Source organism: Nilaparvata lugens, chromosome 1, assembly GCF_014356525.2.
Source record: "Nilaparvata lugens isolate BPH chromosome 1, ASM1435652v1, whole genome shotgun sequence".
NCBI lineage: Eukaryota > Metazoa > Arthropoda > Insecta > Hemiptera > Delphacidae > Nilaparvata > Nilaparvata lugens.
The window spans coordinates 68,080,992-68,136,186 of record NC_052504.1 but is presented as its reverse complement, the minus strand read 5'-3'; the positions used below and the strand labels follow the sequence as shown (position 1 = coordinate 68,136,186).

Below are 55,195 nucleotides of genomic sequence, written 5' to 3'. Positions count from 1 at the left end.
AGAATTTTTCTGTTGAGTAGAGCCAGGATGTTGATCAAAGATAATATTAGAATTACTAACCTATAAAATAGATAATGCAAATTGACCACCTTCTCTGATCTGAGTATATTATATCTGAGCATATAAATATCTTAGTTTTGTCTCCAATACAGTTAGATACATGCAGTTAGAAGCATGGACATTGAATAGATGGAGTGAGAAAGAAATACAAGCCTTTGAACTGTGGACCTATCGCAGAATGCTGAGAATCTCATACACCGATCATGTTACAAATGAAGAGATTCTCAGGAGAATGGGTAAGAAACTGCAACTCATTGGTGAAATAAAGGAGCGCAAATTAAGGTACCTGGGTCACATAATGAGAGGACACAAGTATGGAATATTGCACCTCATTATGTAAGGCAAAATAACAGGTAGGAGGTCAGTGGGACGAAGAAGGATATCTTGATTGCGCAATTTAAATTAAGGGATTGGTTCAAGTGCACCTCAAATGAACTTGTCAGCTTATGATGTCGTGTCTTGGCACCATAAAATAATTTTGAAGTAAATAACTAATCTTTAGTAGAATTGTGAAATTGAAAGAATAGTCAAGGTACCACTCAAATAAAATCGAATATTATTTATGATAAAGAGTAGTCATATTATCTATAAAGCAATAAGAGAACCATGCAAAATTGTAATTATGCAGTAATGAGAATTCTTTGGCAGAAATAAAATTATAAAGCGGCTTGTTTATTATTGGCAGATTATAAAAAAAAGATTGCTTGTACAATTTGAGGTTAGAATCCTTTGTTTTCATTTAATACATCAATCGATCTTAGATCAATCGACAATTTATTGAATTGATATCGAACAAATCAGCTGATTGCTCAATCAACTATTATGAATTAAATTATATTTTTACTCATAAAATTTGTATACTGTAGAACAACAAATTTGTAAGAAAACAACGATTATTATATTACTCGAATATTTATTGAAATCTAAAAAAAAGTATTAAAAAATAAGAATATACAAAGCTCACATAAAAAATTAAATGTATATCACATTATAGCTTCATATATTGAGATTTATTTATTGGAATGTTCTCAGGCTATTATCTAAGCTATCTATTTATAAAATTTTATTTATCTTTGTATAACAAAGTTGGAGAAACCCTGAATCTTAAGTAACCAATTACATCACGTTTCACTAAGATTAGAAAGGCAATCAGAGGAAGGCTTATAAATTGTAAAAGGAAGAGATGAAATTTTTCTGAGAATTGCTCTCTCTGGCTTGTGATCTCGACCTATGCGGCAGCACATGGAGAATAGGATCTTTTTTCCAATTAATTTTTAAAAGCATCAAGCCCATCCCTTTTTTAAATGTCAAGTATATGTAATTAATGTTTGATTATTTGTGAACTCAGTGTTTGTTAAAGAGTTCTTAACTGTAATTTATTCCCATAAATATATCTTTAATACTGATAGAAACTTATAAGAAATCTGGACCATACATGAGCCCTGCAGAGTCGAAAGGATCCAGCTAATTAATTATTGGAGATAATTAATGATTCTACGAGAACTTCAGAACATCATTATAGTGAGTGTGCTAATTATCTCAAATGAGCTCATTTAACACTAAGGCCTTTATCAGTGAATTGGGGAATTAATCAAAGCGCTATATAAATATTATTCAAGTTTAAAAAAATCGCAACGTGGCGACCGCTATTAGGCTTATAGAACTAGAGTGATCTACATAAAAATATATTTAATACTATTATAAGAAGCTTATTTCCATGCACGGCATGAATCCACATATTTATGATACCCTGAGATTTTAAATTATTATTCATTGATAAAAATATGTTCTATTAAATCTATAGACTAAACAGGTTCCAAGTTGTGAAATTCTGAACTGACTTGAAGTCCATATATCAGTATTAATAAAGTAAATATTTTATAGCTCACAATATTGTGAATGCTAATAAATCCTGTGATAATTATTAAAATATTGGAGAATTTATTTAGTCAAAGAAAATTATATTTATCATGAAATATTTTTATCTATGCTATTTTATGGGAATATATTTTGTGTTTTATGTCAGCATACAAAATTCTAGGAGTTTCTATTATTTTCCTAATTCATCTCGTGATATACAGTTTGAGCTGTCTTGGTACCAAGCATTATTATTCTGCAGCATATATATATATAATCAGTGAATCAATTAATATTGATCTTATTCAGAGCATTTATTACTCATCATCCTTTGATGATAGTAATACTATTCAGCCAGCAAAATCTTACTGATATTTACATTAATAAGTCTACAATATATCATATAAGGATCCAGAGAACTTCAAGAACTGGCGTTGTAAGTTTCAAGGAATTTTAAAAGGATAAATTGGTGCATACCTGTATTCATGACAAGCGTTTTAAGGATCAACTAGAAAAACCATAGTTGATTTTCATTATTCTCGATTGAGTATATGGTTACTGATAATCAGTCACCAACTGTCTTTTTGACTTCCTTATTGGTATTCTTCAATAACTTCACGAAAGCAGCTGTAAGAATTAATGATCACCAGGTATTGAAACCCATGGTGATTCATTATGTTGGGAGTATTCATGCATCTACTACTGAGATAGAGCTGTGGTCTGAACCCAGCATATTTGCGAGCCGGATGGCCTTAACTTTTTGCAAATTTATTTGCAAGCTAGGGATCTTAACAACCACTCCAGTATATATCAAATATACCGCACCACATAAGAATGTCGCCCAACATGGATGGCAATATACTACCATTCCACAAGCTGTAAGCAGAGTGAAAATGAAAATTGCCATCATGATAGCCAACCTCCGCCATGGAGACGGCACATGAAGAAGAAGACAGATACTAGAAGGAGATTTAAGAAAAAATTATATTAAAATTATGTTTTCATGAATTTGATACCCTGAATATGATGGAATTCCCCAATAATAATTTTACTAAAACTAGTGATAACTCCTATAATGAACACTTTTAACATGCCTTTTTACTTTTCAGCCTTTTTCATGTTACTACAAACTAAGAGGAATACAGGTTCATTGCTGCCAAAAAATGATAGATATAAAATAGGGGGTATGCGACTACGTGCCACCCCGACTACTTGTCCCCTTTCAGAACCGGTTTTTAGGGGACAAGTAGACGTGAGCCATACCCATCTACTTGTCTCCTTTCTGAGGAGGTGACAACTAGTTGGGGGGGACACCCTGTCGTGAGGGTGCTAGGTGTCAAGTTGTCGTTTACGGTCATGACTATAGTGAGGTCCACGTTATAATGGCAGTGAAGAAAGATAGGAGAAAACGTTGCCAAGTCTCTCCAATTCGCCACTGAGTGTACACAGCTGTTACTCAATTAATCCCATTGAATTAGATCTAATGATAACCATAATTTCCTTGATAAAATAATCAATTCAATGTCAAATTAATCAAGAATATATATTTTTTCATAATTTGATTCAAAAATTTGATCCATAACTGAGATCAGATTTCATTTTCATACTTACCTGAAATGGCGGCTAATTTAAAAAGCTGTGTTACACCAATCTGAATTTCAAAACATCAGAAATAAATTTATTTGGTAGGAATTCTATTCCAATTTGTTTTAAAAATAATAGAAAAATAGAAATCCTGTTAAAAATGAGTAATATTTCAATGGAAATAGTTCTGAAATAACCGTTCAATATTGTTTATACCAGTAAGAGTAGGTCTAACCTATACCTGTAGGCTAACCGAAGCATGGATGGATGAAGTCAAGGATGGTTGGTTATCAACTTTAAAAATGTCATTTCAGGTATTTTAATTTGTGTTTCTCATACGGTAATGTCTAAAAATTATTAAATTGTTCCAAAAAATACATTTTAAATCAATTATATAACTTCTGTACTAATGTATTTTGATAGAATGAAGAGAAAAATGGCGGCTGAGAATTCTTTGTCTACTTTCGTACAGTCACTGTCAAAAGTGTAAATAAAATATTCTGGAAAACAGACAACATTGCAAAGATAGAGAGACATAGCGCTATCTGTTTTGTTGTATGATAGAAAAGGACAGCAACAGTATTGTCAATCCAACTTTGCCATTATAACGTGGACCTCACTATAGTTGGCACCTTTGGTCCAGTAGGTGTCAAGTAGTCGGGGTGACAACTTGACGGCAATGGTATATTTTTAGGAGGGTACTAAAGTGAGGTCCACGTTATAATGGCAGTGGATAAAGATAGAAGAATAGCGATGCCGATTCTCTGCATTAATTATTTATAATTCTACACTGTCAAAAACATAATTGGCATCGTTGTGGACCTAGAAAAGGATAGTACCACCGGCTTTGTCGAATGATAGACAAGGATAGCAAAACCCAAAGACCATTGGGTTTTGATCAACCAAAGTTGATCAGAAACTGTCATTATAACGTGGACCTCACTATAGTAGTCGTCTATGGCATAGCCACCTCTATGTATTAGAGGTAGCTATGTCTATGGTCACGACAACCTATCCCCTCGACTAACAAATGACACAATGCTCACATTAATTTGGAATTGGTCAAACTTCTTGACGTAGAATTATCTTATCAACTGGTGTTTTGTCTAGATCAAGTACACTCTAAGAAAGACTTTGATAAAATCAGTTACGAAATACGAAATAAGCAAATAATGGTTTAACACGGATTCCAGAGTTATCTATAAAACAAATAAAAATTTGTTTCAATTTATAATATTCGTGTTTTTTAAAAATATTTCACAATAACAGAGTAATTTCCAGTTTGCGAAGAAGGGAAAGGTTTTGCTTTTTATTGTTTTGTTGGTTGCATTGAATAGACAATTTCAAACCAAACAAAAGCAGCATGGCAGTCTTGATCGTGGGTGGTCTGTTTTCTTGTGTGGTCTTTAGTTTGAGGATGATGATGATAATGAATAAGCCACCATTTCTGAAGTGTAAATATCTGAAACTTGGAAGTTTTTTTAGAATTTCACAATTACGGAACTGAAAATATTCAACTTGTTGCTTCTTTGCAGTTGATGCTATAGCCTACAGATGCTGCTGTAGGAAATTGGGTAAGCTTATATTTTAATTCCATCGTAGGCCATCGTAAGTTCTACAACTAACATTTTGATTGTTTTAATCATTCTGTTTTATCATAAGGCGATATGGCTACATTAATTCAGACTCCTTGGAATATTTTATTCTAAAAAATGATTGACGGCTTGAGTAGTTTTATAAGTTTTTCTTGCCGGTGAGCAAACCAATAATTGAGATGAAAGTTATTTTACTTACTTTAGCTTATTTTTATCATTATAAACATTGTTTTTGTCACAGCTTATAAGTAGCAAGTGAATGCTTATAAAGTATTCAACTTGTTGCTTCTTTGCAGTTGATGTTGCGGTAAGAAATTGGGTACGGTAAATTTACATTACCGCACAAAACCTGCAGTGCAAAATTTGTAATTTTAGTTTCATTTGTTGTTCAAATGCTTTTATTAACCCTGCATTAGATTATCGTAAGGTCTAAATATCACCCTACTTTAGAATATAATTTTTTTGTGTAGCTTACTGCTTCTGCCATTGACACTATGCTGACTTGGATGTCTCAGTAGCTTCTTGTTTTAGTGTTTCTTGAGAGAAATTGCTCTATTCTATAAAATTGAAAATCATGCTGAAATATTTAGGCCTATATTATTTAAACATTCAGCATATAACTTGAACCTATCTCTACTACCGCCCTTGCCTTTTTGCAATCAAGTGGCTATTAAATAGTCAAAACTTTGAGTCCTGAGGACCGAGACAGTTTTTTTAGTCTGCTGCATTCGCTTTAGTGTCCACTGTGGACTGTAGCATTTAAATTCACGTCAGTAGCCAAATATCGTTTGTGCAGTGTGTTTGTGTTCTGTGACTTGTTCTTGTGAAATAATAGTGAAACCGATGAACTTGGTGTGATTCCACAGCCACCAAAACTTTCCTAAGAGTTAAGAGTGGACTATAATAAGACCTATTAAATTGTTTGTGTTTCCACTTTCCAGTAGTGTTTCATGTAGGTTGTATGATAGCATTCACCACTAATTTTACAAGTTTCGCAAACATTATGCAACGTGAACTTGAGGGTGAATCAAAAACTATCTCAAGAGAGAACTATGAACGTAGGCTATATATATTTTTAAATCTTCCTAGTAGTGTTGCATGTAAAATCTATAATTATAGTAGTCATCACTATAATTTTTTGTTCACTCTATATAAAATGATAACCAGACGTTACTTTTTCACTAACTAAATACCAATTCATTTTTTAAATTATAATGAAGTTCCATTTTTTGCTGTACAAAAGTTCTCTTTGCAATCATGATTATCCTTTGTACACATTGAAATCAAAAAGTAACAATTTGCCTTTTAATATTTTACCTATAGGCCTACATATAGCCTATTCATGTTGGAAGAAGTGTGTCCTTAGGTCTCAGGCTCACGACTAACGCCAAATAACTTGTTACTTCTTTTGACTTCTCCGCAGTCTGCTTGAACGGGGAATCGTCTTTTTCGTCCCATCGTGGGGGTGTCGGTGATCACCTTTATTTAAGGTGTGGTCATCAATGAATTCTGTAATGCTATAGTATGGTCTGTCCAACAGGTATTGTTTTAGGCTTTTTATGAAGGTGTTGCCAATTGCCATTCACTAGAGATTTTATGTTGCCAGGAAGCAGGTTAAGGCCGTGCAAAGGCTAAAAATAAACTTTCTACTGGTGATATTTTTAAAAGTTTTTCGATTTGCATATCATTAAGCTATCAAAATGAAATAGTTTTCTCAGGGAAACATTTTTTCCCAATCATTACTTTTCGAGATATGAGCGCCTAAATTTTACATTTTTCAAATTCGGTAAGAGATAAATCCATGCAATTTAGAGGATGAATTCTTCATGGTAATTTTGATTAAATAAAACAAAAATTTTCTGAAGATATAAATTTCTGAGAAAGTTATTCAATTTACTAAAAATAACTTTTAGTTGAGTTATTTTTGGTCATTTTTGGTAATTGAATAACTTTCTCAAAAATTGATAATTTCAAAAGATTTTTATTTAATTCAATCAACAATACCGTGAAGAATTTATCCTCTGAATCTCATGGATTGAACTCTTACCGAATTTGAAATGTTCTGTCCCAAAAATTTAAACTTTAGGCGCTCATATCTCAAAAAGTAATGATCGGGAAAAAAATGTTTTCCTGAGAAAACTTTTTCATTTTTATAGCTTGATGATATAAATATCGAAAAACTTTGAAAAATATCACTAGTAGAAAGTTTATTTTTAGCCTTTGCACAGCCTTAAACAGGTATGCCCCCGAATAGGCTGGAGATTTACTATACACCGTGATTCAAAAAGAATACCACAACTTTGAAAATCTGTATTTTATCAAGGAAACATAATAGAAACTTGGGTTATAAATCAAAGTGAAGAGTATTAAAATAAGTTTTTCCCACTAGAAAACAAGTTCACAAATGTTCAATGTGACTCCCTCCAGACACTCGAGTGATATACGATACTCGAACTCGTTCCACACCCTCAGTAGCATATCGGGCGTAACAGTTTTTTATAGCTACTGTTATTTCTTGTTTGAGCTCCTCAATGTTAGCTGGTAGAGGCGGTCGATACTCCTTCTGTTTAACGTACCCCCATAGAAAAAAATCGCAGGTGGTGAGGTCAAGGTTTCTTGGAGGCCAATGATGAAGTGCTCTGTCTCGAGCTGCTTGGCGGCCGATCCATTGCCTCGGATAGTTTTCATTCAAATAGGCACGGACAGATGAGTGCCATCCATCCTGCTGGAATATGAATTCACGTGCTTCTTCTCGAGTTAAGGTAACAGCCAAGTCTCCAACATCTCTAGATAGGTTAGTCCATTGACAGTTGCTCCTTCGAAGAAAAAAGGACCAAAAACTTTATTGGCTGAAATGGCGCAGAAAACGTTCACCTTAGGTGAATCTCGTTCATGTTCAATTGTTTGCCTTGGATTCTCAGTGCCCCATATACGGACATTGTGTCGATTGACTTTCCCATTTGTGTGAGAAGTTGCTTCATCACTGAATACTAATTTTGAAATGAACAAGTCATATGTTTCCATTTCACCAAGGACAAACTCACAGAACTCGATTCTTTTAACCTTGTCAGCTTTTCGAAGGGCTTGAACCAATTGAAGACGATACGGTTTCATTACTAACCTCTTCCGTAGGACTCTCCAAATGATCGGTTGAGGAAGTTGGAGCTCTCTGCTAGCTCGGCGGGTAGATTTTATTGGACTGCGAACAAAAGCTTCCTGAATTCGTGCTACAAAAGCCTTCCGCAGATTGACAAACAGTCCTGATGCATATTTTTTATCCTCCCATATCTTACACACTTCACCACAGAGTTTGGAAATCGCTGTGGCTGTACTGTGATTTTTTTCGGAATCCATGCTGGCTCGTAGACAACAGCCCATTTGTCTCCAGATATGAAATCAATTGATTGTATGCTGCCCGTTCTATAATCTTGTCGTTTTTTGGATCAGTATGGTCACCTGTTTTGAATATGGGGTAGATCTTGGCTATTTTTAAACTTTGTGGAAATACTGCTTGTTCAAATGATGAGTTTACTATGTGCAACTGTGGGTCTCTAAATTCATCCTCACAGTACCTTAGAATTTTCCCTGTAATTTCGTCGTGACCTGAAGAGTTGTTTGGTTTTAGTCTCACAAGAATCTTGGATAATTCTGTGTTGGTAACTGCATCAAAGTGGTCGAATGTTTGAGCATTCTCTGTCAATTCCAGATTATTGGGAGTATTATTATGTCCATTCAGTTCTGTTATTGGCTGCGTGAAGCCAGCGTTTAAGATGTTGCCAATTTGATAGGGATCTGTAATTTATTGATCTCGCACAGTTAGGTAGAGGTTCTCATTTACGACATTTTTGGATTTTTTCTTTCCTCATTTATCGTTCTCCACAAGACTTAGGTTTTATTTTCTGCCTGTTGTATTTTCATTTTTAATTGAAGTTGCTTTTTGTTTTTTACATCCAGGTCATAAGATTTTTTCATTTTCAAATGGTGTTCCTTGTCTTCCATACGGCCTGTGAGCATATACTTATCATATGTTTGCATTGTAGCATCTTTCAGTTTTGTGGTTTCTTCATCCCAAAAAATGTTGTTTTTTGGTATGTTAATCTTTTTGGATTCTCTTGGCATAGTTTCATCTATGCTTAAGCGCATTATTCTTTGAAAAGTTTTTTATTTGTCTTCTACTGAATGAGTCATAGTTACTGGTTTCAAATTTACAAGACCTAGTTGTTGTTTTAGTTTGTTTAAATTTGCTTTTGAATAATTTCTATAAGTGGCTGTTTGATGTTCGACTTTATATTTTATGTCACATAGTATTGAGTGATGATCTGAAATTAAGTTTGGGTATGCTAATGCTTTAACTTTTTTAATAGGTATATTAAGGTAGCACCCATCTATACTTGTGGCTGTTGTCTGGGTTTTTCTAGCAACCGGTATGTCATATATGTAGCAGCCGTGCTGTTTTAGCAAGTTGTTTAAATCTTTATAGTTTTGTTTATCTGTTTTTAGTATGTCTATATTCGTATCTCCTAGTAGTACTATGTGGCATTTCTTTCCTTAGTATTTTTGCAGTACAGATTCCAACCTATTCAAGTATTCCATTTCTGTTCTAGGATCAGGTGATCTATAGGAACCTACTAATATCAGATTCTGTTTCTTAAGTTGGACTTCGGCTGCTATCGTCTCAAAGATCCTCTCTATTGGCTTCTGAAGTCCATCAAACACGATCTCCTCTATTCTTGTGGTTATGCTGTCTTTTATACAGTGCTATGCCTCCCCACATATATACAGTTCGACAGAATTTGGTAACGAGTGTGTAGCCAGGAATATGTGTGCTCAATAGCTCATCAAGTCGTGTTCCGAAAGTATGAGAATGTCCGGAGTGTGAAGACTTATTTCCATCAATAGTCTGTCGATCTTATTTTTAGGCCTCTCTGAATATTAAGATGATAGATTTTCAATGTACCTGTTTTTATTGAATGAAAAAGACTAAGAAATTGTCAAAAAAACCACTGATTTATTGATAATTAGAAAGACCGGTTTCGGTTATTACACCATTGTCAATCTCTGATAAACTAAAACTAAATACAAGAGCAGCAGAATTTATACTAGTAGGCGAGTACTGCTATTGGTCGTGGGCATGAACGCCTGCCATTGGCCTAGCTAGACAGTCTCCTCCCCCTCAACGGTGTGACAAAATGGCGGCTTAAGCAACAGAATCGCCATGATAATAACATTTACTTTTAGTACAAAATAAGAACCAAGAAAACAAGTGTGAAAGATAATAAAACAAATATGTAAATGGAAAAACTATTGACTAATGTATGCTTACAATTTTATGATAAAACTAAATTCGTAGTGTTGTACTGGTTGAAATGAATCTGGTCATTTAAACTATACTGGAAATTTTCCTTAATTATTACTCTTGTTATTTCTAAAGCCTCTAGAATATTCAAAGATCTTATTGCCTTTGTTATTAACATGCAGAAACTCAACATTCTCCTTAACTGTGAACTTGTGATTATTTGTTATCAAATGTTCTGCAAAGTTAGATTCCCCATTTTGTTTATTCCAATCTCTGATGTGTTCTTTAATTCTACTTTTGAAACTTCTACCAGTCTGACCCACATAACAAGCATTACAATCATCACATTTAAGTTTGTACACCCCGATTTTATCCCAAATATCAATTTTGTCTTTACTCCAGTTAAATAGACTATTTAAAATCGGTTTGGTCTTGAAAGCAACATGAAATCCATTCCTCTTCAATTCCCTACCTATTTTATCAGATACAAGGCCTAAATATGGAATTGTTATCCAAGTCTTCTCCTCACAGTTTGAGCCTACAAAGCTAGAATTGATTGAAATTTTTCTATTAATTTTACTCAATAATCTGTCCACCATACTTTCTTCATACCCATTTGTGACAGCTATCTGTTTAATTTTAGTGATCTCAATATCAAAATCATGATGGCTCATAGGTATTGTTAGTGCTCTATAGACCATGCTATTGAAAGCAGCAAGTTTGTGAGAAATAGGATGACAAGAATGAAGAGGAATGATAACATCAGTATGGGTTGGTTTTCTGAAAATAGAAAACTTGTGAAAACCAGTGCTATTTATATTCTTAAATCTAGAAAATTCAATACACAATCCTGTTCTACCTCTACAGTGAATTTTATACTCTGATGTAATCCATTCAGATAGGAAAGAAAATTGTCTAGTTGTCTGTTACTTCCTTTCCATAAGCAAATAATATCATCAACATATCGAAACCAGTAGGCCTAAACAATTTTATCTTTGAAATGACTATTTTCAATGATTCTACTTTCTAACTAAAAGAGCTGAGGAAATAATGGAAGCCTCTATAAATGATCATACACTCAGAGAAGAACTGATAGGATTGATGAAGTTATGCACTCAGCATAATTATTTCAAATTTAACAATAGATTTTTTGAACAAAGAGAGGGGTTGGCAATGGGGTCACCCCTCTCACCACTCCTAGCTGAATTATTTATGGATAAGTTAGAAAGTAGAATAATTGAAAATAGTCATTTCAAAGATAAAATTGTTGACTCTGATTTTGTTTATCTAGTTTTTTCTAAGGATTCTAGTCCCTCGAGTGAGAGTAATCATATTTTTCTTTTCCCGTATTTATTTCTTTAAGTGAACTGTTGATACTGTGAAATCGTTCCTAGCTGATAGGAAAATTGAAGTTTCTCAGTGTATCGAAATTAACCTAAATTCAACTCATACAAGTCATTTAAAATTGAGGTACCTTCCGAATCTTTAGAAAGGCTATTAAATGATGAATTTTGGCCTTCGGGAGCTCTTGTGCGCCGATTTATACCCCTCAGAAATCGTGTTAATTCCCGTGTTCTTTTTTAAGGAAATTAAGCCTCAACCATTAATTAGGCTTATAAATAATAATAATGATTCAAAAGAATATAAAACTAATTGTGGTTCATTGGAATGCCCAGAGCGTGAGAAACAAACAAGGCTTACTTTCATTGTTTGTAGAAAATGAAAAACTTGACTTATTATGTTTGAATGAATATTTTTTTACTACTTCTTCTGAAGTTGATTTCTATATGAAGATATCATACCTAGTTCTTGCTTAATTTTTTTGTAGATCTGTGACGAGATGTGGGTGCCCTCTATGTTCGAATTGACCTTGAGTTGTGTCTTTGTATCATTCACCTGTTATTGAAATGTTATGGACTGTATTATCACTTGCACTGAGCCTACAAGAGGAAGGGCTTGCCTTGACAACGTTGCAGTTAGCTTTCAGTCTGAAATTTGCAGCATAAATGTGATAGAGTTGCATGGAGATGACCATTCTGCTTTAAGGACTGCTTGCTACCTCCTGACAGCAGCTGAGGCACGTGTCGCACCCTCTTCTACCTGGCATGCTGTCTACATTTTTCGAACGAGATCCGAGCATGAATCAGCCCTTGAAAAGGTGTTTTGTCCAGTACATCCTGAAATGATATTTTCCTCTCCTCAGGTGGTACTGAGTTGTTTGCAGTTTTTTTCACTATTTTCGTGACAGATTCCATTTCTTTTTTCCTGAAATTGTCAGGTTTCACCGCCCCCATGCACTGAAGAAGAGACCTAGACATCTGGATGGCCACAGGGAGTGGTATAATGATGATCTAGCCAGACTCATGCTCGCCCTCAAGAACCGATGTGAGGATGGTGATGCTGACAGCTCTGCTAGATATAGAAATTTTAAACATAAATTAAAATTATGAGGAGGATCGAGCTGGCTAAGAGGTTGGCAACTGAGCGGCGAATTGAGGTTGCACCTAACCAATGCATTTTGTTGGAAGGAAGAATCCAGCCAGGACAGGAGCATCTCTCCTTCTTTCGCCCCACTACACCAGCTGCCTTGAGGAAGATCATACGATCGTGAGAACCTTCGTTGCTTCAGGCCAATCTCCATAACTCCTGTCTTAGGCAAGGTGATTGAGGCAGTGATAAAGCCTCAGCTGGAGGCTTTCTTCGAGGAGAATGGCCTGTTATCCAACATGCAGTTTGGCTTCCGAGTTGGGAGATCAACAGTGGGTGCAGTCGACCATGTGGCTGAGCGGATTGATGCTGCCTTCGAGGATGGTGAGTCTCTTGCTCTGGCTGTGTGTGATCTGAGCCGAGCTTTCGACTGTGTGGACATCGCATTCTACTTAGAAAACTGAATTTCTATGGTCTAAGGGACTCGGCCCGTTTCATCTTGGGCTCATACCTTTCTTGAAGGACTCAGCCTGTCTCCCTCTGTGGTGCAAACTCCCAGACCCTTTCGGTGGCTTTTGGTGTTCCTCAGGAATCGGTGCTGGGCCCTACACTGTTCCTTGTCATGATAAATGACGACCATGGTTTTTCTCTGATGTTTGCGGATGATGCATTTCTGCTGTCATCGGGTGCTGAGCTTGAGCGGGTTACAGAGGCGTCTGCGGAGCATCTTCTATCTGTCACTTCATGGTTCCTGGCTAATCGATTCCAGCTAAATGAGGACCACAAGACCCAAAGGATCACTGCAGCTTGTAACGAGAACTGCGTGACCCTCAGAATCCAGTAAAGCTGCTGGGCTTTGTCTTGGATTGAACTGTCATTTACAGCAGGTAACCAGCCGACTCTCCCGCAATTTGCTTCCTGCTGCTCAAGATGAGGGGCCTGGTGACGAAAGTTCACATCACATCACTTATGGATTGCTCCTGTGGGGTCATTCGCCAGGGGCTGCTGATGTCCTGATGCTGCAAAAGAGGGCTTTAAGAATTTAACAGGCAGCGACAATCTTGCCCACTGTAAGCGCATCTTTGCTCGATTTGGTCGATTTGGTGTACTGACGGTCTTCAGCCATTACATCCTCCTGTGCTTAGTGTATGTGAAGAAGATACAGCATACTCTAGTTGCCCGTAGTAACGTCCACCACCACAACACCAGGTGCAGTGGGCTGTTGGATATCCCCAGGAGACGCCTCCACCGATCACACACCAGTTACGTGATTAGTTACAGGGATTTCTGCCCTGAAATTCTACAACAAGCTGCCTAGTGGTGTGAAGCAATTGGATGAGGCCGCCTTCAGGAGAACCGTCTGGAAACTACTGTGTGACAAGGCATATTACAGTGTAAATTAATTTATGGGTGATAATTTGAATTTTTACTGAGAGCGCGATCACTGGATCACTGCCATCTGAACTGTTATAGTTTTTGTTGAATTACGATATGTGTTTTGATTTTTTGACGCCATCGATCCCACAATTGTGAGTAATGGATGAAGCAGAAGGTATTAAACTAAAAAAATTCAGACTTCTTGTAATAATTTGAAAATTTCATTGAAAATGAACATGAGCACGTTTTTTATAAATTTGAAAATTAGTAACTTTATCTTCTATTATTTGTGTAATATACACTGATAGCATACTGTATAATAAATAAAGTTATTAAAAATTTGCAGGTGAAGTTTTTGGAAGTCGTTGGACTCTTTTTCAAGTCCCTTGAATTTCAAAATATCTAGAGTCGACTGTAACTAAGAACCTATGGGATCGCAGATAGCTGTCTATGTGGCTGGCTATTCCATAACAGTCCGTATTTATTGAAACTTTCATCCACCGTAATCACGGAATCTATAAATAAATCACCTCTGGTTTTAATTATATTTTGAATGAATTCAAAGTAACCATGTTTCTTACTGCAATGCCATTATTTGGCTACTCATGTTACTATTATCAAACTATTTTTCTTTTTTCAGATTATATAATATGGCATCACGCCAACCGATCTACGTTTTAGTGGCGTTTATGCTGCTTGTGTTGATTCCTCTCAATTCCTGTTCACCAAGATTGAAATCCTCAGAGAAAAATGGCCAAACAAGTTCCAAGTTCGACGAACCATCAAATGGCTTTAGTGCCTTCGGTTTTATCAATTCTCCGCGTTTGAAAGATTCCAGTGCTGCTAATCGTTTATTCATCTCGCATTCGCCTGAAGACGATGCAGCTTATTGTAGAATTCCGGCAAAATGCGTACCTTTGAACTACTCACATTGCATGGGAACAAGGTTGCCTTACTCCAAAACATCTCTGGACTTAGTTAATGGCTTGCGTTCCCAAGAACAAGCTCAGGTAAATGCTTATTTGAAAATTATTCAGTAAATGACCATATTGATCTAACTATTATTCTGATTGATCTGACTATTTTTGAAGTTATTCCTCCTCGAATAATATAATTATTTATTGAAATTGATCTATTAAATAAATTTATTGAATTATTGGCAATCATTGGTCTTCAATCTGGTATGCTTGATTGTATCTTGAATCAGGTACTTAGACTTGAAAAATTTGTAATGAAAGATAAAGACTCTCTCGAACGATACGTGTTTCAATTATAGGACAGTAATAATTCCATATTATCTAGTTGATCAGAATTTTTCCTAAATAACAGGTCTTTCTTTACCACAGTATCACAGTAATTTTCAAAGCAGATTTCCAATCATAAAATAAGGTGAAAGGTGCAAAACAAAATCTGGGAAGAGCAATAGGAACACTCAGACTGAAAGCATACACTCGCTAGTTGCGTTCAGCGTGAACAGCTACATTCAAGTTTAAACATGTTTCAATGGCACTTTCCAGATTTTTTATTCAGCTCTTGCATGATGATTCGACGTGCCACAGATAGGTAGACGCACACAGATCGTCATCGGACGGATGGCACGCATCGGACAGATCGTAATCTTTTTTAGTTGCTACGCACACTAGTCGTCATCGGCATTTTAGTTCATTGCGACGTATGTCGAGTCGTATGCGAATTAGGAATTTAATGAACAAATATTACAGTAAAATCACTTCACTTATATCGGCTACTTTTGTACCCATATAAAAACTTGTTATGTAGCACTCTTTATTAAAGGGTATTATTACTTTATTTATTTTAAAGTTTTTAATAAAGGGTACTACAAGTTTTTATTGAATATTACAGTATATAAGTGATGGATAGCAGTAGCGAAGAAGAAGTGATAATATTGTTACTTGTTTATTAGCCGAAGATGAAGAAGAGGTACAGCGACGTAGGAAGAGAAAACGAAAAATGTGGATCCATAGAATTAATCATAAAAGGATAGAGGAGAATTTAATCATCTGTTTCCTGATTTAATTGAAAAAGAAGTGATATTTTTTGTTGTTGGTTATCCATCTTGTTTTCACTGGAATTATTACTAATGTATAACTTTGAAGCGTAATATTTTTTAGCTACTTCCGCATGTCGCATGTTTTTTTTAAGAGTTTGAATGTCCTCAGACAACATATAGTTAAACTGAACACCACTTATCGCCGTACGATTGAGTCATTAAATCCAAACGGAGCCGTCAGCTTCAATGCTCCTCTAGGGATTCCTGACGGCATTTCCGATCACACCTGCGCACTCCAATTGAAAACAATGCATCAAATCTAATCGTCCGATCCGTCCGATGCGTGCCGTCCGTCCGATGACGATCTGTGTGCGCCTACCTTAGAGTTGCATTTTCGTTTGTGCGTAAACTTCCGCAGTCGACGACGACAAGCATTGTTGACATTCATATTATCCAAATTTCAAGTGTGCTAAAAACAGCTGATCAAATAAATTTTCATTATTTGTGTTTATTATTCAAGAATCAAAACATTTCTAATAATATCAACATATTGCTATTAAAGCTTTTAAACTCAACCTCCCCCATTAAAAAACATAATTGAAAATAATCTTTTAGGTTGTTTAGACAGGTTAAAATCCACCCAATCTGAGATCCTCACCCTGTCGTGGTCGACGACGGCATTTAAGCTTACGCACAAACAAAAACCCAGCTTTAGGTGTAATCACTTTTGACTAAAAATTACAAAGATTTTAAGCATCTTTCCGTTTCCACTGATATGATAACTATCAATTTTACGATAATTTTTTTTCTACTTACAGTAGGGCTTCCTTATGGCACAAAAACAGGGTTTCATGAAGATGGAAACAGACTCAAATATTCTGATTCTAGGGTACCTCAGGATATCCGAACCACTTGATGCGCATTTGGGGGTCGCGACTGGGCCGCATAATGACTGATTAAAAATGGCGGATACAGCGTTCATTAAAACGTTCATAGAATGGTTACCATTCTTGATAGAGACCTCTAGTAAACGCGAATCGAATCACAAATAACAATTCTACAAAGTTTGTTATTACACATTTCCACCTAAAACATCATTTTAACCGACAAAAATGCACTTTTTCAAAAAACATTTCATTTTTTAAGAGTATTCTTTCTTAACTACTTTCAATTACGATTTTTGGATCAAAAACAAAAGTTCCAAACAAAAGTTCTTTGAAATAGAATTTATCATCTATTCCCGTTTATTTCAAGTCTTCATCATCTTTTGTCCTGGAGTTATGATTTTTCTATGATTTCATTCTAGCCGCTGATCCAAGTAACTATAATTAAAACTGAACTATGAAATCGATTTTTTCACGACTACTTCATGATAAAGACTTGCAAATGGTATCAGTCTCAATCTCTTCGTTACAACCAGCCAAATAAGAATATTGATGAGAAAGCAAAGAAAATATTTTTCATGAAATGAAATCATAGAAAAATCATAACTCCAGAACAAAAGATGATGAAGACTTGAAATAAATGGGAATAGATGATAAATTCTATTTCAAAGAACTTTTGTTTGGAACTTTATATCTAAAAATTGTAATTGAAAGTAGTTAAGAAAAAATACTCTTGAAAAATGAAATGCTTTTGAAAAAGGGCATTTTTGTCGGTTAGAATGATGTTTTAGGTGGAATTGTGTAATAACAAACTTTGTAGAATAATTATTTGTGATTCGATTCGCATTTACTAGAGGTAACCATTCTATGACCGTTTTAATGAATGCTGGATCCGCCATTTTTAATCAGTCATTATGCGGCCCAGTTGCGACCCCCAAATGCGCATCAAGTGGTTCGGATATCCTGAGGTACCCTAGAATCAGAATATTTGGGTCTGTTCCCATCTTCACGAAGAGACCACGAAATTCCTTAAGTAAACCTACTCTTAAATACTAAACTTCTATTCTAATATTATGTCTATTTTATTATTGTAGTCTAACGTAATTAGAAAAAGAATTCACAACTTCATCATTGAGTTATATTTTTTGATTTCTTAATTGACTGTCCTCGTTCTTCTGAAATGTTTACTGGTTTCTTAATATTATTCTATTTCTTTTTCTAGGAGCAGCTTAATCTCTTGCAGGGTCTTATCAATCTGCCAAAGTGCTGGGTAGTAATTCAGCCATTTCTCTGTTCTCTTTTCATGCCAAAGTGTGATAACAATGTGGTGGACCTACCATCGCAGGTAAGTTGAGGGCAATCATGGTACAGTATTCATTCGAATATAAGATTTTGGGATAGAATGCCAACAGCTTGTTTTCTATAAACAATCTGCATTTATTCATGCTTTGTGTCATACATGAGAGCTGATTGATTTCCGTAATATTCGTCTTTATATGAGAAAAAAGTTCGATTATTGCAGCATTGATTATAATTTTGAGTTTGTGCCTTCTATTTTACTTATTAATGTGAATTATCGATCATTATAATAATTGTATGGTTTTTACTGGTGGGGAATCCCTGACGGAAGGGATTCACCTCACCTGAATAAATATAATTTGAACCGACAATGGGCCTCACGATTCATATATCAGCCGGGACCGACAATTTAATTTTAACAGATCATTATGATGACGGATAATGTCATGGAATAATTTCTATCAGGAAATATTTGGTGAATGAAATCATTATTCCAGTAGATACTAATTTGATTAAATCGACTAATATATTAATGTCTTAAAATTCCATGGATGATACCATTAAGACAAATGAAATTAACTTTGTTCATAAACCTAGCAAAACTTCAATGTGATGGAGTTAACTTCATAGTATTATGTGTTATTTTTGTTAGCGCTGAATGGAGAACATTTTATCATTTCACAGGAAATGTGCAAAATGATCATGGGTCCTTGCCGCATTCTAGCTGTAGATCATGGTTGGCCGCTCTTTCTTCAGTGTGATAATACAACAAAATTTCCTTCTGGCTGCAAGGTAAATTTTCCTCCTTTTAGAAGTAGATAATAGTGAATATAGCCATAATGTAGATCTATTATTAAAATCTATAGTGATAATTTACAGTTCAATGAATGGATAAAGTATACTTGATACATTGATTGATTTATAAAATCAATTAAAACAATTGTTTCAAATCAATTGAAGACTACAGTAGCTGGGATTCCTGAATATTACAAAAGAAATAGCCAATTATGTATTAAGACCATAAAACGCGACTTTATTGCTTGAGAAAAACAGTTATCGCGCGACACGTAGTGAATTGCGATAATTTTGTGAAAGCAATAAAGAAGTTTTACTCTCGAATTACATACAATATTTTTCTACAACCGCTGTATAATTTGCCTTCTATTGTATCCTTGGTCGATCGCCGCCATCATGGAATGCTGTACTGATGAATTGAATCAGTGTTCAATCAGCTGATCACAGATGAAAATTTCAAAATTAATCTTTCAAATTTTATTATCAAATTAGTGATATTTATTCCAAAAAATGCTGCAATAGTCGCTGGTTAAAGTACAGTTCTATGCGTGTCATTACCAAAAGGTTTAGCCTCTCTTTCCTTCATTTCCCGTATCACTTTGTCTCATCTATCGGAAGGACTGCTGCCCCACCCCACTTGAAGTAGTAGTAATCGATCAATCACGTTCGAAGTATGGTCGAACCAGGACTTCCTATATACCGGACTTGCGCCTACAAAAAAATGGCCGCCGTATGTGGTGGCCGGCATTGATATTTTAAACAGGAACGAGACGAAATGAGATTTCGACAAACTGAGACGCTCTCTAACAGCTGATTAGTGATTTTCTCTCAGTAGGAATTTCTATAAGACCACCACATACGGCGGTGATTTTTTTCTAGTCTCAGATCCGGTAGTATATAGGAGGTCCTGGTCGAACCCAACGTACACCGCCTTTCGTAGCCTCGCAAATGAGGTAAATCCGCAAATGTATCCTATATTTTGTAAAAACCACGGTACTCCGCATAACCCTCGTATATCCTCGAACAGTCGCTATTGTTAATGTTATAAACAATTTTGTAACTTTGGAAATCCAGAAATACTAAAGAGCCTGCGGCTTACTGCGCATGCCTAGCAAGCGTGAAGTAAAACCGTACTGCGCATGCGAAGCAAGTGGGAAGCAAAAAAGGTACTGCGCATCACGGTATATAGAAGAAGACGGTAGGTGTCACGCGCATGTTTGTGCTAAATTTCCGGTGTAGCTGACGTCATTTCATATCCAATCATCTGTTTTTAACAAATAATTTTCATAAACTGCCAATAGGTGTTAAAAACGTCGGTTGGTGGCGATGACGCAATCTAGCTGGCTGGCCACTGCACACACATTTCATGACCCCTACAGTTTTCATCTAAATACCGTGCTGCGCATGCATAGCGAGCGTAAAATAGATTATCAGCTACCAGTTTTTAGTACGTGAAAATGTGTTTTACGAGCAGTTGCAGAAAAAAACCATTTACCGGGCAGGAAAAATAGTCGAAGAGGTTATATCAATAATAAAATGAATGTTACAACACTTTGTGTTTTTATGACAATAAAGGATTATTGATTGATCGAATACCAATCAATTGTTTGAAAACATCACCGAGCATAACGAGACTGGAGCAGTTCTTCAGATATTTCCCAACCAATCTGATACAGTCACCTGTCCATATATACCTGTCCATCTTTTTCTCATTATTATAGAATGTATCCCATCATTTATTGATTATAACAAAATTACAAGTCAGCTGTCAGCTGGATTAATAATGGCATAGAATAGAATCAATAGAATAAATTTAGTAGCCCAAAAAACAGGATGTCACAATTTGACTCAGGCCAGTCACTATAACAATAACAAAATAACACTCAGTTGATAAAAATACTGTCAATAAAACAATTAATTTACTATAAAACATATTATAAATACATATATATTAATCCTATTCATATAACAGGAATATTAATAAATTCTAGATATTGAAATCTATTCATTTTCATGTCTAGAAACTAAACTCTTTAACTGAGTAGAAGGGGGTATTCAAGAGAAATGTTTCTAAAATATGTTTAAACCTCTTGTGGTTATGTTGCCTTACCTCAATAGGGAGCCTATTCATCAATTTAATTGCAAAATTTGAGGGACTTTGGTCAGCTTTATGCGGTCTGCTTCTAGTTACATCGAGCGTCTGATTGGATCTTTTATTATAAGAATGAATTACATTTCTCAACTCCATTTTCTCCGGATTCGCTTTCAGAAATAGTAAGCATTGCATTATATATAATAAATACCGAGTTAGTATGCGAAGACCTTTGAAAAAATCTCTACAATGTTCCCGACTCCGCGCCCTGGCAATGACTCTGACAGTCCTTTTCTGCATGATGTAAATGTCTTGTGCTTGTGAAGAACAGCCTTAGACTATCAGGCCATATATGAAATATGTGGTTTAAAAATACCAAAATAAGCGTGACGTAGTCCATGTTGGTGCAGCTGCCCACAACCACACTGCAGTTCAACCTACTTTTCAGATCAGCAATGTGTTGTGCCCAACTTAGAGTAGGCTCAATAACTATTCCTGGAATAGATCCTATTCTTTGGAATAGCAATACCAACATACAATGCAACTTCAATTATATCACTTGACTTTCCACTACTTTAAATAGAACAGCTGACAGAATATCAGAGGTATTTCGAGCGAGTTCTCCAGCCTGGGTGCTTATAATTTTGTGAATGCAACTGTGATGTGGTGCAAAATATTGTAATTGATTCAATGTACGTACCTATTTGTATTTGCAGAATGATGTTCGTGAACTGAGATTCAATACATCGGGGAAGTGCAAGGCCCCAATGGTTCAGACCGATTACCCAAGTTCTTTCTACGATGGAATGGAAGGCTGTGGTGTTCAGTGTGATAATCCTCTATTCACACCAGACGAGAGGTATCAGATACACAGATTCGTGGCGTCGACAGCAACTATTTCTTTCATCTTCAACTTATTTACAGTGGTAAGTCTTGTAATTGTGTCATTTATACTTGATTGATACATGTAAATTATGGTTTGTTAATAAATAAGCTCTGAATACAATAATGTCTTTCACTACGACTATGCTGATTGTATGCAGTTTTTACTCATATAACTTGTATGTAAATTTATTTTTCATGTAGTAGGCTACAAACAAATTGATAAATTATTCATGATTCTACCATTTTTAGCCAAATACAAAGTTTCTGATTTTTGAAGAATTTGATATGCAATTTTTCAGATATTGAGAAGTGGATAGATACAGTTCTTTTTGGTTATTTTTCAAAACTACATCAAATCTACATTTTAATATGGGAGGGCATACTAAATTTAAAAAAGGTGAATTAATGCTTCTGGAATACAATACTAATTTTGTAATTTATTTGCCAAATAATTTTACAGACATAAATCTACAATCACAAAATAATAAAGTTAACAAAAGTACAAAATTTTAGAAGTTTACAGTACAATGAAATTAACAATATTATAAATAAATTTATATAAAAAGACACTACTGGCATAAGTGGAACTTGTTCGCCAGCAGTAAGTGCGATTCAAAAATACAAATATTATAGCATGAATAAAAACTAATAACTTAGTGGTTATATACTATAATACAAATCGTATCAGAATCAAGAAAAAGGTACCTATTATAACAGACGGATTCTACACTATGTTCTTAAAATTATTACAAAATTATCATTTCATACACTTATCTTGAAATGAACTCTAGCTTTTACCCACTCATCTATTTCACTACTTAGTTTTTTTTTGTTATTCTATTGTTTATGAAGTGATATGGGACTATATTAGCAAAGTATTCCATAATAAAGTATGTGAGTTGATGTTTATTTGTAGTTCAAAATTCAAAATTCTTCATTAGCAATTACATTCTTTACATCACATTTACAGTATGTAGAGAATTTCTGCTTTGTCAATATACATATTAGAATCAATACAATCAATTACAGTCAATGAATTAATCTCAAATAAAAGAAAATTTCTAGAACTAGAACTAAAACACACTCTGGAGGCCTTGAATAAGTTAATTAACAACTTAGATAGGGGCTACTTGTTGAATCCAACTAACATTGAATCAAGTACCTTGTATTAATGGGTTGGATCACAGGAAGAGAAGCTGTCAATGTTCATCTAAAAACTCTCGGACTGAATAAATTGCGGATAATAAATAATCGGACTGCTTTATGTGACAAATAGGTCAAAACTTTTTCCTTGAATTTAGATTTTGAATTTATGATTCTGGTTTCGTTTGGGAGATGGTTGAAAAACTTAATTGCTCTGTATAGTGCTCCCTTTTCAAATTTAGTCGTTCTGTGCATTGGGTGAAATAATAAATTTTGAGTTCTAGTTTCTCTTACAGCTCCATTCCTTTTGTGCAAGCTATTGAGGTTTTTGAAAGCCAACATGAGAGTCGCATAAATATAAATTGAGGGAACAGTGAGAATTTTTTGTTTTTGAAAATGTCCCTACATGTGTGTCTCCACCTTAAATTGAAAACTCGTCTGATTGAATTTTTTTGAGCTTTAAAAACTCTGACTAAGATGAAGCACCCCAAACTACTATCCCATATTTGACTAACTCTCAAAATATCCTCGTCTGCAAACGTCTAATAAGACACTCAGACTGCACGTGTCTTTCAATACATTTATGGCATAAGATGCAGAGCTGAGTTTTTTAAAAGCTGCTGTATGTGGGTAATCCATAACAGGGACTCATCTATAGTAACTCCTAGAAATTTTGTATCCGTGCCGACAGAAATATTGTGATTAGGAGCAGGGAGTTCTGAACCATTCAAAGGATCCATAGTCCTTGATGATAGAACAATGTTCATTGCGGTCGTTTTAGAAGAATTGAGAATAAGGCCATTTGCTTTGAACCAAAGGTTACAGTTTTCTAATTCTGTGCTTAAAATAGAGAGGAGAGAGTTATGAGTATCGCCCTTTACAGTGAGACATCGTCCGCATACAAGCATATTTTGGATTGGTCATTTTTAAATTTTAAATCATTCACATACAAAAGAAACAGGACAGGGATATGATACATCCCTGTGGAACCCCCTTCCTGATGTCAAGCCAAGATGAGGATACCGAGGGGTCATAATAGTTATTTGAAATGCTGACAGTTTGCTTTCTGTTTGTGAGAAAAGACTCAATCCACTCCTCTTATTCCGTAGTGTCTAAGCTTCCTTATCAAGAGTTTGTGATCAACACAGTCGAAAGCCCTGGAAAGATCACAAAAGACTCCTATTGTCTTCTGGGATCTATCCAGAGCCCCCAAAACTGCGCACGTAAACTCAAGAATGGCCAACTCGGTGGATTTTCCTTGAAGAAAGCCATGCTGAGAGCGGGTGAGTACATTTGATTTGTCAAGAAAAGAAGTCAAACGGGCTAAGAATATTGTTTCAAATATTTTTGATATCACAAAAACAAGTGAGATTGGTCGGTAGTTTTTGAACTGCATATGATTATCCTTCTTGAACAATGGTTTGACTAATGTAAATTTGAATTTTTCTGGAAATCTACCTGTTGAAAAAGAACAATTTATGAGGAATGCCAGAGGATAAGCCATTTCAGCTGAGCAAAATCGTATAAGGTCAGAAGACAATTCATCCCACCCTGATGATTTTTTGTTTTTTAGAGATATAATAGTCGTTCTTAATTCATCTGGATTTATGGGGAGTAAAAACATTGAAGTCACGTTCGGTGGTTTGAAGTGGTTCACATGATCTATTGCTATCTCCTCAGAAGGAGTTGGAGCTGATTTGATCGTTTCTTCCAGAAAGGATTTGTTAAAAGATTTTTCAATTTCTTTTTTATTGGTAACTCCAATACCATCTATCAACATTTCCTTAATTACGTGCTTTATTGTAATTTTGCCACTCTCTTTTTTCACAATATCCCATGTGACTTTTGCTTTGTTTTCTGCCTTGTCCACTCTGCTGTTGTTACATGTTTTTTGACCGTTTTATTAGTTTTTTGAGAATATTGTTATATTGCTTGAAATATTCAATAAATTGAATGTCCATTGAATTTCTCATAATTTTGTTCAATTCTCTTTTTTTCTTTAAAGAAACTCTAAGTCCTCTAGTAAGCCATGGTTTGCATAATTCTGCTTTAAGTTTTACGGGTCTCCTAGGAAAGTGTGTTTCGAATTCCCCTAATAAAATTTGTAGAAACTTGTTAAAATACAAATAAATTGTTTGAGGGGTGTCCATTCCTTTAGCTTCGGCCCATTCAATTGTTGCCAGTTTCTTTTTGAATTTTATTCTTTGTTCCAAACAAAATACGCGTTTTATCACTGTTTTTGATTTCGGTTCGATCCTTTGCAAGCAATTTGGGAGTGCAGTAACCTGTGCTGTGTGGTCAGACAAACCAACGTGTAAATTTGCTGTCTGCTGTTGTTTGGTTGTGGGATAATTTGTGGCAATATAATCTATTTGTGATTCTGAGTCATTAGTGTAGTGAGTAGGTGTGTCAATCAACGTATTAAAACCAAAAGTATTTAGGATAAACAATAGATCAGTTTTAAAAATTGAATTTCTTAATCCATCTATATTAAAATCACCGCAAACCAATACCTGCTTTTTACTTAGTTCTTGGTTCATCATTAAAAATAAAGCCTCCAACTTATCCAAGAACTCTCGTTTGTTGGAGTTGGGAGTTCTTTATATGCATGTCAATGATTTTCCCCCCTTGCCTCTCCCTACTTCGATAGCTAAACATTCAAAGGTTCGCTCAACTGCCAGAGCACAAATATCAGGACGATTTATAGCATTCATATCACTTCTCACCAGAATACCCGTTCCTCCATTAGGTGTATTTCTACTAAAATATGATTTTAATTGGAAACCTGTCATTTTGTTCATAATTGTAATCTTTTGTGAGCCAGTACTCTCCAAAGCATATTACCTATACTAGTATTGAAGGGTAGTGTTTCTATGTGTGCTTGAAGCTCTGTGATTTTATATTTGACACTACGTATGTTACAATGGAATAAGAATGTTTTTTCCCTATCCAAATTTTCTCCATTACTAGGTGATCTTGTCTGATCTTGGGGAGTCACGTATTCTAAGCATGGATCTCTATATAGCATGTCCCTTCTAAAAAAGCTCTAGCTGTTGTATGGACTGGTATTTCCATGGGCGGCGATACTTCTTGAGATTGAATGATCTCTTCCGCAAATGAATTGGAGACACCACCGGGAGATTCGTCCTCCACAAGAACAATTGAGGGCAATAGAGCCTTGGAAACTGTCTGAGAAACAATCTCATTGACGAGATAAGAGCTCTTACTTCGAACCTGATCTAGCAGTAATGTTTTCAGCAAATCACCTGCCAGCTGCTTCTTACCATGGATATTTAAGTGGAGACCATGCCTGGTGTGGAGTCTCGCCTGATAATTCCATATATTTATTAAACCCAGAGAGAACTCCTCAACCACTGACTGAATAACTGTGTTGAATTCTTCTATGCATTTATTTGTGTGCGAGTCAGATGAGAGGTCATATCTATAAGGTATTGTGGACAAAATCAAACCCACCCTCCCAATCAAATTACTGTCGACTGTACGAAGCTTCATTGAGAAGTTGAACAGGTCGATCTCAGAAGACAACTCATTGAAGCTATTTGTACCACCAATAATGACAATTGCATCATCAGCATTCATCTCACAAAGATTAGATGAAGAGATAATTCTTTCCGGAATGTGGTCAATTGGTGCACTGGTAGCTATAAACAAATGGAACTTGAGGTGAGACGGAGATTTTTTGAGACTATCTCCCTAATTCCCTTAACATGACTGTCACCACAAAGCCAAACCTTGCGAGAATAAAGAGCAGGCCTTGAATTGACTCTTTGTCTGACTGTTTTCCCTTGCTTTCATTCCCCCTTAAAGCTGCACACATTATTGAACATGACTTTATAAATCCATTTAATATATTTTTTGCTTTCTGTACATTCGTCTCCATATTTAATAATAGATTCCCATTCAATTTCAGATCATGCTCCAACTCCGCAATTTTTTGATAACAGCACCTCTCCCCTTGATGAAGTCCCTCTTCCTCGATGTTTCAATCACCTCATCCCTAGGAAGAGCATCTGCCTCCAAAATTTCTGATCACATTTCATCTGTCTGAATTCCATAATCCCTTACTGCACTTTTTTCATTTATCTCCATTATCAATCTATCATTCATAATGGACCGGTCTATGGCCGCATTCCACTCCACCCGTAGACGAGAGTTTTCCTGGAATAAATTCTGATTTTCGGTTGTCAGCTTCTCGACTAGCATTTGGTGCAAGGATCGCCAGAGACCTCTCCAACGCTATCATCATTTTCATCAGTCTCTATAGACCTCCTCACACCCATTCTATGCAGACCAAAGGGGTCTCTTACATTGCCATCAACAGGGGTAGACGACAGGGCAGTCGTGGCAGAAACCAAAAACAAACCATTCTCAGAATGACTATCACAACGTGAGTCTTCATTAATAGAGTCATTATTAAAATGAATCTTTTTTATTTTAGTGGGAGAATGTTTGTGATCGCAACTCAAAAGACCTCCTACAATATTTTTCGTCTCTATCAGTTTTCAGAGATGCCTTGCACTTTATGGACAGACACCGCCAATGCGTTATTCCCTGAGAGTTGGCACCTGACCTTCGAAAGGAGTAATTTTGAAAAGTTAGTTTAGGGTTCCCTTTATTTGTTTCTCCAATAGTAAATTCCATCGTTCCCCTCTCAGCCAGTTCAAACAATATGCAACCAATCAGTTAACTCAGCAAGAAAGGTTCAAACAAACAATTCTCAATGCTTAAGAACGGATAAATGTTTAGGATATATCACGTAGAGGATATTACGTAGTAATATTACGTTAATATATAAATTGAAGTATTACGTATAATATAGTAGGCTAATATTGGTAGCGAACAAAAAATTCAAGTAGAAAATATGAGAATTAATTTAGAACTTTTTTTATAATTTTGATTATGTTCAAATTAATGACCTCATCACACCAAAAAAAGTGAGTCCCGGTATCTAAGAGAGCTCCAAGAAATAAAAGATAAAAGCTGATGCTAGATTTTGAAATGAATCTCCATTTCTAAAAGAAACTAATCATGAATGAGGTGAATTCAATAATTGTAGGAATAAGTTCAGAATATGTGCGTTAAAATTATTTGATAAGAAAAAAAGAATAATGATTACTGAGAGAGCTACTTCAAAGGAAACACAATTTTGATGTTAGTAGAGAAAAGGATCAAAAAGGCTACTTGGATAAACAAACAGAAATATCTTATCTCTAAGAATGTTCAAGATGATGTATTTCAGTAAAAGTTCCATTTTGATAACGAGTCGAAAGTCGAGAAGTACGGCACTTGGAAAAATCACGCAGCAGGGTAGATTGTCTTCGTTTCGCAGCAATCAAGAAATTAGTTCCGAGTAGAAAATCCTGATAAGCAGCACAAACACAATCGATTGATCGTTCATTCACACAGACAACAGAGATTAGTTTTGTTGGTTCCGTATGATAGAATTTTCGTATTGACAGTTTAATTAGAGGCGGATGACATGCAGAAGAATGTACGATGTACGCGAAATATTATAGTTTCTTGTTATTTCTAATTTACTTGTTCATTACAACGATAATTGAACATACGTATCATGGAGACTTAAATAGTGAATGGATTGTGTATTAGAAACCCAAACTCACCCGCACTCACAGTAACAAGCCAGTAAGGTGCACGTTGCAAAGCGCAAAAACTGATAATAATGCACTGTAGGCTACTAGTTGAAACTTCCTAACCGGCATCAGAAATGGAGGTTAAGTTCACGACAAGCCAGCAAATCTTAGCCATAATTCCGACTGAGTTTAATATTTGAACCTCAGAGTAACTTTGATTGGTACACAACACCATTCAGCCTTACAAACACTATTTTTGACTATAGAACGCAAGTATTAAACCTAAATTGCACAAAATTTCGGCACAAATAAAGTTCTTGACCATTACAGGCGGACCAGGCCTGCCAACCTACTGTAAAGTAGGTAGTTAATCTTGTAAAGTTTCGAGTATAAAGATTGAGTAAAGACGGACGAAGGTTGTGTAAATGTGTATTCAAAGTAAGATGCTGCTTATTTCTATTGGCATGTTTAATGATTTTCCCTACAAAGACTTGTCGTATCGTTGGAACCCCAAACTCATCAAACAAATTTCTGCTAGGATACAGTCTGGGCCGTCTTAGAGTGGCTAATAATTAAATGCTTTTGCATTTAAAGGTACCCCCCTTAATTCTATTCCATATTGAAACAAGGAGTGAGCGTATGAATGATATATGGCTCTTATGATGTTGATATCCTTTAGAGTATTAATTTTATAGAAAATGTATATTAAGTATTTTATTTAGATATTATAATGTTGAAGATACATTTATCCTCAATTAGTTATAAATATTTATTAAAATTGTAATAATTTAATGTTATAAAACTGTAATAATAGTAATGAATCTGTATTTTTAATACGTTTCAAAGTGAAACTTCTAAATCAGAACAATTTCATATTTGATATGAATCAAGCTAATTCGAATCCAGTTCAATTTGTTTTAATAATGCATATTCTTTTTTGTTTCAGGCAACGTTCATCATTGATTGGAAATCGGCCAACAAATATCCTGCACTTGTCATCTTCTATATAAATGTATGCTTCATGATAGTAAGCCTGGGCTGGTTAGCCCAATTTCTGCCAGGTGGAAGAGATGACATTGTGTGTCGTAAAGATGGTACGCTGAGAATTGGAGAACCAAGGTAACTCATATTTAATTTATAAATGCCTTGTTTATTACATAATACTGGGTGATAGAATTATTGCGAAATTTTATTTCTTAAACTTTGCGCAGTTTTCTTTTGTACTGGAGGTGGCAATATTCAGGGTACCGTATTCACGGGTTGACCAGCCAAGTCGAGCTATCTATTGAGTTCGATGAAGTTGATAAATCGACAAAGCAGAAGCACATCAAAATTTAATAAATAGCAGACGAGATAGCAGCTAACATAGGTTTGAGTGCGTTAACCCAAGTTAACTTCTGCTTTTTTCATCAACACCGGTCATATTGCTTTCTAACCTCTACACCCAGCTCTCAAAAGTGAGGCTATAATCACTGCTAACACGAATTCCCACTTGGAACGCTATTACATTCAAGCTGGTTTTAAGTTTGGGTGGGATGTACTTCAAATTGTCCAGTATTTCACCTTTTTGTTATTTGTGTTTATTATCTAAAATTATTAAAACACTTCAATTAATATAAAAATATTGGGACACCGAGCTTCGCTCGTTATTTTTATTTATTGATAAACAGAACACAATTCTCTAAAATTATCGTGTTTATATTTCACAGCTGGCTATATGTCATCTTATGAATTTCGGGAATGCGATATTTGATTTTTCACATACTCACTCGCTCACTCACTTTTTTACTATCCACAGCTGCTTCAGCCAAGGATGAATTATCCTTTTAATGTTGTTCAGCGAGTTTTCCCAAGGAAGAGACCTAGTGCAATCGAATTTTTATATCATAAACCTACTATGTTCCAAATTTCGTGAAAATCGTTAGCCGTTTTTGAGATCCGTTGAACATAAATAACCAGATATAAATATAAATATAAAAATACAGAAATTGATCGCTTAATATAATAGGATATTTCCATTAAAAAAATCTAGCTTTCATAACCTTTCCTCCCATCTTTAAAATATAATCAAAAAGAACCTTTCAAGTTATGTCCATCTAATCTTATAGGTAAGTCAAATTGAAATTTGGCTGATCAGAGGAACCCTTGGATGCTCATTATCACAACTTGGCAAATAACAGTTGAGCTAGTTAAAACACCCATAGTGTGTCTTTAAGAAGTAATCCGTGATATAGTCAGTGAAGTTTGTAGTATGTAATGATGCTAGAAGGTCCACTTTACAAAAATTCAGGATATTTAGAGCTTCAAGAACCTGATAGAGAATAGGACTTGGTTACTGTCAATGGTTTTTATTTTTGATTTCTAATAGTGTTTGCGTAGTTAATAATGTAACTGTAGTTAGACATGGCCTCATTTAAATGGATATGTGAACTGACAGAACAACACATTTTGAGTTCAGAAAACCCTCACATTTTTCATGAGACCTCATTCCATTAGTCGAAAGTGGAGTTTGAAGTGCTATTGAGCGTGAAGGAATTAGCCCAGTTTTTCTCCTCAGGAAAGAAAAGTACCACAACATCATAATGTTGAGAGTGGCTATGCACGATCTCATATGTGGAGGCATCTTATGACGTCCAAGACTAACTTGACAAGACTAACAAAACATGTCCCACTAAGCATATTGCACGCTGTCTTGCGGTGGTATTCCTATCTTAACAGTCACAGCCAACTACCCAGTATCATTAAAGATCAGTTTTATTAGAAAAGTCATTACAATCTACAAACTTCTTAGTTTAGTTTTTTCTGAGGTTGTTGTCTACAGACTTTTGCGTGGGAATTAGATGGATGATGGTGAAAGTGAGCCGACAGCTTTAGGTGGGCTCGATTTTTGAACTCATAAATATATTTAGAGGAGTCCGCTCTACAAGTGGTCAACCCTTACAACGGGAGTAACAGGAGCATGAATATTAACTTATATTATCGATAAACTTATTATTATCTTATCTTAACTTATCTTATCTGCGATAAGACCACAACCACAAAGCGACCACAGAGATCTTTCTAAATTTTTGGACCACTTTAAATTTAAATATTCAGTATCACTTTTCAATAATGTCCACACACCCACATTCTTTGCAAAATTCTACACTTCATTTTGTTGAAACTCTTGTAAGAATAATTAATTCTGAATCAATGTTTTATATTTATCAGTGCAGGGGAAAATTTATCCTGTGTCATAGTCTTCGTGTTGGTGTACTATTTCCTGATGGCTGGAATTGTATGGTTTGTCATCCTCACCTATGCCTGGGATATCTCGTTTCGTGCGTTAGGTGAGTAGTTGTATCATCTAGATTTTCTCATTGTAAAAGTAAATTTTATTTCTTAGTTGTTTGGAAATTGATGGAATGTGAAATTATGAAATCCATTGGCCTCCAGTAAATTTTCGTCTGCATTCTCTGTCTTTTAGATACAACAAATTGTGAAATCCAATTTGGATAATGCAAATTTTATCAGGTGAGCTAGTCACGCTCACTGAGCTAAATAATAACTAGCTTATCTAACTAAGTGGTCACGCTTTTCGAGTTATAGTTGACCCATTGTCATTTGTCAACAGTTAATTGTCTGGACTTCAATTAAAATCATAGCTGTAGGCTACGATTTTGCGTTTCAATAAATTGTAACGAATCGGGAACTATGCCTACGCAATTTGTGTCCAAACGTTATTCAATTACAACTTATTATTAGTATCACCATTTGTAACCAATGGTGATACTTGTAATTGTTGTATTTTGACAATTTTTGGGGGCTCCACCACTTCCCAGATGGGAAGAAAAGTTACAAAGGATATACATAGCCGAAGATGGAAGAGCAGATTATGTATATAAAAAGAAAAACTAATTCTATGAAATACATAATTTATTGGTACAAAATTCAAACATTTTTTTTGAAACGTATAATTTGATATTTTAATAATTTATAAACAAAAGGAAACCATATTAATATTGAACAAGTTCTAATTATATTATTTTACAAAAATATAATAGTTTTAAATTTTAATTCGATTTGATCAATGATATTCTGAAACTATTCAATATTCTGAGAATTTTCCTCAATTATTTTTTTAATAATTTCTACATTCCATTTTATTTTTTTAAATTAAGAAAGTATTGTTAAAAAAAATATAATAGACTGCTCCGCTATGTGAATCTTTGATTTTAGTAGGATTTTCCAAAATCGTATGTAGACGCTCGTGTGCAGTAAAATCGTATGCAGTAAAACGCTATTAAAGGTGATACAAACATGCATTCACAACATTGAGCTTGTGCATTTGTTTGTCGACGATTCTGATTGATGTAGGCTACATTGTGTTTTGTTGATCAGGTAAAACGCAAGACAAGATGGACAAGAAAGGAGCCTACTTCCACCTGGTAGCGTGGTCGCTGCCTCTAGTGCTGACGATCACCACGATGGCATCGGGCGAGATCGATGGAAACAGTGTTGTTGGCATTTGCTTCGTTGGCTACATCAACCATGCATTTAGAATCGGCCTGCTCATCGTCCCAGCTTCTATTGCTTACTTCATTGGAGGTTACTTCATTTTTAAAGGTAAGTTTACTTTTTTAGATGGTCAGATATTTGACACAGTTATTTGATTAGTTGCCAGTGATGAGACAGCGTACCTAGTCTAGTAGTCTGGAGCGTTGCGACCTCAGTCTGCTAATGCTACACTAGACATGGGTCCTTATTGGGTGTCATTCATAAGTGCGATATCTCAAATGTGAGAGTATTTCAATTTTTCGTTATTTTCGTCTATTAGGCCTATCTGACATCAACACATTTCAAATAATATTAGCTTACATATTGCCATGTTAAAACCTAAACTTTCTATTCTTTCCTTATACCTTCAATACCCAATTGAACAGAACCTTTTAGGTTATGTTCATACACACAACCTTTTAGGTTATGTTCATACACAGAACCGTTTAGGTTTTGTTCATACACTAGACCAATTGAAATCTCGCATATCTCAGGCAGTCCCTTCTAATTCCTTCTGGCTTTTTAGTAAAAATCATACCTATGAGTGCATCATCAGCAAAGGAGTGTGCTCATTGCAGCTAACCTTTGTTGTTCATTTGAGTGCTGACCACTATTTTAGAATATTTTTGAACCTCTGATTGAAAATATAATAATGGAAATAGATTTTCTGAGACAAAACACCGAAATAGCTATTAGATATTATATCATGTATTTTCTCAATATATTTTGTCACTTGATATGTATGGCAGAATAGATTATCTACGTAGCATGACCGTTAATGCATTTCTGCTTATTAATATATCCAACTTGATATTATTACTGTAGTAACAGAGAAATTTTATTGCTTACAAACAATTCTATTTATATAATTAATAATATTTTTATTAAAAATATTTATATATTTATTTGTTATAAATAAATATATAATTATGATATAATTACAAATCATGAATATGATCGGGATAGAACAAATCAAATCGGATATAATTACAAATCATATGAATATGATCGGGATAGAACAACAGGCATAGCCCAAAACTATTCTGTTCCCAAATTTTGATAAATAATAAAATGTCCGAAAAAATAGCGTAAACATTATAATTATTGTAAGGGAACCCTACACTGAATATTGGATTTACAAATTCATAAGTCATCCTCATTGAGAATGAATAGGCTATACTCCTAGGATAAATAATGCTTGTTCACGTTATGATTAACTCTGTCTTTTCCTTGGAGCATTTCCATTAAATAATGTGACATAAGTTTTCAAATGTATTGTTTGTTACATACCTTAAAATACTATGTATATTTTTACCATGAGTGTATTAAATTGATAGTATATTTTATGTCCTTTTGATTTGCATGCTTAGCTTTTGGATGTAAATGGTAAGTTGATCGAAAATATAGTATACCTCTCAGTAATTATGTGCATATGAACTTGAAGCAAGAATAGTGAACATTCTGTGAGGAATAAATTTAAATAAATATGCATAACTCATCTAATTCTTGACAATTGTGTAAAGGGGTTCCAATGTCTTGAATCGTTGAAATTTGACATACTAAATCATTTGAGTGCAACTGTACAACCTTGTCTTAGTGATTGAGCTAAGTTAAAAGAACAATACTTACAAAATATGAATTTGCTTAATATCCTTAATATCCTTCCTAACATTTCTGGAGGTGGAAGCAAATCTTCAGACAAATTCTGTTGTAAAATATTATAATTAGTCATTATTGTCAGTGAACCCTAAAAAAAGTAAGTGCCTTCAATTTGGTTTCGAACATTATGTATTTGAACCAGTAATTAGCATCGGTGACTATTGTGGAGAATGTGACAGAGGCGAGTCTGTTGGGGCTGATTGTGGATAAGGATCTCTCATGAAATGTCCATGCTGACAGACTGGCGAACAGAATCAGTAGTGGTTTATTTTTTTGTTCTGCGAAAGATAGTCAAGTGTGTGCCCCCTGAGACAGGAAAAACGTTATATTTCACACTCATTTATTCACATTGCGTATGGAACACATATGAGCTCTGGGGTAACACGTCTCTGTAGAACATAAATAATTCTGCAAAAGCGTGCTATTAGGTGTTTAGTGGGATTGGGGTTCAATCATCCTTGTCGAGATTATTTTAAAAGGCTGTGCAATGTACCTTGTATTTTGATTTTGAAAACTGTATTATGTGGTTAAGAATATGGGCGGTTTAACGACCAATGCACAGGTACATTCACACTTTACCAGAAAAAGGAACAACTTTAACGTTCAGCCTCACTGGCTAATTCTTTTTGAGAAAAAAAAACTAGCTAGGCTACATAGGGACAACATTTCTAAACAAGTTGCCTAATAATATAAATTTTAAAAGCATGACTTTCAAAAACGATCAGTATAAGTTCCTTGTTGAAAGAAGTTTTTATAGTGTGAATGAATTTTTATGTGACAATTATGTATGATATCATATAGGCTATATCTATATTTTCATCATATTTTGTATTATATTAAATATTGAAGAGATTTTTTGTACTTGACAATGTTCAATTGTATAGTTGTGATCCATATGACTCTACTGTATTGAACAAATAAAGATATTCTATTCTTCCCTTTTCGTGGATGATAATTAAACTTGCGGTTTCTGTTTGGATATCTGAAGAATTATTTTTATTAAACTTTTTCTCAATTTGAACATTTTCTCGCATGAAATAAATTCATTTCAACTGTATTTAAGTTGAGGTGTTTTTCATCAATACTTTGCTGAAATTAATGTTTTGGATCAATTACTTATCAGAACATCACTCAATTTTGTGCAAAAACCTTTTGAGTAGATGATTAGTTCTAATAAAACCATTTTTCTTTCAGCACTGGCAACGCTAATTCGATTGAAGATTGAGAGTCAAGAGATCATCTCTGAACGCGCCAGAGGAAAGATAAGCGAAACAATCATACGAATGGCCATTTTCTCCATACTAATATTCATTGTTGGAATCACTTCTTTCATCTGTCATATCTATGAAATGAAACATTCTGATTCATGGAAGGAGAGCTTCCGTCGATATTTAGTGTAAGTATTGGAGATCCAACATTCATCGTAATGCTTAATAATCATTGTATTGAATCTATACATGAATTCAATTTCCATCTGAATTTTCAATAAATTGTTATATCATATTTTACAAGTATGTATATTTTGAGAGCTGTTGTTTTAAGCCTATTAGGTGAAGTAAACCCCAAAAGAATAATACCTGGATAATTAAATAAACTATTAATAGTAACTTATCAGTAACTTGATTAGTCGTAACTGTTTGAGCATTCTGCAGTTGAACTAAAAAGCTGAGCTTAAAGTGAATTTGATTTGATTTGATTTGACTTAAAGCCGAAAATTCATTAAAACTTGAGACTGACATTAAAAATCAGTTTTCAGAATTGTTAGAACATCTCCAATAAAAATTATTCTCATGTCAAAAATTAAGACATTAATTACATTCTAATTACATTCTCTCCATTTTTTTTAGTTAACTTCAATGAATCCGAGTGCTCATTAATTCAAACTTATCAACATTAACATTCTATCCCATTATAACTATTCTACAGTGTGTTTACCAACTCTCTACCAATACTCTAGGGCATTGTTCCTGGGTAAAAAATATCTAAATATCATATTCAAATTGTCCGGAAGTCTTCAGTTTTTCAATAAATGATTCTTTCAAAATATGCCATATAGAACACAGCGTATATACACAGCGACCATTTTGCTTTTTTCACTTATTACTTTTTTATTAATGGTTAAATATACGATATTGAAACTTTGCACAATCATTTATCACAACTAGACAAAGCTACAAAAAAATTACGATAATTTTTCAAATTCTTAAAACAAAATGGCGGCCATTTAAAATTTTGTTTCTCAACTCAAAAACCGATGGTTTAACAAAAAAAAAAAACTTTTCAAGAAAAACTTATTTTAGTAAATTTAATTGCCTATCGAATTTTTTAAAAGTGAACCAATATTAACTGAGATATGGTAGCTTTAGTGGTTGGTGACCCACCTTCAGAGGGTTATGTAACGTTATTTTATTGTTTGAAATGACCTAAAATCGATTACCATTAACAGAGATGCAAATAGAGATTGTTGCATCATTGAGGCGGCTCTATTAGCATGCCTTGGTTTGCACTGCAACAAACTTTCATTGGTCACCTATTATCTCAGTTGATATTGGTCCACTCTTAAAAAATCTGGTACCATTCGATATAATAGAATAATTTCCTCCAAATCTCTATTTCTGGTTGGTAAAAGAATGCAATGGAAAATAATTTCAGATGTAGACTAGGAGTAAGTGACACGGAATGTCGCCTGGAAACGCGACCAAGCCTGGCAATTGTGCAGTTGCATGTGCTGTCTCTGTTCACTTTGGCAGTGGTCATGAGCTCCTGGGTGTGGACTGGCTCAACAATACAGACATGGAAAAGATTTATCAGAAAGTGAGTATTAACTTCACTATAGAAATGAATGTCTTGTGACTAGTTCAAATTTCAAATTCTATTTGTCAAAATAAAAAACAATACAATGTAGACTATGAATCATAAAAATAATAGACAAGCAAGAAATACATAATAAGATTCCAAAAACACATAAACTCTTGAATTAAAAATAACTTGTTTTCTATTGGCTTGATAATTTTTCTTATTATGTTATTATAATTCTTGATTGTATGGTATCGAATAAAACTGGTTAACTAACTATCCGCAGTGAAGAATCCATTTCCATGTTTCAATTGACAATCATCCACTCACCACAAATGACAATTTGATTACATAAATAGCAATAAGTATTTTATTTTCATACGAGTTTCATTGTATTTGTGTGAATAAGGCAAAGATGCTGAATAAAAGTACATTTCTTACGAAATTATTTGACTTTCAGATTAACAAATAAGGAAGTTGAAGAGCCAGTCAAATTGAAAAAGCATAAGGTTATTGCTGAGGCTTATGCTAAACGAAAAATTTTATTCAGGGATGGGAGGCTGTCAATTAGCATCCACAACGCCGATGATGATCCTGTTGGTATGTACCTTCTTTCCCAAGTATTATCTCATAAATAATTTGTCAAGAACATTTATGATTCAATGATGTTTCAAATAACTTGAGAATTTTGATTTTAGACTTGATCTATTGATAGCAATACTATCGGGGCATCGAGCTTTGCTCGTTATTTATTTATTGATAAACAGAATACAATTTTTTAAAATGATTGGGGAAGGACTAACAGGCACAGCCCAAAACTGTTTCTTTCCCGAATTTTGATTTATGCCTATACACTATAAATATTCCAAAAAGTAGGTTATGTTGTATACACTTGAATCCAGGTCCAATTTTCAGTTCAAACATTTGAAAACAGAAAAGTTCTAATTTAGATTGTTTACAAACCAAATTGAATAACAAAATAATACTAATCACTTAAAACTGTAAAATAATGATTAACTTTGAAAGTTATGATAGATATACTCTAATTTACAATGATATACCATGTCATGTCAACAAATCAGATTATTTTGATCAAGTTGATTAAAATTTCTAGATAATATTTCTCATGAGATAAGCTGATTGGTTCAACAGCTGAACATAATTCTGTCTCTCTCCCACATAGGCACTCGCATCTTCTGTTATCGACAGACGACAAAATCATCATCTGCTTTTTTCAAGGATGAATAATTATTATCCTTTTCATGTCCTTCAGCGAGTTTTCCCAGGGATGAGACCTAGTCCAATCGAATATTTTTATATCATAAACCTACTATGTTTCGAATTTCGTGAAAATCGTTAGAGCCGTTTTCGAGATCCGTTGGATATAAATAAATTACTAGATGTAATAACCATATAAATAACCAAATATATAAATAACCAAATATATAAATATTTACAGAAATTGCTCGCTTAATATAATAGGATAAATCATGTATGGTTTTCGAAGAGTAGTCTCCCATCATTGAATAAATTGGAAATATGAGTTGAGATGCTCACAAGTATTGTTGTTGCAGGTTTCAATTTCGAATTAGACAGCTTGGCGTCAGGAGAGCTGGGCTCAACGTGGGCAGCTGCGTTACCAAAATTAGTTACCAGGAGAGGAGCTCTCACAGGCGTCACCAACTCAAATTCCAGCCAGCGGAGAAATTCAGTCGATTCTGAAATTAGTTACAGTGTTTGCAGGTGATTTTATCATTTCTGTTGATTCCATTTTATTTATTGCGGATGATGCTCATGTGAGCTTTTTGCTTGTGCGTGCGTAATGGAAAGTGTGTTGGTGAATTGATGAGATGATCAAATGTCCATGGTATCGGCGGGATTTGAACCCACGAACCAGGCGGTGCTAGTAGACCGAAGTCTGTAACGCTCCTTACCACTAGACTAACCTGTCCGCATTGACAACCTTGACAAATCTCTCAGCAGCCTTCGAGAAGACTGCATTGATTTTTTGCATGATGATGTTACAGGTATACTATATATACCTTCTATTTACCTGTATGCAAATCCGTACGATGTGAAAAGTTTAATTAATAATTCCATTTTGTATTATTCTCTTGGAAGAAATGACATCATTATCGTCTGATCGGCAAACTTAATCTGAAGAAATCTCTATTCATAAGTACCAGTGAGTTCCCGTCAATTCACTCCAAATGGCGTTGATATCCTAACTCTTCTATTGAAAGCAGTGGAATTTTGAATGAATTGTTGTGATGTTTTATGGCAATAGTCAGTCATAGAGAAGTTTCATTTTGCGAATGCATCAATCACTGAATAAGTGATTAGCCTTAATTATTGAATCTCTCTCCACACGCAAACTTTAGTCAATCACTGTATTGTTCACCTTTCATGGCCAAAATAGTTGGAACGCCCGTAATCAGAATGGTATTGTCAGATTTCGTGTAGCATCTCGCACGGCGGGTTTATTGTGGGGAACTTTATCTTATCATGCCCCTCGTACTTATAGTTTATATTGGACACTATTTTAACTTTATAAAGTTTAATAATTATATTATAATTCAAATTTATAACTTGAAATTAAATACACTTCTCATTTATTGATTGGTGCTTTTAAATTTATACAAAAGTAAGAGGAACAGCTACTCAACACAAATTCACATCGTGTGAAAAACAAAATGCTAATGCATTTTGATGACAATAGAGCCTTTTTACGCTAGAAGCTGTGAAGGATTGCAATCTTTGTTGAAACAATGCAATATTTTTGTTATTGATTATTGCTTGTTACTTTGATGTTTTTAATTTTTGGTTATGTTATGCATTTTAAATTTATAAATGAATGAGATATTCAATTGTTATTGTTTTAGGGTTTCAGTAGAGTCTCGTCGCCAGTCTGTAGACTCTTCAGTGTCAGTGCAAGTGTCTGAGATGACGGGTACTCTTCGCAAAGGGGGAGGGGGGCACCGCTCGAGGTACAAGAGGCGCAGGCGGGAGGGGGGACGCAAGACCAGATCGCGGCAACGAGGCACCCCCAACCCTACGCCCCTCCCCGCCGCATCAAGGCATGGCAGCACCACGTCGCAGGAGAGTCAGCTGGGTGCTCAGGTATGTGTTGCTCTTATCATTATATGCTTGGACGAGATCAACTAGATCAAATTGTATGTTGGACCAACTTAATGCTTGAAAGGCATGAACAGCTGGTTCACGTTGGTTGATTCCAGTCAATGCTCAAGGGTGGAAGAATTTCGTTGAGAGATGTATAAATGATTATTTGTGATTGAACATCTATCTATTAAGTTTTATTGATTGTAGAGAATTGAGGAATCATCCCTTATTTATTTATTTATCCCTTGATGATTAGTAACTTTTTTGACTCAAAATGCTTGCTTCAATTGGTTTTCAACTATTTTGAATTATCTGTTCATATAATTATACACTTTACAGAGTTGATGAAAATTATGGAAATATATTAATATTCCTTTTACAAGGATAATTCGACATAGGTTCCATTGGGATCCTATTCGAATTGAAAAAAAAAACTTTTTTGTCACTTTAGAATTTTGGTTCACCATCTTGGAACCGCGGTGGTCTCCGATTCATGATTCCAATACAGAATTTGAAGAGAGAATTAATAGCGGAAACCGCGCATCGAAGAAAGAAAGAAAAGAACTTTATTTACATGACAATATTATAACAGTATTGATATTAAATGTATATAATAATTAGTATCTCTTGATGATATCAATAAGTGTTCTAAGTTCATTTAGCTTGGCATTTTCTGCCGTCAGCCGAAGTTGAGAGAGAAAAAAAGCAATAACCACTGTAAACTTTTGGTGATCAATAGAAAACGAGCAATAAATTATAATATCTTGAACAGCCTACACAATTAATCAATGAACAATACAAACAAACAATGTGACAAGGCTTGCGTTATAATATTATCGAAAGCATGAAATCAAAATAATACCTAATTTCCTATTCTGAATTGATATTCGCAATTCTACAACTTATTTTTCTGGTATAAATCATATAAATCAGTAATTGAACTCATTTATTATTTCCCCTCTGTACTTTAATGCAGCTTTCACATATTATCCCACTAGATTCCTCCAACTTTTACCATTTAAATACTCTATTACCTCTGTCCTTTCCAATATCCATTGATTAAACCATTTATTTCTTATTTCTGCCAACATTTTACATGTAACTACAAAATGAAATATATCCTCATACTCATTACTATTACACATGGAGCATCTATAAGTGCCTTCCTGTCTTTCCGGCCTGAAGTTGAGTGGTAATAGTGCTCCTCTAGTTTTGAAAATAATACTAATGAAGTGCTGTTTATTACTATCATTGATATAATCTCTTATTAAAGTCTCATCTTTATTTAAAGCTGCGTACACTGAGTGGAAGTGAGCCAAGTCGGCTCTGCCTATCCATTCGCTACTAAATCTTTCCCGTATCTAATCAATCAGGAGCTGACCTATCTCAACCCACCCATCTCTTTGTTCCAATGAATCCGGCCAATCTACCTCATACTCCCGACACAACTCTAGCCAATGCTTATACCAGCCACATTTCTTTCTAATAAAAATTTCCGAAATAATTCGTGGGAATCTTTCGGCGGGCATAGCCAAAGTTTTCAATATATAATTAAAATGCTGGCATAAGGTAGTCAACCACATTTTATCCACCCCTGATTCCAAGTATAACACATACTCAGGAGTACTCCTTGGCAGGGAGAGCAATCTTTTTATGAAAAACCGTCCAAAACGTTCAAGTTCCTCCGATTCAATATACCCCCACATCTCTGCGGCATATGTGACAACAGCTCTACTTGCCGCATTAAAGACATGCCACTTCGATGAAATTGGTACCCTGTCATTTAAAATAAGCTGTCGCCAAACACTGTTAATACCATATTTGGCTGCAGTCACCTTATTTTTGAAATGCGAACGCATAGACAGGGCAGTGGTAAATGTTATTCCAAGGTACTTATTATTCGTTTACTACTTCTAATTTGTCTTCTCCATAATACCACTTCTAATTTCTACTCAATCTTCCACCTTTTCGAAACACCATTACCTTAGATTTTGCCATATTCAGCGTAAGATTCCAGCGTATGCAGTAGTTCTGCAGCTCATTTATCATTATTTGTAGCATTGTAGCACTGTCTGAGAATATTACCAAGTCATCTGCATATAATAGTAGACTATTGATTCTGAATCCATCTATTGTCAAGCCTCTCCCTATAGACTCACCTATGTCATGAATAAACAGCAGGAATAATAAAAGAGATAACAGGCAGCCCTTTTATAAGCCACTCTCGATATTAAAACCACGTGTTATACTTCAATTACACCAAATCACTGCATTTGTTTCATTATACAAGTTTCTCATCAAACGAACGCATTTATTTGAAAGACCCAAACCGTTTAGTTTATAGAATAGAGCCTCTCTATCCACAAGATCGAATGCGGATTTGTAATCGATAAAGAAGCAGTAAGTTTTTTTCTTTTCAACGCTCAGCTTATAATGAATTATACTATGCAGAGAAACACATTATCTACAGTCGAATAGCCCCTCCTGAAACCCGCCTGATTCTCCTCCAATACATTCCCACCTTCTACCCATTTTTCCATTCTTCTCAAAAATATTCCTGAAAAAATCTTAGCTGCTGAGTTGACAAATGAAATCGCTCTGTAGTTAGCAACGGCCATGTTGTCGCCTTTTTTGTGGAGTGGAAATATAATTGATCTAACAAAAGCTGTTGGCACTGATTCGCTGTCTAAGATATTGTTGAAAAAGGTTAGTAGTAGTTCCCTGTACTCAGTAGGCGAATTTTTATAAAATTCTGCCGGTATTCTGTCGTATCCGGGTGCCTTATTTCCGCGGAGTTTTTTTAAAGCGCAGTCGAGTTAATTCATTTCAATTATCTTATCTAATTGGTAATCTTCAACTGAAGGCGCCGCATAGCTTGTTTGCTCGGAATTCCTAATGGGTGAATACAATTGTTGAAAATACCCAACCCAAATCTCTGCTTCGATACCAGAATCATTATTCGCTGAGTGCTTACCTCTAAAATTATTAATTAGTTCCCAAAATGTTTTTGAGCCTCTAACCGATTTTAGTTTCGATTCTACGTACTTCATGTGTTCAATCCTCTTCTTTCTGCATAATAATTTATATTCTTTGGATGCATTCATATAACTTATTCTTACTTGACTGGACCCAGTCCTCCTGAATATATTCAGCAGAGAAAACATGTTTGATCCGCTTTTCTCACAATCCTTATCGAACCAAACTTGTTTTTTGAATTGTTTAGCCTTATATGTATTTGACGGATTTTGACTTGCTGATTTGTAGATAAGATTGTTCAGTACAGTCATTTCGTTTTCGGGCTCTCGTGGCAAAGTATTTAGCTGCGAGCAATTCGCCGCTAATCGTAACTTATACTCGCGGTCCTTTGACTCCCTCCAGTAGTAATTTTGAGTAGATAGAAAAATCTAAACCATCTGATTTTACTTTTTTGATCTGTCAATATTTACTGTACTCATCTATTTAATTTTTGTATGATTTACTAGTATCTTTTAATATCCGTTTTAAATATCCGATTAAAACCGTTTCTAGTAATCGATGTGCAGTTTTCGCTATTCTTTTTCTCTTGAAATTTTGTATTGAAATCATGCATCATATTCAATGCATCACCTTCCTATTTGAAAAAAGAAGTTGGATTTAAAATGGCGGATTCCAAAATGGCGGACCAAAATTTTTAGAGACTATAAGTAGTTTTTTTCAATTGGAATAGGATCCCCAATGAAAACTACTGTCAAATTATCTTTTTAAAAGTAATATAAAGCTGTTTCCATAACTTTCACCAACTCTGTATACATCTCAGTGTTAATCTCGCATTCAAATTGAATTGCCATTGCAACCCTATATGTTGTTGAATAGTAATGGAAAACTACTACTATAGTAATGTATTTACTACAAGATTTTTTCTCAGTTAACACCAAATTGAAATTATTCTAATCAAAATACAAAACCTCCACGTGTAGAAACTTTAACCTTTGGTTCTATGCAAACCAATCCACTTTGGTGCAAATCAATCCTATAAAAGGACACGAGTCGTTGACATTGATTTTGTAAAGTAGTAATAGTAACTATGCTCTGTCATTATACATCTGCTTTTTGACGGATGTGTCTAAAACGGTGGTAAGGCGCGGGACCTTTCACCGTAGATGGATCCGTTTCACTGCTGTCAGATTCCTAGGAGTGTAATGAGTGTGAGTTTTTCTGGTGGTTGCAGATACTGTCGGCATTAACTGCGATTGGCAATCCGTCGTTTGCGACGGTGGAGCCGAACCGGAACCGACGCCCCGCCAACGCCGGCCTGGACGGCAGCTTGTCCAATCTGACCGGTCAGCTGTTTGCCAGCCTCACGGGTTCCCTGCCTCCCACAAGCGACGAGGAGGAGACCGCTGAAAAGGAACCGCTCAACATGAGTACTTGACTTATCATTTATTATTCTGATTAGCGACCGTGTCTCTCCTATAATCACTGATTTTATTCACATTCTTCTATTGAAAATGAGAATACAATCACTGTACATTACAAATGTTCATTTGTACATTTGAATATGTTTTTAAGTAGAAGTAATATTGAAATACAGTCTTTTTGTTGTGGCTGAAGAGATACAGTTACTCGAGTGTATCAGTAAATATAAATATCTTTTAGAAGATGCTCATCGATTTGTGCATCCAGAAATGTTGCCCAGTTGCGTAATATTAGGACTCACTTCCCTAATATTAATATAACATCATGGTGGTTTATGTATGTCGATGTAGGCTTGCTATTGAGCTTACTTGATGATTTTTTTTATATCTAGACCAAAACAAAATAGGCGCTGTAAATACTATATTATAAGTTTTATACGTTTGTTTTTAAGTTCCTCCTGTATTAGATATTTTTACACTGCATTATATTATTTATTATAATAGATCTCGATAAAAATGTAGATATATTTCAACTACTCCTAAAAGTATTAATGAATCAGTCAGTTTATTCTCATTATAAATTATTATTAATTTGTACTTCTTCAAAGGCAATGAATGTAACTATATTGATCCATTGATCTAGGTATTTCATTATCATTCCTTTTCATGAATCATCCTTATGATTCTTTTCACTTTTTAGTAGATTCTCAACGGAATGTTCTATTGACTATTCCTTGACTGTTGAAGTAATTAACTCTTAGCAGACTTTCATATGTTTTGGAAAATAATTGTCCTGGTTGATTAGTATCTAGAGAGATGAATTATTGTCAGTAACATTCGTACCCTCATTATAATATGCTAGTCCATTTTGCAAAATTTAATAGGGCTATGTAAAGTCATATTTTGGCAGCTGAGATAAATTAGGTAAGACGAATTATTTTTATAAATAATAATTTATATTCTTTGGATGCATTCATATAACTTATTCTTACTTGACTGGACCCAGTCCTCCTGAATATATTCAGCAGAGAAAACATGTTTGATCCGCTTTTCTCACAATCCTTATCGAACCAAACTTGTTTTTTGAATTGTTTAGCCTTATATGTATTTGACGGATTTTGACTTGCTGATTTGTAGATAAGATTGTTCAGTACAGTCATTTCGTTTTCGGGCTCTCGTGGCAAAGTATTTAGCTGCGAGCAATTCGCCGCTAATCGTAACTTATACTCGCGGTCCTTTGACTCCCTCCAGTAGTAATTTTGAGTAGATAGAAAAATCTAAACCATCTGATTTTACTTTTTTGATCTGTCAATATTTACTGTACTCATCTATTTAATTTTTGTATGATTTACTAGTATCTTTTAATATCCGTTTTAAATATCCGATTAAAACCGTTTCTAGTAATCGATGTGCAGTTTTCGCTATTCTTTTTCTCTTGAAATTTTGTATTGAAATCATGCATCATATTCAATGCATCACCTTCCTATTTGAAAAAAAGAAGTTGGATTTAAAATGGCGGATTCCAAAATGGCGGACCAAAATTTTTAGAGACTATAAGTAGTTTTTTTCAATTGGAATAGGATCCCCAATGAAAACTACTGTCAAATTATCTTTTTAAAAGTAATATAAAGCTGTTTCCATAACTTTCACCAACTCTGTATACATCTCAGTGTTAATCTCGCATTCAAATTGAATTGCCATTGCAACCCTATATGTTGTTGAATAGTAATGGAAAACTACTACTATAGTAATGTATTTACTACAAGATTTTTTCTCAGTTAACACCAAATTGAAATTATTCTAATCAAAATACAAAACCTCCACGTGTAGAAACTTTAACCTTTGGTTCTGTGCAAACCAATCCACTTTGGTGCAAATCAATCCTATAAAAGGACACGAGTCGTTGACATTGATTTTGTAAAGTAGTAATAGTAACTATGCTCTGTCATTATACATCTGCTTTTTGACGGATGTGTCTAAAACGATGGTAAGGCGCGGGACCTTTCACCGTAGATGGATCCGTTTCACTGTTGTCAGATTCCTAGGAGTGTAATGAGTGTGAGTTTTTCTGGTGGTTGCAGATACTGTCGGCATTAACTGCGATTGGCAATCCGTCGTTTGCGACGGTGGAGCCGAACCGGAACCGACGCCCCGCCAACGCCGGCCTGGACGGCAGCTTGTCCAATCTGACCGGTCAGCTGTTTGCCAGCCTCACGGGTTCCCTGCCTCCCACAAGCGACGAGGAGGAGACCGCTGAAAAGGAACCGCTCAACATGAGTACTTGACTTATCATTTATTATTCTGATTAGCGACCGTGTCTCTCCTATAATCACTGATTTTATTCACATTCTTCTATTGAAAATGAGAATACAATCACTGTACATTACAAATGTTCATTTGTACATTTGAATATGTTTTTAAGTAGAAGTAATATTGAAATACAGTCTTTTTGTTGTGGCTGAAGAGATACCGTTACTCGAGTGTATCAGTAAATATAAATATCTTTTAGAAGATGCTCATCGATTTGTGCATCCAGAAATGTTGCCCAGTTGCGTAATATTAGGACTCACTTCCCTAATATTAATATAACATCATGGTGGTTTATGTATGTCGATGTAGGCTTGCTATTGAGCTTACTTGATGATTTTTTTATATCTAGACCAAAACAAAATAGGCGCTGTAAATACTATATTATAAGTTTTATACGTTTGTTTTTAAGTTCCTCCTGTATTTGATATTTTTACACTGCATTATATTATTTATTATAATAGATCTCGATAAAAATGTAGATATATTTCAACTACTCCTAAAAGTATTAATGAATCAGTCAGTTTATTCTCATTATAAATTATTATTAATTTGTACTTCTTCAAAGGCAATGAATGTAACTATATTGATCCATTGATCTAGGTATTTCATTATCATTCCTTTTCATGAATCATCCTTATGATTCTTTTCACTTTTTAGTAGATTCTCAACGGAATGTTCTATTGACTATTCCTTGACTGTTGAAGTAATTAACTCTTAGCAGACTTTCATATGTTTTGGAAAATAATTGTCCTGGTTGATTAGTATCTAGAGAGATGAATTATTGTCAGTAACATTCGTACCCTCATTATAATATGCTAGTCCATTTTGCAAAATTTAATAGGGCTATGTAAAGTCATATTTTGGCAGCTGAGATAAATTAGGTAAGACGAATTATTTTTATAAATAATAATAAGTTATATTATGAATAATATTATTGATAAATTATTATTTCGGCAGTCAGGATATATCATTATCAAGATATTAAATTTGATCTAGTTTACGTGCAAACGAAGAGAACGTCGCTATATGATTGGCACTAGAATGACACCCGATTTTGGTGAAGTGTTGAATTGAATTAGGATTACTGAATGTTGTTTTTATGGATAAACATTGTTCAAAACTATTTGTTAGATTTAATTTATTGTTCAAAGCATAAGGGCTTGATTTGAACTTTACTCCCATTATAAGTCCTGTCACTTGGATCAATCATCTCTCTATTTATTTATTTACTATGTTTACAGATGATTTTCGACTTATTGCATTTTCATTGTATTGATCCTTAGGAGGTCTACAGATACTCTTTATACAATAACTGTAAGAAGGCCTTGTAGTCGTCCATAGTAACAGACTTTTTCCTAAGATGATCTCAAATTCACAGCAATTAACCAGCTATCTCGAATTGAGATTTGATAGTATTTACAATAATTGAAGTAATTTTGCATCGTATTAACCTGTATAAGCATGTTTATTTTAAAAAAAACTATATAAATTGTATAATTATGTTAGTGGTAAAATGAAAAAAGTTATTCAACGATTAAAATATTCACTTGCTCATCTTATGACTGAAGTTTTAAGTCTCCACAAAAATAAATAAATTTAATCTCTTAATTCATAAAAACCTATTCCAATTATATATTTCTGGGTTGTCCCAATAGTTAGTTGACCATTGACTTAAAACATTATAGATTCTAAATCGTGGTACCGAGTTGCGAGCGGACAAAGACAAGTGGGAAATTCTGTACGGGATATTCTGTTTCCTATGCATGAAGCCTATATACATTACGGAGCATAAACACCACGACTCCAAGCAACATTAACATGGTAAATTTTTTGACTGAACTGGCGATCGGGAAGAATTACAATCACGTACAGTAAGTAGGATTAACTTACTAGTCTTCTATTCACGTCCTGAAATGGATTCAATGACAAGAAGACTGATAACACATCAGTGAGATACAAGTTATAAGTAGTTGATAGATTTTTTTCAGTTTTTGATCTAAACTGTTGAGAAACTAAACGTTTTTAAAATGTTTAAACATTTTTTAACAGTTTTTAAATAAACTGTTATTTGAAAAATCAACAAGTATGAAATCGCCTAAGGCCAGTTTCACACGGCAGAATCCTGGTTCCTGAAGATCATATTACGGAAGATCATATTTCATATTCCGCAGCTCTCCTGTGCTTTCACATGGGGATCTTACAAATAAGCCGACGTATCTTACAATTTCTCCGACGTTTGCTCAAACTGTCATACTTTGTTCAGTACTAACAGTATTAAAAGAAACTTGCTGGTTTTTGTAGCGTTCACATGTATCCAAAAAAGTTGATGGGCAGTCTTTTAAAATAAAATTAGAAGTATTTGAACTACTTAGTGTACCTGGTAAAGGATTCTTATTGTTAACTGACTCATCTTGAGAAGGCTCATCCATTGAAGGTGAAGGTATTACATTTAGAATTCCAGAACTTGAAGAATCCAAGGCTTGATAACAAACATTCTCATCATGTAAAAGTGACTGGTCTTCTTTCTGAAAGCAATAAAAGCATTAGCAATTAATACAAAAATTATAGGCCTGTAGCTTTGCTAATAATATAGAGAATTAAATGCAGTAGGCAGAGAATTTATTGGCTTCTGTGACTTGGGAGCAGCATCGTTACTTCTCACTCCAGTGACTCGGGTTCAAATGCTGCTTTTGGAATGGATTTTTTGTGTAATAATATGTTCCTGTACATTAAATAACCTGCCAAGTTCCCCACACACAAGCCTAAACATATGCGAAATTTGTTCTTAAATGAAAACTTTATGTTTAGGCCTACCATCTCAATAAATGAAGCAGAGTAAACTGATTCAGAGTAAAGTTTTTGTGAACATGCCAATTTTCCTTTGCGATGTTACTATTTGCTTTTTTATTTCCACTAAAATAACAAACTTTTTTACTTTCTGCAAAGCTGTTCATTGAAAAGCGCTTACATTTTCAAGCAGAAGATTTTCGTTTTTAACTGTTCAGTTGAGCTACCCAACCAATGTCAACTTTTGCAATCAGCTTAAATAATGAACAATTGAAACAATTATATACTTTAAAATTTGATTTGAGTGATAATTACTGTAGGCCTACAGCTTACCTCAATACTCAAAACTCAATAATTGAGTTTTGAGTGAATCCGTAATTATTACGGATTCTATGAAAGGTTAACCTAAAAAATTATATTTGATTTTCTTACCTGTAATATTGAAAATTCATCAGCAACTTTCCTGGCATTATCAAATATTCGTCTTGTTCTTGATTTGAATATCCCGTATTCTTGATCCATTATAATATTTTACTATATTCACATTATTTTAAGAATCAAACACTGTGAGATACGTTTTGTAAACAAAACACAACAACCAACATTATTGTGGTCTGCTGAAAATTTATGTTTCAATAAACCCATTAGAACTAGATATATGGACAATTCGCGTAATGCTTGCAATATAAAGACTTGAGACGGCTTAGGCGAGGTATCCCACAAGAGAGTTGGGGTGTCAAGCACGCTTCCGCTTAGCATTCAGCTATGAGCAAGGCAGCTCTATTACATTCTATCCTCACTGGTTGCAGCCAGTAAAGTGTTTTCTAATTTTAGTATGTCTTGGAATTTATTAACTAAATTTACAATTTGGTTTTTCTCATGCCTGTCAATATGGTTAAGTCGAATGATTTGGGAGATTTCATCATGAGTCAAGGATTTCTCAGATGGAGAACAATCCATTAATTCACAATCTTTGATATCAAGACACTTGACTTGATATTTACATCTTTTTCAACATCCGAAAAATATTCAAATTCACAAAAATCTCTATCAATTTTACAAGTATTTCATTCAATTCTAAAGCTGGTATATTTGTAATGCCTATCTTTGCATCTGATCTGTTTATCAGGGGTAGTTTCAATGAATTTATCCCCTTGTCAATTTTAACAGGAGTAAGTCGATTCTAGATAATTGTTATGTCAGGGGTAATCATACAATTAAATTGAAAATCAATTTGAGCTCCAACTCTACTGAGGGTTTCATGACCTAGCAAAATATCGTAATTAGGACTAAAGTCATGTAGAAAATAAAATTCATTACTACTGCACACAACTTAAATCTAAATGAACATGCCAATGTCTTGTAGCTTCTCCGGCTGCTGTTTTGATTTTGAATTCATATTTTCCAACATTAATACACGGGAAAGTCTTATCAGTTCTTCCAAATTATATTTGGATCCAGTATCAATCAGTATTTTACAATCATTTACTTACACACAAGAATGGCAACTCATTCTTTTCACAATAGTTCATTTCAATCACCTCTGATTGATTTGAGTGTTGCCAGCCCCTAAAAAATCATGAAAAGCTTCAGTGAGTTTGTTGACTTTGCCTGATAGCTGTTGAAATTTGGAGTTATCGACTTCTTCATTTGTTCCAAATGGTTCAGTCAAATGAACGGAATTTGATTTTCTTAGATTAGAGACGGATCGCATTGATATGTAAGTATTTTGGCAATTTCGATTTTGTTGAAATGTATTCTGGTTATTCACATGCTGATTACGGTTCCTGTGTTGAAAGTTTTGAAAGTTCTGAGGCTTGAATTGTTGAGATTGCAGCTGTAGGTGTTGATTGTTTTGACGAAATTGATTTGGTAATGATTGTTGTTTGTTTTCTTGTAAATTTTTGTCTTGCATCTTGTAGATTTTTCACTCTTAAAATTTGAAGATGGGCTCCAAGCTGGAAGTTCTTCAACTAGAACATTGATTACTTGTTTGTCTAGTTGGTTCAATGTGAACACCATCAAAATTGTGCCTACAAATTATGGTGTTAAGTTTTTCTCAAGTGTATTCACAAATACTAGAGGATGTTGTTTTGGATTTGGTTTTAGCTTTAAAAGTTCTGATGTTAGTTGGTACACTGATCGATTGTCCACAAATTGTTTTTCAAGATTGTGATTACTTATTTTACCAATATGCAAGTACTGTTTATAACTACAATTTTGGCTATATCATAGAGTCTTTCCTTGATTTCAAAAATAGTGAACAGAAGTGATTGGCTGGGGCTTCAATAATGTCACTTATACAGTATCCAGTTAGTAAAGTTTCTACCACTTCGAGAAATGAAATGAGTGATTGGATTTCTGACATAGTCGGGGATTACATCAAGATCACCCTTAGTAATGGTTTTGAAATAGGCAGTACCTGTGCTGCAGATGCCTGTTGCTTTGGATGCAGGGATGCTGTTGCTGCTGCATCATTCATGATGTCTTAGGCAGGAGGTGGTGTTGGTGGCTGTAGTCGAATGTATTTGTCTTCTTCTGCTTCCTCAAGCAATTTCCTGAGTGATGGTCGGTGGTTCAACCTCAATGAGTCTGGAAGACAGGAGTTGAATGAACGTCTGCTGGACAGGATTAAGATGATGATGATAACACTTCACTTTTATAACACTACTTCATAAAACTTCTGATTGCGGATTCAATTCTGAATGGGTGTTAAGAATTTAAATTCACAGAAAAACCCGAAATTTTGATCTCAAATTTTCCATCACCCATCCCTGTTCAGGCGCCAGTTAAGGTTGTCTAAGAAGCTGACAAGTTTTTAAAAACTCTTTTTATTCACCAAATTGTCAGACATCACCCTGACATTCAAAGTTGAAGAATGAAAACGGGCTAAGCATAGTGTGCAGGCCACTAATTTGTTTTATTGGATTCTATTGCTGACTAAGCTTACTACTACTAGCACACCTATAACTTGAGTCTTTAGAATAATAGGGATAAGTACTAAAAAGATAAAACATTCCAAGTCCTCAGGACAAACAGCGATAACTAGGAGTAGTAAAACTAAAAAACCTATGATGGGGTAGGACCCCAAATTTTGGAAGGGTGCCTGTTAAAGGAAGACTATTAAGAAACAATTTTCAGGAGGAGGAAATTTTCCAGGGGACATGCGAGCAAACTAAATCATCATTTTCAACTGTGCCAGGCTTGAAGAAATTTTTAAATTTTTTGAGCTACAGTTTGGAAAGGGCATACATTGTTGAAGCTTGTTGGGCTTTGCACTTGCCACATCGATAATTTGGAAGGCCCCCTCCCTTCTTTCACGGGTTGCAGGGCTGTCATGTTTTCTGAAACATTCATTTAACACACATTTCAAACTTTACAAGGGCATGGACAACTTTAATATAAATATATAGTAAATAGTGATTTTACTCCATGGATGGTTTTGTAGGAACTGTGAGTTCATCAAAAGAATTCCGAAGAGTAATAGGAAACGTCTTACAGCTAAAAATATATATTTGTCATCTACTTGGCATAATCTAGACACTAATAATAAAACACTGGAATATTGTTTAAATATATCACAAATTTATTCGAACGTTACAAACATGTTTCAACACTTTTGGTGTAATCTTCAGTGTGAAAATTCAAAATCTAAAGAAAATAAAAATTTAAACACGTCACTATAACTCACCAAAAACTGTATCTGAAATCTAGATTCTTTTGTCATCATGGAGTCTATCAGTAGTTTAAGTAAATTCAACTCACTTTATCATCTTCATTATCTAATGAATACTAAATAAATTATTCAGATCAGAAATGTCAATAATGCTGAATTTAAAATACTTATTCAGAATCTATGGGCGGCTCAACATACATCAGTAAATTCAAAGGAAATGATTAATATACATCCTTAGAAACATGATCAATCCGAATGTTATTCATGATTAGTATCTGAAAATAATTGAAATTTTATTATTCTTATTCTTTGTAATGAGCCCAAAATGGGCCATGTCTTTGAGAGACGTTTGGGTTATGGAATATTGGAAAAAGGAATAAGCACTTTTTGAAAGCAAGCTCATTAGTTCTTTCAATTACAATACCTCTTGGTGTGAAGTTACACTTGGCACCTCTATGGTCACTCCTCGCAAGGTCACAGTCCATGAGTCGGGCTTTGAGGTGGAGAGTCGTACACAAACTTGATCTTGCTACTACTGGATTCTCAGTCAGAATGGGAATTAATTGTTGATTCTCCCTTGAGGAAAACTTATCAAAAAAAGCTCTCTTCTCTCCCACGAGTGTCTCTCCTGAAGGGAGAGATTGATTGATTGATTGATTGAGTACTTTATTTATGTAGATTACAATATATACTGGCTTATACACTTATATACAATAGCTTACAATACAGCAATATTATAGATGAATGACTCACGTCCTCTCATCCTCTCTTCACATCCACTATATTACACCCCACCATTAAAAAAATGTCATGTACCCTAAACCAAAAGCTCATCAGTAACTAGACATTTGGGTATATCAAGATATGGATAAAAAACCACTAATGAAGAAAAATGATTGTACAAAGTTAGACAGAGGTTCTAATCCAAATTTTAGATAAAGGGGTATCAAGAATGGGATGCGACCAAACTCGAAGTGACTCTACAAATTCCAACCAACTG

The 55,195-nt window shown here is 34.6% G+C and overlaps 2 protein-coding genes across 2 annotated transcripts; one reads left to right on the top strand and one right to left on the bottom strand.

The window, feature by feature from the left end:
- Positions 1 to 4,854: 4,854 nt before the first annotated feature.
- On the top strand, positions 4,855 to 46,360 carry LOC111056307 (protein smoothened). Its single transcript, XM_022343661.2, has 14 exons — positions 4,855 to 5,075; positions 14,837 to 15,206; positions 18,314 to 18,436; positions 19,075 to 19,182; positions 21,994 to 22,203; positions 29,864 to 30,036; positions 32,128 to 32,246; positions 33,298 to 33,522; positions 36,307 to 36,508; positions 37,765 to 37,926; positions 38,369 to 38,508; positions 39,483 to 39,651; positions 40,791 to 41,028; positions 45,236 to 46,360. Exons 2-14 carry the CDS (start codon positions 14,847 to 14,849, stop codon positions 45,437 to 45,439), a joined length of 2,433 nt encoding a protein of 810 aa, XP_022199353.2. The 5' UTR covers positions 4,855 to 5,075; positions 14,837 to 14,846; the 3' UTR covers positions 45,440 to 46,360.
- Positions 46,361 to 49,972: 3,612 nt separating this feature from the next.
- Positions 49,973 to 51,126, bottom strand: LOC120353564. Its single transcript, XM_039437701.1, has 2 exons — positions 50,952 to 51,126; positions 49,973 to 50,257 (listed from the first exon to the last, which is right to left on the bottom strand). Exons 1-2 carry the CDS (start codon positions 51,039 to 51,041, stop codon positions 49,973 to 49,975), a joined length of 375 nt encoding a protein of 124 aa, XP_039293635.1. The 5' UTR covers positions 51,042 to 51,126.
- Between the last annotated feature and the right edge of the window lie 4,069 nt (positions 51,127 to 55,195).

What these genes read in the sequence shown, in the direction of transcription:
- LOC111056307 (XM_022343661.2), top strand. Translation starts at nt 14,847, where the DNA reads ATGGCATCACGCCAACCGATCTACGTTTTAGTGGCGTTTATGCTGCTT. An exon ending in TGGTGGACCTACCATCGCAG is followed by an intron (nt 18,437 to 19,074) that starts GTAAGTTGAGGG and finishes ATCATTTCACAG; the next exon opens with GAAATGTGCAAAATGATCAT. An exon ending in TGGAAAAGATTTATCAGAAA is followed by an intron (nt 37,927 to 38,368) that starts GTGAGTATTAAC and finishes TTTGACTTTCAG; the next exon opens with ATTAACAAATAAGGAAGTTG.
- LOC120353564 (XM_039437701.1), bottom strand. Translation starts at nt 51,041, where the DNA reads ATGGATCAAGAATACGGGATATTCAAATCAAGAACAAGACGAATATTT. An exon ending in ATGAATTTTCAATATTACAG is followed by an intron (nt 50,258 to 50,951) that starts GTAAGAAAATCA and finishes TATTGCTTTCAG; the next exon opens with AAAGAAGACCAGTCACTTTT.